Source organism: Helianthus annuus, chromosome 4 (assembly GCF_002127325.2).
Source record: "Helianthus annuus cultivar XRQ/B chromosome 4, HanXRQr2.0-SUNRISE, whole genome shotgun sequence".
NCBI lineage: Eukaryota > Viridiplantae > Streptophyta > Magnoliopsida > Asterales > Asteraceae > Helianthus > Helianthus annuus.
This window is the reverse complement of record NC_035436.2, coordinates 25,909,628-25,981,716: the sequence shown is the minus strand read 5'-3', so window position 1 is coordinate 25,981,716 and position 72,089 is coordinate 25,909,628. Positions and strand designations below refer to the sequence as shown.

Genomic DNA, 72,089 nt, shown 5'->3' with positions numbered 1-72,089 from the left:
AAGGATAAACATTTGTTTTTATTATAATAATATTAATTAAAAATTAGATAAGAATATAAACGTTGGTTTTTATTATAATCATAGTAAAAATTAGATAAGAATAAATATTTCAACAGTTGGATAAATCCTGTCAATGACATAAGAAGTACATGAGTAACTTTTCAACAAACGATTAACTCTTTCAGTTTCAATTCTTTGTAATTCCAGTTTCTGTTCAAGAACAGCACACTTCTCTATATAATTATTCACAATTTTCTACTTCGTCATGAAAGCTCCCTGAAGTGTCTTCATTGCTGTTGCTTGTTCATCACTTGTTTCATTGTACATATTCATTGCTTTGTTCAGCACATCATAAGATTCCTTCAACCTGTTCATGTTGTTGATCAACTCTCTGTTTTTCTTCTTCATGATCTCACAGGTTTCACAATTCACAGGAATCTCTCCGGCATCAACATTTTCATTAATTTTGAACTTTGGTACTTCCTTTACTTTTCTCTTCACTACTGGAACTTCTTCGTTATCACTGCTAACTGGTGTTTTGACCTTTTTCTTTTTCTTTTTAGCTTTATCATCTTCACTATAACTTTCTGCCATCATTTTCAAATGATCTCTCATTCTTTTTGCATAATACTCAGTGTCATCATCACTATCTTCTTCAATTCGAGCAACAAAAGCTATGTGAACTGGAGTTTTGAAGGATCATAATCATCCCAACTGAAATTTTCCCAGTTAAAGCCCTCAGGTAACTTTTCATCATCTTGGTCTATCACACAAGCTTTACCATCAGCTGAAATATATTTGTCCCAGTTGAATGTTGTTGATAACTTCTCCTCATCTTGACTAACCATACAAGCTCTCTTTGAAGATTCTCCAATCACCTTTCTTCCATGAGCCGTTTGTGATTCTTGTTGATTTGGTTGTTGAGCAACTTGATGGTAGATGGCCTTCCGGTAGTAATCATTGTTGTTGAACGGATTTTGAGCTCCACTTGCTTCGCGATTAGTGCACTCCCTCTTGAAGTGTCCTTTTTCCCTGCAATGAAAAACAAGTGACTTTAGATTTATCAAAACCTAAAGTAGAAACATTAGCCTCACGGAGATCATCTCTTCCTGTGATCTACTTGAATTTCTCAGCTCTCCTCAACACACTAGCCAAACACCATTTTATGTCCATTAGCTCCATCTCTTCAGCATCGATCTGATCGTAATCCTCCTTAGTCAGCATTGGATTCCCGATCCGACCTGCAACAAAACTTCCATACGATTCTAGAACAGTCTCCAACAAAGACATGTGGCTTTTTGCAACTTCTTCTGTGTAATCTTGATCATCCTCAAGATTCAAAACAATATTGCACTGTAACTTCTTTCTATTCTTTGTTGTAGAAAGATTAGGATCAAATGATGGATATGATGAAAAACTGGTTTTGCTGTTTGATCCTTTTGATGAACTACTTGATGAACTCTTTGTGTTGAATGCAGTTTCAACCTTCGGTGACATGTTGGTTTTATTATTCAGCCCTGCTTTGTAATACAGCCCAATGTCTTGTTCACCATCAAACACTTTCATTCTTGAAATCTTTATTTGTTTCATTTCCTGTGCTTCAAGCTTCTCAATAAACTTGCTCAGTGTTAGGTTGTTGAACCCTTTCTTGTTTCTCAGCATCATCAAGTATGTGCCCTAAGTCTCATGTGGCAATGCATCAGCCAGTTTTTCAATCAACTCTTCATTATCTTTGTTGATGCTCACCCTCTTCATGTTTACCAACAGATTGCAGTATCTTTCAATTATCTGCTTTGTGCTTTCATTTTTCAGACCACGGAATAGATCAAACTCTTTTTTCAGAAGCGATTTCTTGTTTTTGATCATCTCTTGGCTTCCAACAAACTTAGATCGTAATGCTTTCCAAATCGAATATGCACTCCCAGTGTGTTGCAATAAGACCAAGATATCCTCTTTAACTGCCTGTTGCAGTAAACTGATCATCATCTTTTCGTTTTTGTATTTCTTTTTCTCCTCGGCACTAAGATCTTTGATAGCAATCACCTCTTCATCATCATTCGTTGGTCTAACGTATTTCGTTTCAATGCATTCCCAAGCATCTAAATAAATTGCTTGTACCAAATTCTCAAAACGTTCTTCCCAACCCTTATACTCCTCGATGTTCATGAGTTTGGGAGGTTTTTGCATAGTGCCCATTTCGTTTTCCAACATTGTTTGCTAAGTAACTGTGATCGGGGTAGCAAAGGCGTTGTAGAATTCCTCTTCCATGTTTCGGTTTTCAAAGTTCACAAAACAGACTGTTCAAACGGAATTATTAACTTGCACACAACTTCAGACGAAATTAAATGTTTCAAGCGGAATCACCAAACGGAATTTAATTCCGCGCGGAATTAAACACCAGTTCAAACGAAATAGTACTTTTGGAGCGAAATCACTAATTCCGTGCGGAATTAGATAAACCTTTCAAGCGGAATTATGGACAAACTGTAATTTCGTGCGGAATTAAGATGTGATTCCACGCGGAATTAGGCTGACGTTATCATTTCGATTCTGAATTTCAAACGGAATTATAAGATTTATCATTTTTTAGATCGAATTATAGTCCAATTTTTTAGATCGAATTATAGTCCAATTTTTTAGAAAACAGAATTTGCAGCTGAATTGGTATGAACTCTTCCTCCTGAGCTCTGATACCACTTGTAGGATTGTTTTCTGACCCGAACGAGTCGATCAGAAGAGTTTAAACTCAGAACGAAAGGCGGAAACAGATGTAATGAGCTCAATTCAGCAAAATATACACATAAACTGCCTTTTAGATTGATTTGATGACAAATTACAGCGAGACGACACTTCGGCAGCACTTCGTTGCACAAACCGGAAAGAAGACTTCTAATTTCGCATGAACAGGGGTATTTATAGGCCCCATGATTTCGCTTGAGAGTGTTTCATGCGGAATTAGATTTTATACGAAATCTAATTTCGTAAGGAATTACAAGTATGACTCATTCAAGCGAAATTACCATTACATGCGAAATTACTTCTATCTCGAACTACGTGCCCTGTTCTAACATTCTAATACAAGACTCGATACAAGACGAAGTCGACAGACGCATGCACTAACACAAATGGGCAACACTAATACTTGAAGGTTAATTATTGAAAAATCTTATGGGTGATAATCCCACTTTCACCAATATTTATTGCACATGTACTTAGCACATCTTTTATGTTTTGTAGTGTTCCTTCACACTACATCAAAATAGGTCGGGTTAAAATTTTCCTAGAAATGAGAAGTGAAATGACTTTCTTGATAGATAACAGGATTCTTTGTAATGAGACTATTTTGTCTCCACACAACTTAACTAAGTGTCTTATACTAAAGGGTTTCCTTCATTGGTAGGGATTGAGCAGACTTGGTTAGTCGATCCACAATCACCCAGATTGTGTCATTTCTTGTTTTGGGTAATTTGGTAACAAGATCCATTATTATCAATCTCATTTCCATACTGATGTCGTTGAGGTAAACCTAAAGGGTTCTAATGCTCAGCTTTAACTTGCCAATTGATTAAATACTTAGAGACATAACTTGCTACATCCTTTTTCATTTCTATTTATTAGTAATTCAAACCTCGATATCTCATATTACTTACACGATGTATTAAATACTTAGTTCTATGGGCTTCTTCGAGAATCCTTTCTTGCAGGTTTCCTTGAATAGGTACCCGAATTCTTTATGGAATCACTAATTTCCATTAGTTCCTTTTTCTGATTCCTTCATTATTTCTTTATAATCCTTTAGCATCATCCTTGATTGCTGTTTCTTGGGTACTCTTTAATTATTTCATTAAATCTATCCGCAATTTAATCTAAGAGCACGTACTTGATTCGGCTTCCTATGAACTTATGACTTAAAGCATTAACTACTACATTAGTCATAACTTTGTGATATAACAATCGGTGTTGTTCCTAGTCTCGGATGCATTCTAAGTTTCTTCTCACGATCGGGTGATAGTCTAAGTAGATCCTCTGGGAAACGTCGTTCGGAATTTCTTTCAGTTCCATGCCTCTAGCGTTAATGAACTCCGAGATCATATACGATATGTCTTATTTCCGTGCATAATTCGCAGCTTTCCTCACAGAGACGAACTTTGTCGGCTGGTCTGTCTTGCCTCCTTGTGGTCACTTCTCCGGTTGGCTTGTAAACCCCCCAGGAGTCTTCGTTTCTATTTGTTCCTTTTTATGAAGCAGACAAAATTTCCTTTCTGTTAATTCTCTCCATTTCATGGCATATGTCTTGACCATGTGTTTTGAAGCTCGGGTCTCACTATCTAAATGTCTAAATTTTGAAGCATACATTACTTCATTTTTCTTAACATATATACTAATGGTTATGACACTTCAGTCCTTTAAGCCCATGTATTTTTGCAGCAATTCTTTTGAGACTGGTAATCTTAGTAGGATTATAGGTGAAGAGTCTTTGTAAGTGTATCTAGTCATGGTCACTATTATCTTCACAAGAGTTCTTAAAGAAAGTAGAATTATTCTCATTAGCATAGGTTTTGAGACGTTTAGTATCTTGCACAACTTTAGCTACAGGTTTCCTAATGCGTTAATGATCTAAGGTAACGCAAAGGGAATTCTTATATTTTCGATGGCATCCCAACATAAAGGGTTCATATACTTCTTGTTGCACGAGTTAAGAGACAGATGATCAAACGAAATAATGTTCGATATCGGAATTATAGATGTATACAAGAGATTCATAATAAAGAAATCTAGAATTATCATTGACACACATGCTTGTGTTTTATTCTAAATTGTTAATCCTTATGGTTTTTGGATTTCCTTATAGATATATATATCTATATAATCATATATTTCACATATTGTAATATACATACCATTCATAAGGTCAATGTATTTAACAGATTCATATTTCCAAAGACAAGTCAGACATCAGGTCATGATACTATTTAAGGAATTCTGTCACTTGTTTGACAAATCCTATACCACATCTTACCCGGTTCTCGCCGGAGAGGTAACCCTATATTACCCGGACAAGCTGGAGAGTCTGCTGCACCATACCCAATCTTGCCGGAGAGGTAATTTGAATTTCCCATTAAAAAAAATCTTTTTTATCATGATTTAAAAATGAATATTTTATTAAGGCTTTCATCAAAGAACATGGAAATTAGTATTCACATGATGGATCATATTTTGGAACCAAGTAGTACCAATAAATAAGAAATAACAGTGGCGAAGTGTTATCGCTTATTTACCATACTTGCAATGTTCTAGTTATCATCCTCACGGCATACCAACACCCATCACACTTTATTTATGCAAGTAATTAGCTTATCTCGAAGCTTATACTACGGCATCTTTCTTAAGTTCAACTCTAAATACTATCCTTATTGCTACCATTTAATAACAATTTCCTAACTCTTTCGTTTAAGTTTAGGTATTATTACAACACCCAATTACTTAAACCAGTGGCTCTGATACCACCTCTGTCACGACCCCTGACCACACCCTGGACGGGAGCAGCAAGCAGACAAGTGGTACCGGTGGTTATTTTAAAAACATTGCAGCGGAAATATTCATCAGGACCGGGAGTTAGGAAAAATATCAGAGTTTAGAAAACAACGGATTTACAGATGGGATAATACCCATGTTTTACAAAGGTAGCTTTAATAAGGGATAAACCCGAATATATGAAACCATGTTTTCTTAATTTAATTTAATTGAGAAAATAAGCCACGTCTTTAAGCCTTTCGGTGTATCAGGACCGGGAGTTAGGAAAAATATCAGAGTTTAGAAAACACCGGATTTTATTTATTTAAACAGATGGGATAATACCGATGTTTTACAAAGGTAGCTTTAATAAGGGATAAACCCGAATATATGAAACCATGTTTTCTTAATTTAATTTAATTGAGAAAATAAGCCACGTCTTTAAGCCTTTCGGTGTCGTATCATCACTCTTATTCCAGTCTACTTGTAATTACCCGAAACACATTTTAAAAACATTTGGTCAGCAGGAAATGCTGGTGAGTTCATTCATTTTTGTATAAAAACACATTTGTTATAATTTACAGCATTAAGGGTTTTTATATTTGCCCCTATCTTATAATTAGCTGGTTCAGCTGTCACTCGACCGAATCTATGACTGTGGACATATCACTAATTAGGCTCGCCCACCTAAAGTCATAAATCGTTAGTAGTAATGTGCACAAAACCCCCACATACTGCCAGTAATTAAAGATTAGCAAAGACTTAATTACTGCAAAGTATAACTGAAAAACATTTAGGGTTTTGTAAAGCAATTTGATAAAAAGAGAATGACTCACATTGTTAGCATATAGTCTTGATTAAACAAGCATCTTGACTCTAAGCATTTACTTTATAGTTCTGAATCTTCTGATGATTGAGCATCTATTTTGATTGTAAGTGTATAGTGCAGAATTTCGGGTAGTTAAACATTTAGTTTAACAGAGTGGAATACGTATTAGTGTAAAACCACATCAAACTTAACGACGGTCACGAGATCAGAACCTTAACGAAATTCACAAGGTTTTAGTCTTGTTTAGACATCACTTTAGCATTCGTTTCAGAACGAAATTCACAAAGTATAGTCTTGTTTAGACAACACTTTGGCATTCGTTAGGTGGTTCCCGAATCGATCAGACAGAATATCGCATCGGTGATTATTGGTTAGAACACCAACGTATAGAGAGAAGAATGGAAGAAATGAGCAAAGAAAAATGAATCCTAAGCTTCCTATTTATAGGTAGGAAAATATGAAATTTCCAGGAATTTTCCTATATACTTTTCTAGGAAGTTACCTATACATTTTCTAGGAAGCTTCCTACCTACATATATATCCTCTTAAACCTTCCTTTGATATTATCTATCTCATATATATTTATTTTCATGTATATCTATCTAGGTGTTTAATTTAAATAAATTTTACTTAGCTTAATTAATCTTGCTTAGCTTAATTAATCTTGCTTAACCGATTAATTAATCTTACTTAACTTAATTAATCTTACTTAACTGGTTAATTAATCTTACTTAACCGATTAATTAATCTTAATGATTTAATCAAGTAATTTACTTAGTCGATTAATTAAATAACGTAACTAGCTGATTAATTAACTTACTTAGCTTTCTTAACTGCTAAGTTTCCTTTCCTGTTAAGTTTCCTTAGCTATTAAGTTTTTCTTAACTGCTAAGTTATCTTAATTGCTAAGTTTGATATACTAGTTTAACAGCTTCCTGATTATGAGTTCTAATGCTAGATACAATGGAACTCGTATTAGCTTATTAACCCAATTCAACTTTAACGATAATCACGAGATCAAAACTCACAACGAACGACAAAGTATAGCCGTATACAGGCAGCACTTAAACATCCGTTGGATCAGTTTCAATCGATCGGATAGGGTATCGTATCAGTGATTCGAGTTAGTACTCTGATTACGAGCAGAGTTCTAGGGTTTAGGGGTGTTGTGCAAAGAAACGGAGATACGAGAGAGTAAGTTCGTCAAAATTTGATCGAACTAGTGCACAAACTTCAGTCCCACTGCTGCCCTCTTATAGCTAACTTTTGGGTCCCCTCGCGTGGCGCGCCGGCCTCCCCTTGTAACACCCCGTGTTACCGAATGTCAAGGTCAAAGTCAAGATCGACTCATTTGACCATAGTTAGTCTATTTTATATTTATGATTCGTTAGTTTTGTGGAGTAAGTGTTGTTAATCAAAGTAATTGAATGGTCAATCGACGCGAAACGCTAAACGACTGTGAATAGTAGGAAGTAACAATGCGATAAAGCTAATTAATCAATAATCAAGCTAATCAAATCATCATCGAACTCGGAACTCGAATTACGCAACTTTGGTGTTATTATACGTGTATGTGTGCCTTATGTGTTACTTGTGCATGTTTACTTTACGTTATGTGTGGTAATCAATCGAAACTCGAATCAAAACTCGAAACTCAGTCGAACTCAATCGAAATCGAATTATGATAATTGGTGGCGAAAAGACAACGCGAGACATAGGTGATTGTATGTTAGATATGGTGGTTGGGATTAAAAGTAATTTGAATAGGAAACTCTATCGTATTCTCGCCAATCGCAATCGAAATCGAAATATCAAGAATCGTCTCGCCGAACGCTCGAATCAGGCAGCTGAACGATCAGGCTCTCAGCCGATTGAACAGCCCAGCCGACCAGACTGCTGTCCGATCGGACAGCCTGTCCAATCGGGATGCCTGGCCGATCGGCCAGCCCTTTCCTCTTTTGGAAGCCTATAAATACCCCTGTCATTGTCATGCTTACCACTTTTGGAAAGCTCTGACCGACCAGCTCGTGCTCCCCTTCTTTTCTCTGATTCCTTCCGATTCCGGTAAGATTTCATCCTAAATCTTGTACTTTCTTGATCTATACACACTCCTACACCTTTCTATCTTTCAAATCTTGATTTCTAACCGTGAAATCATCAAGATTCAAGTGTTCTAGGATGATGTCATCATGGTGTTCTTGAAGAACTTCATGTTTTGGCTTCAATCCCCCAAGAATAACTTGGATCTAGCCGATTTCCACATAAACAAACAAAGATCTATCATAGATCTAAACATTTACACGGTGAAAAGGATTGAAAGAATGTTATCCAACTTTCTTTCAACTCTTTTACACTCAATGCCTTCAAACCGATAGAAACGGAGTTTGAACCGACTCACTAATCATTCTAGTAGTTGTGCGACTCAAGATTCGGGTTCTATCAACGAGGTTCACCGATTTCGAGTTAAACGTTAAGACTCTATTCCGAACAGTTCACCGGCCGGGTTTGGGTGATTCCTGTCCGAGCAAGAGAAACAAGTAAGAACGAGGGTTCTATGGTTCAACTCGTTGTCAAAGTACCTCGATATAACGTCAAACAATCAAAACATCCAAGTGTTAGACGAACAGGTCGACCAGGTCAGGAAGCTGACCGATCGGGCTGACTGTCCAAACGGACAGCCCAGCCGATCGGACAAGCCAGCCGATCGACCAGGCCAACCGATCGGCTAGCACAAGGCCCCACACTTAACAATCTCATGAAGTCTAGTATTGAACGAAGTGCTGTTCGATCAGACTACGGTCTGAATTGAATTACTCTTCGGATCATGAGATACTATGCTTCAACACTTAATCGATTTTCAACTTGTTCAACGCATTGGATTGCCACCCGATCGGTCGAGCCGTACGACCAGGTGACACCCTGACAAGAACTTGTTGTTGAAGTACCTAACCGATCGGCTAATGTAACGCCCCGCGTTTTCATACTTCCTAAATTTAGAAACCATCGTTTGTAAAACTATTTTTGGAAACTTCGTAGTCTTGAAATCGTTCTTTCATTAAAAGCGATGTAAAATCCGAGACTCGGATCATGAATAAAACTCGTATTTTGCTAATTATATGCTATACACACTTTATATATGCTCATACATTCAATTTCGTGGAACAATTGATACTTATTCATGATTCTTGAAAACTATGTGCTAAACTTGTAAATACATGAAACTCATGCATAAAACGTGTTTGAACGTGAAACGACACTGGACTTTGATGCTTCTACACATAATTATACTTGGTTTATACTCCTCGTACTTGGGTTTATCTTAAAATATGCTTTTGTGACAAGAATGGTCCTTAAAAACCCTAAAATCATTAAATACACAACTCTAGGTGCCAAATTGTAACTTTTTGAAACTTATGGCTGGATTAGAAGGCCCGGGCGGCCCGCTTCAACTTGCCTGATATCCCAGGCGGGCCGCATGGGGATGCCCAGATCAGAAAAAACACAGCAGCTGATTATGTACGCGAATTTGGCACGAAATCCCATCTTCTAACCCTCCCCAATCACCATTTAGCCACCTCTAAACACCTCCAATCATGCTCAAACTCTTCCACTATAAATATACACCTTCTCCAAGCGTTTCTACACTTTCAACACTCTCAAATCACTCCAAATTCACTCTCAAATCAGTTGCAAATCTGCATTTTCAGACAGATTCATACTCTTGCACAAAAGTGAGTATAACTTGCTCATTTCTTAACGAAATCACTCGATTCTTCTTTCTACTTGCTTGGATAATCATGGAGTTTGATTCCTTGACTTCTCCTTGGAGAAATCAGACCTGGAATTGCTCCGAAATTGTCCAAAAACTTTCTGTTTTGTTTTATGTTCTTCAAAAACTTGTTTAAACTTATCCAACTTGTGTCTAACACATCTCATACCTATGTCCCAATGCTTACAACCTCTCTTATGGTTGGTTAAGCTTAAAAACAAGGTTGAGACACTATAAATCAGAGGTTAAAACCTCAAATACTTTCTGTTTTATGAGGGTATTTCACCCACAAGTCATGTTCAAGCTTGGTTCTTGATGAATAGTGATTATGGAACAACTTGGGTTGTTCCAACATAAAATCCTCACATGATTTGATGATTTCTCGTTAGTTAGGTTGTTTGTATTATTGTACTTATCCTAGTTCGTGACCCTCCTTGGTTGTTTTTACATCAAGTGAAGTGGTGAACATTCAAGGGGTTCCTAAACGGGAGCTAGTTCTTCCTACCCTATACACGACTTCCATGATAACACGAGGTGCCTAAATGAAGATCCTAATCTTCTACCTTCTACTTGAATTATTGGACTAAATAATATGTAGTACTTAACCTAGATATATATATACACTCATTCGAACCTTTGATGTTGAACTCGTGTTTATATGTTAAAGTAGTAGAACATCACCTAAGACCTAAACCTTGTTGTGATTCTTATGGGTGTTCAACTCATGAAAACATTATCATAACCCTTGTGGTTACCAAGTGTCATACAAGTGTTAAGTGTTGAAGATGATTATTTTCACATGCTATTCTCATATCTTACTTTTATGTTGTTTTAAATACCGAATCTTGACTCTAAGCATACTTGAACTTTAACCCTACACATTCAATCTTCTAACCTCATCAACTCGTCAATAATTGGATAATTGGAAAGCATATGCAAACTTTGTGAGTACACTCGTATTTCCCCCTTTTTACTTTTACCACTTTTGGGGTGTAACATGTTTACTTATCAAAAACTTACACATGAACATTTTGCTTAAACACATGAACATTCCTATAACATGCTTGTATACGTGATGGCTTGATACTTTAAACTTGGGTGATTCTTATGTGTTGAACTTATCATTAACTTCGTACGAGCCTAACCGTGACATATGTAGCGCTATAGGATTGACGACCCGCCCGTAGACTTGAGGTTATGCCATGAGCATGTTGCGTCTCTTTTGGTTTGATATGTTAGACACATGCCATATTTAAATGTTTATCTTGAATCACATGCTTGCTATGAGGAATTGTTTAAAACTTATCTTTTGTTATGTACGTACCAAACTTGTATACTCGCCTTTGCTTTTGCATTGAATTGTATTTTAAACATATTACAGGTTGATGATGACGATGCTATGAAAAGAAGTAGCGTTGATGCCTAGATACACATATAGACGTTTAGGTTTAATATGTCGTATCAATTTTTCTTATGTTATCATGTATTTCTTTTGAAGTTGTTGTTACTTGAGTTTATGTAATGTTGATAATTGAAAGTTATGAAATGAAATGGGAATTATTTAATTATCGTCACAAATAGTGTTATGATGTCTCGAGCAATCTTCAGACTTCGTCTCATCCCGATGTTTCCGCCACTGGTTGGGGTGTGACAGCTAAGCCGGCCGATCGAACGAACCGTTCGATCGATCGACCTGAAAGGTAAGGATACTTCAATGTTTTCAAATGCTACAACGAAAACCTCAAAAGGTCAAACCATCATACACAAACACATCCATCTCAAAGGAAGAAACAATCCACTCGAACAGTTCATCCGATCGGCTTATCGACCGACCGGACAGACTGTCCGAACGGACTGGTTAATCGCACGGTCAAGCCGCCCGATCGGACCTACCATCCGATCGACCCGACTGTCCGACCCTCCAACACTTGTTTCCATTTTTCGCATTGCTTATCGTTATGCTATCGAACTATTCAGGCTAACCCTACTCTCAAGTTCTCCCTTCAATCCATTAACCACTGTGAGTATACTCGAACCCTTTTTGCTTTAGCACTTTTGGGTGTTACATACGTTACTTATTCTAAATCACAATCAAACACACTACTCAGTTACTTTAAACGCTAACCGTTACCGCATGTATTACGTGACTAAATGAATGCTTGTTGTTATGTTTACACGTGGAATGCTATCTACCTGCCTTAAGGACGATAGTACTATAGTTTGGACTCAGCACCCGTTCACACGGGGGTTGTTAAGGACAATTACTTGCATGGATTACTGTGGTAATCATGTATTGCGAACTGCCTCGGGCAGTCAACCAGCAGTCATTGGTATCGATAGATCCGTGCTTCGTTTTCCTCTGCGTACGTGCTGGTTATGCGTAAACTATTTCGAACTCAATATGCTATTATCAAACTTGTATGCTCACCTTTACATTTTATGTATTGACTTTATTTTAACGTATGTGACAGGCAATTAGGATGCTTATCTACTAGGAAGGCGAGCTTAAAATAAGCGTCTAGAGCATAGTTGTCTGTAGATCTTGCAGATCGAGTGTCTAGAAGCATTTGAACAATTTTTATATTTAGAATCTGAGTTGTTGGAACAGAATATTTGACTTGATGTTATCTGTAATAATTTGTTTGCTATTTAAGGTACGATATGGGACATATTATATAAATTGAATAGTAATAATAATTGTTATGGAAACTTCTGGACAATCTGTTTCGTTCAGTGCCATGCCCCGATGATTCCGCCATCGGTTGGGGTGTGACAGATTGGTATCAGAACCATAACTATAGGGAATTAGGCTAGACTCGACCTAGTCCGGGTCGAAGTCTTAGAGACCTAGACTATAGTTAAGAACCAACAGACCAAGCTTATGTGCTATATATCCTGCTAATTCTCATCATCACCGCACTCGAATTTTTAGACAACGACAAGTGACTCAGTCGGGATTAGGTGTGAAAACCGCAACTCTCGACTAAGTCGCTGGGTCAATATTGTTTTATCAATGATTTCTTCATTCTTTTCAATTACGAACGCTTGATTAACGAGGGGAATTATACCAAATTAGGAGTGAAATCCATATTTTGATGAATAATCTCCTCAATTTCACTAAAACAAGGAAGAAGTTGCTAAGCCAGGGGTGAAACCCTGACCTTGACAACTTGCTAACTACTTTTAGTTGACTTTTGCTCCACTCACCAAAGCCTCGACGGACTCCAACGACCTGAACTCACAAGTATGACCTAGGGAATACGTGCTGAATGCCCAAGAATCGAGGCGGAAACACGATCCCGAAAGTCGAAATGTGACGACAAGTCTATTGAGAATAGTCGGATCACTTTGGGTAGTCAATGTCTAGTAGTCGCAGACAATCTATCTCTCGATTTTATGTGTTTCTGAGTGGCGACTGCCCAAGATCAGGTGACTGATCGTCACTCTGACAATTCGTCGATTTTATGTGTTTTATGTGTAATTACCTGTTTATGTGTTTAAATTTTTGGAAGATTATTCGATTTTTGCTATCACTTCGATCAGCACACACGACTCGCATTGCTCTTCTATCTCAATACGGTAACAAGTCGCTACAATATAGACGACATTATGCTACGATATACGCTTATACTATACTCGACCTGCTATACGATTACGCTATACTACTCGATATGTTATACACGACCAATATATATACGAACGACACACGAGCTTTGAATGACAGGTTTCTGTATTCTGACTGCCTCTGTGATTAAATAGGAATGTGCTTCTGTGTTTATGTGTCTCTGTGCTCTACATGCCCTACGTGCTTATGTGCTTCTGTGACTACGTGAATCTGTGATTATGTGCTTATGTGTATATGCGATACGTGTTTCGACGTGTTTCTAAGCTTTAGTAAGTAGTAGACGTGTGAGGTGAGATTCGATTTTAATGTGTCTGAGACCTACGACGATGTCTGTTGCAGACCATGTCGTCATCCGGACACCGGACCCACTTACCCGCCAAGAGAAGAGAGACAGACGTCTTGCTGCTATCATCGCCAATTAAGTAGCAAAAGCTGTGAGCGATGTCTATGAAAACGTCAACAAATCTTCCGAGGAGTCGAGAACTGAAGCTCCCAAAGACGCTACCAAGACTGTTTTCAGCTTTAAACAGTTCAAGGCATGCAGACCAAAGGAATTCACCGGAGAAGATGGCCCAACAGCTGTGTTTCAATGGTTTGATTCCATCGAAGTCACTCTGCGCCAAAGCGGCTGTCCAGAAAATCTTCGTACCCTAAACGCAACCGGCGTCTTCCAGTCCCGAGCTCTAGACTGGTGGACGGCCGAGCGAAACAAACGCGGGGAATGATACAGCTTATGAGCTGACATGGAAAGAGCTGAAAGCCATCATGATGGACGAATTCTGCCCTCCCCATGAACGCCAAAAGCTGGAGGACGAGTTTTGAACATTAAGCAGAAGGATGGAGATAACGCTGCCTTGACTGCTCGCTTTAAACAGCTCAGCATCATCTGTCCCGATCAAGTCAAGACGTCAGACATGGCTGAAGTGATGTCGTGGTCACAATCAGATTTAATTCAAATAACAACTATAGCTAGTGGTAAATGGGTATCAAACTCAGGGAGTATGTGGAAAATGTGTTGATTTTATAGCCTTGCACTTTAACTAAAATTAACCTAATTTGCAAAAAGTAAAAATCAATAATTTGGATTGTTTGATTTTAAGACTAAAATTAACTAAACAACTCAAATCAAAGGCTGGTTGTAAAGCAGATTAGGAGAAAGTGACCATCCTAAACTTCCGGTTTGCTTTTGACAATTGTGTTTAAATTCACTAGAAAGAATCACATAGACATAATTCATGTATGATTGTTTGTTTGTGATAAAAGGGAACTAAGTACTCGGATTATGAAAACGTGAGGTTGTTACCCGATAACCAATTGACTAATATCCAACCCTAATCCCTCCCGTGATATCTCGATTGTCAGCGACACCAAGAACGTACAGTTTAGAATATGATCATAACATCAATCAACAATTTACAAACAAAAATTCATACACCATAATAAACGAACAAACATTGAAAGTCTATTATTCTAGAAATACGAATCCAAACACAAAAGTCATAGACAAACCTTCAATTCAGGATGATCACCATAAGTTTAGCCACACATAGCTTGGTGAATCATCATAGCAACAAATTTAATGTTCATACCAATCAAAAACATCAACCCAATGTTTAGAAATGTTTACAACCAAGTAAAATCAGCCAAAAACGGTTTTAATGAAGGCAGTTACGAAGTTCCTAGCAGCCTACACCGTAAATTACGGTACCCACCGTAATTTACGGTGGAATTCAAAGTGTTACGGTGTGCAGAGACTGAGTTACGGTGGAAAAATTCAGCATTCAGGGCCACCGTAAATTACGGTGGCCACCGTAATTTACGGTGGAGCCCTGACTTTTGTGTTTTGTTTCTTCATTCCTCCCACGCATGACCCGTTCATCTCTAAACCTTCCAAAGCTGCGTTTTGTCCCTTTTTAGCTCCCGAATCGCACCTGAAACATAAGCAACCGTAGTCATCTAATTCAAGATAATTACGCGATTAAGTGAAGGATTAATTCGTCTTTTAACATGATTAAGGGTTGTCCAACGGACCACCCGTCACATCCCCACACTTAACCGTTGCTTGTCCCAAGCAACTCATCAAACCGTTTTCAAAACAAGCGATCAATGTAAACCAAGCAGAAACATGCAATCCTTTTACCAACCCCTTTCTTAACACCCAAAATAATGCACCCCTCGCTATGTCTCTCCTCTCGGTAACAAGTAAGCACTAGCAATATGAGCTAGACACACAAAGGCTAACGGGCGGTTGCACAACTATAGGCTTGTACCTAAATCAATCCTTCTCCTTAAGCGTGTCAAACATGAATGCAAATCAAAGGGACTTTTAAGGTTGTAACGTGGCTAGGTGTACGGGAAGGAAATGGAATATATATGAAGTAGCAAAAATTTAACCCGGTCTTTTATTACACAAAGAAACAAACAAACAACTACCAAACTAACTACTATATACAAGATAACTCAACATCATTTTTTTTCTTTTTCATTGCTTTTTCTATTTTTTTTCTTTTCTTTCTTTTTTTTTCTGATTTTTTTTAACAAACAAACATCAAATCATACTAAACAACTACTAACACTATAAGACTGAGTCAAATTGGGTAAATTTTTAGGTAACTAGCTAGGGGTAACAAACGATAGGCTTTTAGGCACAAAATTGGGCAACTAAATGTCCAAACCCCCGCCCCTCTCACTACCATGCTCATATATATAACTTATGAGGTCCAACCCCCCAAATCCCACACTCGCTCACACCAATGACGAGGCTACCTAAATGCCCTTATCCTTTTCGCATTCATATCCAACTAAGGATTCAAACCGTATCAAGGCACAAGTTCTAATGCACCCCCACCCGTAGCCACTCTCAACAAAGATAAGTATTATTTATTTACATGTGTGGCTTCAACTCTCACCAAGAATAAAAGGGTATCAAGGGTTGCCGGTGCATCAATTGGGGTTAATCTAGGGTGTTCAAATTCTCACATTGTTTTGCTTGACTTAAAAATTTTCAAAATCTTCAAAAATTTCCCCCCATCCCCACACTTGGGATACATTGACCCCAATGTATGGTTTTAGGAGGATTTGATCACTAAACCTCTTTCACATCATCCAAAAGCTCAACACTCAAACCACAAATTTCTTTTTCGATTTTTCATTTTTTATATTTTTTTTATATTTATTATTATTTTTTTAACAACATCACACCACCAACTCCACCAACCCAAACATAACATCACAACTAACACCACCCAACCACCCAACATCACACCACCAACTCCACCAACCCAAACATAACATCACAGCTAACAAGTATTCACAAAATATACAAGGAAGGAACACGACCTGACTAGTAATAGCGAGGCTGCGGAGGCCCAAAAATGGAAGACATCATGTCATTCCATTCTCCAAATGCAAATGTACCGCTACTACTACCACCTTGTTGCTGAGCTCCTTCTTGTTGGCGCGGATCGATCCATTGTGAATGATGGAGCGGCGGGGTCAGATACGATATACTACCATCATGAGGTGGTAGAGATGCATAATCCACATGTTGTGGATCCACAACCACCGGCCGCCCGGCGTGCCAATCTGCATGCAATCTTCTTGCTTGGTCATCATGGTATCGGTTGTTCATTTCCAATTCATGGGAATACGCATGTGTGCGATTCCACGCCTCTTGACGATCAAAGCTATGTTTCAAAGACCGCTCCATGCTTGCACTCATCATCGTGTGTTGATCAAATAACGTCCTCTCCGAACCCGACCATGATTCGAAAATGGGAGCCGGAGGACGTTGATTCTCGATAACCTCTTGCATAGTGCCCTCATAAGCCCAATTCGGCTCATAAGAACGCTCCGTGTAATCATAGAAAGCGCCACCCTATCCTCTACCGGGGCCCCCTTGGCCTACATTCACATTTTCACCACCATGCGGCTCGTCCGCATAATCATCATCACCACTCGGGACTTCCGCATCACTTTCGGGTTCTTCCTCTTCACCCGGTAGAAGATCTCTTGCACCCACCTTTAATGCTCTCCATCTCTGCCCCTCTGACTTGAGTTTCTGAAACCGCTCCGATTGCGTGTAAGTCCAACCAATCCCCAACTTGTCTAAAGTAAAAGGCTGATGCCTTTTTGTTGCCCCTCTATCCTTTGACGTGATTGCCTTTTGCTGCTTCATCAATCCCGTGATAATTCAGCAATACGGGATAATATCTCTTCCCAACTTGTTTCGGCAAATCCAGAGGTGGTTCATGATCAGATATCGGATTGGAAAACGCGGAGACCCATTGAGTAGCGAATAGAGGACGGGTTCTTCCGGGTACCTCACTTGCTCCTTGTCCCCCCTTCGCGGAATGACATTTAAAATGCAGATTGCTAGCAACAACTTCGCTTCTATCTTCAAGTTCTTCCGGTACAACACACCACTGTAAGTACCGGGCAAAAACAACGCCGCTAACATATCATTCCAACGAACATGCTTCTCCGGTTTGAGCAAAAGGTCATCAAGGCTAGGTATCATGTAGTCACGAGCATGTAAACTGTCATACTTCCGCAATTTCTTTAGCGTGTGAAAAGATATCTCCACCGGAATCCCATTCACCTCACCCATTAACTTCATTTGTGACGGCTTATCATATCTATTACAGTTAAGGGTTGCCATCCATTCTTGAATTTCGGTTATGAACAAGTTGTTTTTATCCTTATCATAACAACTAAGTGCCGACTCCCATCCTAGAGCGCGGAATTTGGCAAACACACCAAACGGGCCAAATTCAAATTCTCTCACCTCCCTTTCACACATGAATGCAACTGCCTTATTTTTCAATCGGTTCATACTGTCGTGAAAGAGTGTTGGTTGCCAATGCTCCGGTTGGTCATCCAATGGACCCGACTCCCATTTTGGCTTTTCAGCCGGGTCCAACTCCATTTCTTCCTCGCTTTCACTCTCATCAACTCGACCCAAATATTGCCTCTTCTTTGGTTGCACTTCCGGCTGTTTGTCCTTTCCTTTCGACGAAGAGGATGAACTAGCTCTCGCTCTCTCTTTCCTTTTGACCATTTTCCTACACACATAGAGCAAACAACACAACCAAACACAAAAATTAGTCCTTTCTCCCAAAATATCCCCACACTTGCTTGTTACTATGGTTGTAGATCTTAGTGAACCCACAATTTTATAAATCCTTTTCAAAAAATTTGGGCATGGTGTCTCTACAATGTAGAGATTTCCAAAAGTTCACTACTTTGCATCAAACCTATATCTACAACCATAACAATGTTCAAATAACCATATTCATAACAACAAGTAAGAACGAGCAAGTGGGTATGAGCAAGTAACACCAATAACCTTCTTTCTCACAATGCATCAACAAAACATAGTAAATAAACTTCCATACCTTGTTTGAAGATGTAAGAAACACAAATGAGGCAAGAACTTCAAAAAGCCCCAAAATTTTCAGACCTAGGGTTTGTGATTCAGACCCGAAAAATTTGTTTTCTCGCAAATCTCTTGGCAAAATCAGAAACTACGTGAAAAATGAGTCAAGATAGAACTAGATTTAATTGAGTGAGATATGAAGGATTGAAGGTTGAAGAAGATTGGGGATTTTGTGGGGTTAAATGAAAATGATAGATGAGAGTGATGGATGAGAAAAGTGATGAGAATATGAGTGGTTAGGGTTAATTCTCGAAACTGATTGTTATTATTATTATTTTTTTTATACATGCAGAACCGAATCGACCCATTGTCTCGCCAGGTCCACCGTAAATTACGGTGTGGACCGTAAATTAAGGTGGATGCTGGCCAACAATTCCTACCGTAACTCAGTAGTGAATTACCGTAAGTCCCAAAATTTTTCACTGGCCACCGTAACTTACGGTGGCACCTGGGCATCTCTGGTTCGCTGAAAATTGTGATTTTAAGTGTCATTTTTATATTTTTTTCAGTTTTTTTCGATTTTTTTGTGTTTTTAAATTTTTTCAAAAACATGTAAAAATCACCCTACCCCCTCGAAAGTCCCGTGTTGTCCTCAACACAATGTTAGAGTAATTCGTGACCCGAATATCCCCACACTTGTTTCAAACACGGATTTCAAGGAAATACGGTAATTGTGCAAACTATAAAAACAAAACAAAACGAAATGCTACTATTTACACTACCAAACCTGGGCCTCTCATGGTTGTTCCTCATCGACCGGGCGTAGAATGTAGCCCACTTTGTCAAGTTCCAAGTTGTTAATGTCGTTCCCTTCCAAGTACGGCTTCAACCGATGACCGTTTACCGTTTGTTGTTTGTTCGTTTGCTCGTCTTGGATGTCTACATCACCAAACCTTCCAACTCGCCGAACGACATACGGGCCCATCCATTTACTTTTGAGCTTGCCCGCAAACATCTTGAGTCTTGAGTTGTACAACCAAACTTTTTGACCCACTTCAAATGTTTTCTTCCTCAATTTTGCATCATGTACCTTCTTGAGTTTGTCTTTATACGCCGACGCACATTCATACGCCTCGTCTCTAAGCTCTTCAATTTCGCACAATTGTAACTTCCTCATCTTTCCCGCTTCATTATATTCCGCATTGACTGTAGTGATCGCCCAATATGCCCGATGCGCTAACTCCATTGGTAAATGACAACCCTTCCCATAAACCATCCGGTAAGGTGTTGTGCCAATAGGAGTTTTGTAGGCCATTCGGTATGCCCACAACGCATCATCCAACTTACTCGACCAATCCTTCCTATCCGTTTTTACCGTCTTCATGAGAATTTCCTTGATTTGACGGTTGGACACTTCGACTTGTCCACTCGTTTGCGGATGGTAAGGTGTGGCAATCCGATGATTCACGCTATACCTCTGCAACAATTTCCCGAAATTAAAGTTCTTGAAATGCGAACCTCCATCACTTTTGATAACCCTCAGAATGCCAAAACGGGAGAAGATGTTGGATTGAACGAATTTACAAACAACCGAATGGTCATTTGTTCTTGTTGCAATAGCTTCAATCCACTTTGAGATGTAATCCACCGCTACCAAAATATATAGGAAGCCATTCGAATTCGGGAAGGGGCCCATAAAGTCAATGCCCCAAACATCGAATATTTCTACAACCAAGATTGGTTGTAATGGTATTTCATCCCTCTTCGAGATGCTTCCCATCTTTTGACAATTTATACAATTTCTTGCAAACTCGCACGCGTCTTTGAAAATTGTGGGCCAATAAAACCCACATGAGAAAACTCGGTAGCCTGTTTTGTGCCCACTAAAATGACCTCCACATGCGGATGAATGAGCATGGGTCAAAATTTCTAACACTTCTGTTTTGGGCACACACCTCCGAATAACTTGATCCGGCCCGATCTTGAAAAGATCCGGTTCATCCCAAATGTATTGCTTCACTTGGACCATAAATTGTTGTCGTCGCTTCTTGGTCCAATGACTTGGAATGGCACCCGTGGCTAAGTAATTTACGTAATAAGCATACCACGGTGCAACGAAGGTGGAAACGGCTAAAAGTTGCTCGTCGGGAAAACTTTCATTTATTTCACTAACATCGTCAAGCCCTTCAACCGGAATCCGAGACAGATGATCCGCCACTACATTCTCACTTCCCTTTTTATCTCGGATCTCTAAATCGAACTCTTGTAGCAATAATACCCATCGAATCAAACGAGGCTTCGCATCCTTTTTCTCCATCAAGTACCGAACCGCACTATGATCCGAATATACTACAACTTTACTCCCCCATATATACGAGCGAAACTTATCCAAAGCATACACCACCGCTAATAATTCCTTCTTGGTTGTGGTGTAATTCAGGTGCGCTTTGGATAAACTCTTACTCGCATAATATATTACCACCGGTTTTCTATCAACTCGTTGACCCAAAACTGCTCCAATAGTAGTGTCGCTTGCGTCACACATAATCTCGAATGGCTTTGACCAATCCGGCGGCTGCAAGATGGGAGCTTTGACCAAGTGTTCCTTCAAAACAGTAAAAGCTTGCATACACTCAATAGTAAAATCAAATGGAACATATTTTAATAACAAATTGCATAAAGGTTTGGTGATAACACTAAAACCTTTTACGAAACGTCTATAGAACCCCGCGTGTCCCAAAAATGATCTTACACCCTTAACATTTTTCGGAGGTGGCAAAGAAGCTATTACCCATATTTTTGCTTTGTCCACCTCCATGCCCCTCTCTGATATCAAATGACCAAGCACAATGCCCTCTTGCACCATGAAATGACTTTTTTCCCAACTTAGCACTAAATTTTTCTCAACACACCTTTTTAAAACTTTTTGTAATTCGTTGAGACATGATTCAAAACTAGTGCCAAAGATTGAAAAGTCATCCATGAACACCTCAAGCGACTCTCCAACCATGTCCGAGAAGATACTCATCATACATCGTTGGAAGGTTGCCGGTGCATTGCACAAGCCAAATGGCATTCGCCGAAAAGCGAAAGTGCCATATGGACAAGTGAAGGTGGTCTTGTTTTGGTCATCCGGGTGTATCGCTATTTGATTGTAACCCAAATACCCATCCAAAAAGCAACAAAATTTTTGACCCGACAGTTTTTCAATGATTTGGTCAATAAAAGGTAATGGGAAGTGGTCCTTAGAAGTGGCGGCATTCAATTTCCGGTAGTCGATGCATACACGCCACCCGGTGACCGATCGGGTGGCAATTTGTTCACCGTTTTCGTCTTTGACTACTTGAATGCCGGCCTTCTTAGGTACAACTTGGGTGGGACTCACCCATGCACTATCCGAAATCGGATAGATGATTCCCGCATCCAACCATTTTATTACCTCTTTCTTTACTAACTCCCTTAGGTTAGGATTTAATCGCCTTTGAGCTTCTCGTGTCGGTTTTGCATCATCGGTGGTAATAATCTTGTGCATAACGATAGATGGACTAATTCCTTTGAGATCGGCAATCGTCCTACCAATAGCTCCCTTGTTTTCTTTCAAAACTTTCAACAATGCTTGCTCTTGCACCAACTCTAAATTAGAGGCAATAATGACCGGTAGAGTGTCATTATCCCCTAAGAAAGCATACTTCAAGTGGCTCGGCAAGTCTTTAAGTTCCAACTTTGGCGGGTCCTCTAGCGATGGTTTAGTACCCGAGTCTATCTCCACCGGCAAGCTTTCAAATTGATGAGTCCATGGTGGTCGACCTTCCTTCAAGGCCATAGCATCTTGCCTTTCTTCTTCAATTCCTAGTGCACATGCATGTACCTGTTCAGAAAAATCACACAAACAAATATCTATGCCATCCTCCTCGTACTCGCGCGGGTTGCATCCATCGACTAAATCTGCCATGAAACACTCATCAACACCAACATCATTAGAATTGTTAGTAAAAACATTCAAGCGCATTTTTCGATTCCTAAAAGTCATATCAACTGTACCAAATCTACAGTCGATCACAGCATGCGCGGTGCTCAAAAATGGCCGACCCAAAATAACATTTTGTTGTTGTTTTGGGTCCGCGGATGAGTAGTCCAAGACTAAAAAGTCAACCGGGTAATAAAATTCATCAATTTTTACAATCACATTTTGGACCATCCCTCGGGGTAACTTATGAGACAAATCGGCCAAAACAACCGTTGTCTCCACTTTTGCTAATGGACCAAAGTCGTATTGGTCGTATAAGCCCCCCGGTAAAATGCTTACCCCAGCTCCAAGATCAAGTAGCGCCTTTGCCATTTGAAAATTACCAACTTGTATATTTATCAATGGCGTACCCGGATCTTTGAGCTTAGGGGGAAGCTCCCCGTTCAAAACCGCACTTACTTGCCCGGTCAAGTCTACCCGCTTAGGCATCTTTTTCTTTTGTTGTTGTTTTAGTGTACATAATTCCTTAAGAAATTTAGCATAAGCGGGTACTTGTTTTATTGCATCAAGTAGTGGAAGATTAATTTTTTACTTGTTTGAACATGTCCCACAATTCTTCTTTTTGGGGACCTCTTGATGCAATAAAATTTTTTCTACCCGGGTCAAGTAAGGCCGATGGAAATGGGACTTGACTCGGTTCACCCTCCACTTTTTCACTTTTCTCGTTTTCACCCAACCCCGGTTTATTAACATTTGATTCTTTATGTGTAACAAGCGAAACATCATCGTCACTTTCATTACCCGTGACATCCTCAACTACCCCCTCGACCAAACCCGGTGACAAATTAGCCTTAAATTCTTTGCCACTTCTCAAAACACTAACATGATTAATATTAACATTGTTACCTCGTGACGAACCATGCGAAGGATTTACCTTAGTATCGCTAGGAAGTTGACCCTTGTTTTTCTTCAACTCCGCCACATCGGTCGCTAATTGACCCATTTGAGTTATTAGTGATTGGATGCTCTTGTCATGAACTTCATCCTTTTGCATCCGGACTTCATCGAGTTGATTCCGCTTTTGCATATCTTGTTGCATAGCCCGAAGCATATCCATGACTTCATTCCCGCTTGATGAACTTTGACCCGAACCACCTTGACCCGTTTGTTGGAATTGCCCTTGATAACCATAATTGCTTCCACCCCGATAATTGCCTTGATTGTATTGTTGACGAGGTGCAAAATTACCTTGAGCTCCTTGAAAGTTTGGGTTAGCTTGGTTCGCCGCGTTCCCATAGAGAAAATTCGGATGATTTCATAACCCGGGGTGGTATGTGTTGGAGTTCTTGTTGAAATTTCGACCACCCCCTCCTTGAATTGCATTAACCTCTTCTACTTGCTCATCAACCACTCCCACTACACAAACTTCCGCCGTATGGCCTATTTCATTGCAATTTGTGCACACGGTGTACACTTGGTTTGTGGTTTGAACATTGCCACTCTCTACTCCATGCACTTGTGGCCTTTGTGTCACATGCCTTGCTCGCCTTGAAGATTGAGCTTTCCTCTTCGAGTTCACTGCCATTTGTTCTAAAAATGCCCAATCAACATGTTCATAGTTAGTACCGAATGTACCATTGGTGATTGACATTAGATCCCGTGCATCCTCCGAACTCAACCCTTCATGAAACGCATTCAACAATTCCCAAAGTTGGATCCCATGATGAGGGCAATTCCGTAACATCATATTAAACCTTTCGAAAGCTTCATGAAACATCTCCCCCGACTGTTGTTGAAAACGTCTCAAACCTCTTCTAGCATCATTGGTCTTTTGAGAAGTATAGTATTCATCTAAGAATATTTGCTGCATGTCGGCCCATGTAAAAATGGACGCGGAGGGCAATGTGTGAAACCATCTCTTTGCTTTATCCTCTAGGGAAAACTGGAAAAGAACCAACTTGACATCATCCGCAGAAAACCCTTGACCTCCAATAGTGTTGCAAATGGAGTCGTATGTCTCCAAATGAAAATAGGGTTCTTCCGTTGCTAACCCTTTGAACTTTGGTAAACTTTGGAGAGCGGTTGTTCTAACTTCAAAGGTTCTTCCATCCGCACGATGAAGAATGACTACCGGCGAAGGATTGTTAGTGATAATGGGCCGGAAGTGAGCTTCAATTCCCCGTACTACTTCCCTTTGATGTCTTTGCGGGGCACCTAATGGTGCTCTTGGTTGACCCATTTGCCCTTGCATAGGCCCTTGAGGAACAAACTGTGGTTGATATTGATGTTGATGCATTGGTTGTTGAATAGGCCCTTGAAATTGAGGTTGCACCGCACTTGATGTAGCGGTGTAGGGCGTTGCAATTGTGGCCCTTACGGTCTAATGTGTTGCACGCCAACCGGTAGTCTACTCATATTTTGAAATTGTTGAATTGGTTGACTTTGTTGACCCGCTTCGCCCTGTAATCCCAAATATCCTCCATCACCCCCATAGTAAAAATTTTCCTCTTCATATCCGAAAACTCCTCTTCATACCCATCGTCGTATCCATCTCCTTGAATTCCCGAAGATTGCCCAAAGGGAAGAGTTGAATATTGGAAACCCGATTGGTTTTGTGGTCTAAAAGATGGCGTAGCATGCACAATAGTTGAATTTGGTGCGATTGTGAAGTTAGAGGATGACTGACCCGTAGTTGGGGGAAAGAAATGGGAAAGTGGTGGATTGTGGTAGAAGGGTTAAAAGTAATAGCGGGTGCAACTTGGGTAGTGATTGGTTGCATGGCATTGGTTGGTGTGACTTCGGTAATGGTGTTAGGTATAGTGGTGTTTGGTGATGGTTGTGTGGCAGTAGGTGTGAAAGTTGAGGTCGTTTGACCCGTTGTGGGTGTAACTTGAGATTCTTGCATGATGTTTCTTGGTGTAATAGGTGAAGTAGGTGAACCAACAATTCTGTTTTCTCGTAATAACACTCTGTTTTGCCTTAACGTCCTCACGATTTCCGGATCAAACGATAGTGGTGACGACTTGTGAGAGCCTCTAGTATGCATATACCTGAAAGTACCTGCACACTAAACACAACCAGCGTAAACCCGAAAATAACAAAAACGAAACTACTAAATTAACACACGTTGCGCACTACTCCCGGCAACAGCCCCAAAATTTGACGTGATGTCGTGGTCACAATCAAATTTAATCCAAATAACAACTATAGCTAGTGGTAAATGGGTATCGAACTCAGGGAGTATGTGGAAAATGTGTTGATTTTATAGCTTTGCACTTTAACTATAATTAACCTAATTTGCAGAAAGTAAAAATCAATAATTTGGATTGTTTGATTTTAAGACTAAAATTAACTAAATAACTCAAATCAAAGGCTGGTTGTAAAGCAGATTAGGAGAAAGCGACCATCCTAAACTTCCGGTTTGTTTTTGACAATTGTGTTTAAATTCACTAGAAAGAATCACATAGACATGATTCATGTATGATTGTTTGTTCGTGATAAAAGGGAACTAAGTACTCGGATTATGAAAACGCGAGGTTGTTACCCGATAACCAATTGACTAATATCCAACCCTGATCCCTCCCGTGATATCTCGATTGTCAGCGACACCAAGAACGTACGGTTTAGAATATGATCATAACATCAATCAACAATTTATAAACAAACATTCACACACCATAATAAACAAACAAACATTGCAAGTCTATTATTCTAGAAATACGAATCCAAACACAAAAGTCATAGACAAACCTTCAATTCAGGATGATCACCATAAGTTTAGCCACACATAGCTTGGTGAATCATCATAGCAACAAGTTTAATGTTCATACCAATCAAAAACATCAACCCAATGTTTAGAAATGTTTGCAACCAAGTAAAATAAGCCAAAATCGCCCCTAAGATGCTAGAGAAACGTCCAATGATGAGATAATGTGAAAAGACACCCAAAAACGGTTTTAATGAAGGCAGTTACGAAGTTCCTCGCAGCCTCCACCGTAAATTACGGTACCCACCGTAATTTATGGTGGAATTCAAAGTGTTACGGGATGCAGAGACTGAGTTACGGTGGGAAAATTCAACATTCAGGGCCACCGTAAATTATGGTGGCCATGTAATTTACGGTGGAGCCCTGACTTTTGTGTTTTGTTTCTTCATTCCTCCCACGCATGACCCGTTCATCTCTAAACCTTCCAAAGCTGCGTTTTGTCCCTTTTTAGCTCCCGAACCGCACCTGAAACATAAGCAATCGTAGTCATCTAATTCAAGATAATTACGTGATTAAGTGAAGGATTACTTCTTCTTTTAACATGATTAAGGGTTGTCCAACGGACCACCCGTCAATGGCCATCAAGAAGTACATTCGAGCTCTACCCGATTGTGTTGCCGATTTTGTTCACGCCGCGAAGACCTCATCGATCGAGGAAACTTACTTGCTTTCCACCGAGATCAATGACAAGCGGGTAAAAGCTGGTTTCTGGGATAAGCCCTCCAAGTCTCTACATCAAGCTACCACTGCACCGACCGCCGAAACCGCCACTGCTCAACCATCCAAGTCATCACGCCGCAAGAAGAAGCACAACAACAACAACTCCAGCGACAAGAACTATGCTGTCACTACCACTGTTGCTCCTCTGCAAGCCGTACCGGCTCAGCAGCAGTCTCATCATCGACCAACACCAGTTACTCAAGCGCTGCCAGCAAAGCGTGCTTACACAGGTCCCCACCCGCTCTGCCCGACATGCTCATATCATCACCCGGTGAGTCTTGCCTATCGTTTATGTGCTCATTTCAATTTGTACGGCCATTTTACTGCCAATTGTCGCTATTGTCCTCGTCAAGCCCTAGTTCAAGCCACTACTCATCAAGCTCTACTCCCAGCCCCGCAAGGCCAACACGCAGCTCAGGCACCCACGGTCAATGCTCGAGTCTGCTTTGCATGTGGTGACCCTAACCACTTTGCAAACATGTGCCCGAACAGGGTTGTGAAGCAAGAGCCCCAGCAGCAGCAGCAGCCCCAGCAGCAGCAACAAGCAGCACGTGCCAGAACCTTCAACATCAATGCTCGCCAAGCCCACACTGACAACAACGTGGTTAATGGTACGTTCCTTGTGAATGGTATTTATGCATCGTGTTTGTTTGATACTGGAGCCGATAACTGCTTTGTGTCGTTTGAATTCGAGAAGCTCCTTAGTCGTAAGCGTTCTTATCTCCCCTCGTCATTCGAAGTTGAAGTCGCTACTGGAAGAACGGTCGCCGTTAATTCTGTTCTTCGTGATTGTACTCTCGAGCTCAACAATCACATCTTTCGAATCAACCTTATTCCAATGCAACTTGGGAGTTTCAACATCATAGTGGGCTTGGACTTTCTACGTGAGAACCATGCCGAAGTTGTGTGTTTCGACAAGATGATTCGATTTTCGCTCGCGAATGGTGATTTATTATGTGTGTACGGTGAAACTGCTTCGAAAGGTCTCAAGCTCATGTCATGTGTCCAAGCTAGCAAGTATCTCCGTAAGGAATACAAAGCTTTCTTGGCCAACATCATAGTAGCGGAGAAGGAAAAGAAAAGGAAGACAGAAATCAGAGACGTCCCTGTGGTCCGTGAATTTCCTCAGGTGTTCCCTGATGATCTTCCCGGATTACCGCCCAGTCGTGATATCGACTTCCGTGTCGACCTCATTCCTGGAGCTAACCCCGCAGCTAAAGCCCCATATCGACTCGCGCCATCCAAAATGTGGGAACTCTCGAACCAACTCCAGGAGTTAATTGAAAAAGGCTTTATTGGCCCGAGCACCTCTCTTTGGGGCGCGCCAGTCCTCTTCATTAAAAAAAAAAGGATGGGTCGTTCAGGATGTGCATCGACTATCGGGAACTGAATAAGTTAACCATCAAGAACCGTTACCCTCTACCTCGCATCGACGATTTGTTTAATCAGCTACAAGGTGCTACGTGTTTCTTGAAGATCGATCTACGTTCATGCTATCATCAACTGCGTATTCAGGAAGAAGATATACCCAAAACAGCTTTTCGCACTCGTTACGGCCACTATGAGTTCGTTGTTATGCCTTTTGGTTTAACCAACGCACCCGCGGTTTTCATGGATCTGATGAATCGTGTGAGTAAGCCGTATCTTGACCGTTTCGTCATCGTATTCATCGAAGACGTCTTGATTTATTCCAAACCGAAAGCCGAACACGCGCAACATCTACGTTTGGTTCTCGAGTTACTCCAGGGGAACCAACTCTATGCCAAGTTCTCCAAGTGCGAATTCTGGTTAGAAGAGGTTCAGTTTCTGGGTCACATCATGAATAGTCAAGGTATCCATGTCGACCCTGCGAAGATTGAAGCAGTTAAGAGTTGGATTACACTAAAGAACCCGTCTGAAGTCCGTTCTTTTCTCGGATTAGCAGGCTATTATCGACGATTTATCGAGGGATTCTTTAAGATCGTTGTACCGCTTACCGCCCTTACGCATAAAGACATGTCTTTTGTTTGGGGAACCGAGCAAGAGTCTGCCTTCCAAACTCTCAAGCATAAGCTTTGCAATGCTCCTGTTCTCTCATTGCCCGATGGGAACGACGATTTCATTGTCTACTGTGATGCTTCCAACCTTGGCCTTGGTTGTGTCCTCATGCAACGAGACAAGGTTATAGCTTACGCTTCTCGACAGCTCAAGATCCACGAGAAGAACTATGCAACCCATGACCCCGAGCTAGGCGCGATTGTCTTTGCATTGAAGATATGGCGACACTACATGTATGGTACCAAGTGTACAATCTTCACCGATCACAGGAGTTTACAACACATCTTTAATCAGAGAGAACTCAATATGCATCAACGCCGATGGGTAGAACTCCTCAACGATTACGACTATGAGGTTCGTTATCACCCAGGGAAAGCAAATGTCGTTGCTGACGCGCTCAGCAGACGGAGTTATTCGCTCAGTATTCGTAATACCCAAGCCCAACACGATCTCGAAACCCTCATCCGCGAAGCCCAACATGCTTGCTTTAATGAACGCACTTTGAAGAAGGAGAGAATCTATCACGATGGAGCTCAGCTTGTAAGCAAATCGAACGGGATCTTCTGTTTTCTGGATCGTATTTGGATCCCTAAGCGGACCGAACTACGAAAGATTCTAATGGATGAAGCCCACAAAACTCGGTATTCTAATCATCCTGGTGCCGATAAAATGTACCAGGATCTTCGCTACAAGTACTGGTGGCCAGGCATGAAAAGGGATATCGCTCTCTATGTCGGAAGATGCCTGACTTGTGCAAGGGTCAAGGCTGAACATCAAAGACCCTCTAGTTTACTCGAACAACCGCCAATCCCTATACGGAAGTGGGAGAGTATAGCTATGGATTTCATAACCAAGCTTCCACCCACGTCGTCAGGTCACGACAGCATTTGGGTTGTCGTTGATCGTTTGACCAAATCCGCCGACTTTTTTCCAATACGAGAAGACTACAAGGTGGAATGATTAGCCCGAATCTACACCGACGAGATCATTTGTAATCATGGTACGCCTCGTGACATCATCTCTGACCTTGATGCTCGGTTTACGTCGCGATTGTGGGAAACGTTTCAAGCAGCTCTTGGTACGTCGCTTAACTTAAGTACCACATTCCATCCTCAAACCGACGGACAGACTGAAAGAACGATCCGTACTCTTGAAGACATGCTCCGTGCGTGTGTCATAGACTTCTGTGGTAATTGGAACAAATACCTGCCGTTAGTCGAATTCTCGTACAATAACAGTTATCATGACAGCATCCAAATGGCACCATTCGAGGCCCTATATGGAAGGAGATGTCGATCGCCTATTGTGTGGCACGAGATCGGTCACTCGCAATTAACCGGTCCTGAGCTATTGCAAGAAACGACAGACAAAGTCCTCCAGATTAGAGACAACTTGTCGAAAGCCCGCGATAGACAGAAAAGTTACGCCGATAGAAGACGCAAGCCCCTTGAATTCGACGTTGGCGACTACGTACTCCTAAAGGTATCACCTTGGAAGGGTGTGGTCAGATTCGGCAAGAAAGGAAACTAGCGCCTTGATATGTTGGACCTTTTAAGATTCTGGAAAGGATCAGAAAAGTCGCCTACAGACTCGAACTACCGGAGGAACTCAGTAACGTCCACCCGACTTTCCATGTGTCAAACCTCCAAAAATGCCTAGCAGATCATGATTTGATTGTACCTCTCGACGACCTTCAAATAAACGAAACGCTACACTTCGTGGAGAAGCCTGTCGAAATCACGGATCGCCAAACCAAGCAACTCAGACGCTCACGTATTCCTATTGTGAAAGTCTGACGGGAAGGCAAACGAGGCGCAGAGTTCACTTGGGAACTCGAAAGCGACATGAAGGCGAAGTACCCGCAGTTTTTCAAGTGAAAGTCTAGAGAGAGAAAGTCTTCAAATGTGATTCACGGTGATGTACAGCTCTCAGCCTAATTCCGGGACGAAATTCCCTAAACAAGGGGAGGCTGTAACACCCCGTGTTACCGAACGTCAAGGTCAAAGTCAAGATCGACTCATTTGACCATAGTTAGTCTATTTTATATTTATGATTTCGTTAGTTATGTGGAGTAAGTGTTGTTAATCAAAGTAATCGAATGGTCAATCGACGCGAAACGCTAAACGACTGTGAATAGTAGGAAGTAACAATGCGATAAAGCCAATTAATCAATAATCAAGCTAATCAAATCATCATCGAACTCGAAACTTGAATTATGCAACTTTTGTGTTATTATACGTGTATGTGTGCCTTCTGTGTTACTTGTGCATGTTTACTTTACGTTATGTGTGGTAATCAATAGAAACTCGAATCAAAACTCGAATCAAAACTCGAAACTCAGTCGAACTCAATCGAAATCGAATTATGATAATTGGTGGCGAAAAGACAGCGCGAGACATAGGTGATTGTATGTTAGATATAGTGGTTGGGATTAAAAGTATTTTGAATAGGAAACTCTATCGTATTCTCACCAATCGCAATCGAAATCGAAATATCAAAAATCGTCGCGCCGAAAGCTCGAATCAGGCAGCTGAACGATCAGGCTCTCAGCCGATCGAACAGCCCAGCCGACCGGACTGCTGTCCGATCGGGATGCCTGGCCGATCGGCCAACCCTTTCCTCTTTTGGAAGCCTATAAATACCCCTGTCATTGTCATGCTTACCACTTTTGGAAAGCTCTGACCGACCAGCTCGTGCTCCCCTTCTTTTCTCAGATTCCTTCCGATTCCGGTAAGATTTCATCCTAAATCTTGTACTTTCTTGATCTATACACACTCCTACACCTTTCTATCTTTCAAATCTTGATTTCTAACCGTGAAATCATCAAGATTCAAGTGTTCTAGGATGATGTCATCATGGTGTTCTTGAAGAACTTCATGTTTTGGCTTCAATCCCCCAAGAATAACTTGGATCTAGCCGATTTCCACATAAACAAACAAAGATCTATCATAGATCTAAACATTTACACGGTGAAAAGGATTGAAAGAATGTTTTCCAACTTTCTTTCAACTCTTTTACACTCAATGCCTTCAAATCGATAGAAACGGAGTTTGAACTGACTCACTAATCATTCTAGTAGTTGTGCGGCTCAAGATTCGGGTTCTATCCACGAGGTTCACCGATTTCGGTTAAACGTTAAGACTCCGTTCCGAACAGTTCACCGGCCGGGTTTGGGTGATTCCTGTCCGAGCAAGATAAACAAGTAAGAAAGAGGGTTCTATGGTTCAACTCGTTGTCAAAGTACCTCGATATAACGTCAAACAATCAAAACAGTCAAGTGTTAGATGAACAGGTCGACCAGGTCAGGAAGCTGACCGATTGGGCTGACTGTCCAAACGGACAGCCCAGCCGATCGGACAAGCCAGCTGATCGACCAGGCCAACCGATCGGTTAGCACAATGCCCCACACTTAACAATCTCATGAAGTCTAGTATTGAACGAAGCGCTGTTCGATCGAACTACGGTCTGATTTGAATTACTCTTCGGATCATGAGATACTATGCTTCAACACTTAATCGATTTTCAACTTGTTCAACACATTGGAGTGCCACCCGATCGGTCGAGCCGTACGACCAGGTGACACCCTGACAAGAACTTGTTGTTGAAGTACCTAACCGATCGGCTAAGCCGGCCGATCAAACGAACCATTCGATCGATCGACCTGAAAGGTAAGGATACTTCAATGTTTTCAAATGCTACAAAGAAAACCTCAAAAGGTCAAACCATCATACACAAACACATCCATCTCAAAGGAAGAAACAATCCACTCGAACAGTTCATCCGATCGGCTTACCGACTGACCGGACAGACTGTCCGAATGGACTGGTTAATCGAACGGTCAAGCCGTCCAATCGGACCTACCATCCAATCGACCCGACTGTCCGACCCTCCAACACTTGTTTCCATTTTTCGCATTGCTTATCGTTATGCTATCGAACTATTCAGGCCAACCCTACTCTCAAGTGCTCCTTTCAATCCATTAATCACTATGAGTATACTTGAACCCTTTTTGCTTTAGCACTTTTGGGTGTTACATACGTTACTTATTCTAAATCACAATCGAACACACTACTCAATTACTTTAAACGCTAACCGTTACCGCATGTATTACGTGACTAAATGAATGCTTGTTGTTATGTTTACACGTGGAATGCTGTCTACCTGCCTTAACGACGATAGTACTATAGTTTGGACTCAGCACCCATTCACACGGGGGTTGTTAAGGACAATTACTTGCATGGATTACGGTGGTAATCATGTATTGCGAACTGCCTCGGGCAGTTAACCCGCAGTCATTGGTATCGATAGATCCATGTCGATAATTAACATGCTTCGTTTTCCTCTACGTACGTGCTGGTTATGCGTAAACTATTTCGAACTCAATATGCTATTATCAAACTTGTATGCTCACCTTTACATTTTATGTATTGACTTTATTTTAACGTATGTGACTGGCCATTAGGATGCTTATCTGCTAGGAAGGCGAGCTTAGAATAAGCGTCTAGAGCATAGTTGTCTGTAGATCTTGCAGATCGAGTCTCTAGAAGCATTTGAACAATTTTTATATTTAGAATCTGAGTTGTCGGAATAGAATATTTGACTTGATGTTATCTGTAATAATTTGTTTGCGATTTAAGGTACGATATGGGACGTATTATATAAATTGAATAGTAATAATAATTGTTATGGAAACTTCTGGACAATCTGTTTCGCTCAGTGCCATGCCCTGATGATTCCGCCATCGGTTGGGGTGTGACACCCTTGTCCCTGGCGCGTGGCGCGAGGATGGTTGGCCTGGCTTTGGTTGCCACGTGTTTCACGTAGTTCTGACACGTGTCTTCCTCGCGTGACGCGTGTCCTTGGCCGCCCTTCTCGTTCAATCGTGTGTTTTTCTCGATTTTCATGCTGGTGTTTATCACGTATGTTTGGGTCTTGATCCTAAATTGTTTGGTTTATAATTGTGAATCTAATAAGACTATTTCTATGTGATTTAGTTCGTCGAACGCCAAGATTCCTTAACCGCTAAATTTTCCAAATTGAATATACAAGTTTCATCGCGAGCACTTCTGATTTTGATCACATGTTGTCGTTGGGAGTATTTTTGAGGGTTGTTACAACAAGACCCTAGGAGGCTAAGTATGCTTCACAAAAGAAGGTTCAAAGGTTACACCTACCTATCTTGCAATACTCAACTGTTGAAAGTGTATCGTTGAAACTTGATAGATCGATTTCTATTCATGTGGGGGATTGTTGGAAATTTGTGAAAATAGCATTTTTCACAAATATAGGAAAATGATTTTTTCCTATTTTGGACTAGAAATAAATATAATAAAATGAGCGGGTTTTATATATTTATTTGTGGGTTTGTGTTCTATGTCGGAAGAGCTTCGCAACGAACTAAACCACGTCCAAAACGGAGCTAAGAGGAATGAGATATCGATGCTCAAAGTTTTGGTGTTTGAAACTTAAATGCTGAAAAAAGTGGGAAAGTGGCACGTTGTCCCACATCGGATGAGAGATGAAACTTAAAGGGGTATTTAAGTGGGAACTCTCCATCCTTATTGTTTCATGGAAGTACCCACTAAGTGTACTCGCGAAGGGTGCGAAGCACCCTAACTCGCACCCGCACTCGTGCTCGTGGCATGGGCGATGAGGCGCAATGTGGCGCTTTGATGGCGCACTTTGCACACTCGAGCCGCTTGAGAGCCGCCTTTGTATTTTTGACCACGTGCGCGTGGTGGAGCAAGGGCTGCAAGGACCAGGTGGTTGGTGATGGGGCATGCAGGCGCATGACCCTGGTGGGTCCGCGCGCAGTGGTGCATGACGTAGCAGTCATGCGCGTACGCGCGCGAGTACACATGGCATGATAGCGCGCACTGGCGCATGGAGCATGGACACTGAGGTGACGTGCGCGGCGCACCGAAGTGAACCAAAACAGCGCGACTGTGTGGCGTGCTCGTAGAGGCTTACAGGTGACGTGGCGCACGCGCGCAGGTGCGCATGGGACTGAGGCGCACGCGCGCATGGCAGTGAGCCAAAAGGATGCAGCACACATGAGGGTGCAGACCTGCGCACGCAGAAGCTTCCAGCAGCAGTTAATGTTGTGCAGTTACGTTCCAGCATTCGAAACTGACGAAGTTAATGCGTTTGACTAAGAATTAAGTGACGAATTAAAGTGCATTAAAGACGGTTAATGTAGTTTAATTCACCCATTTAATTTATTTTTCAGTTTCTTCAAGACTTGCAACTATAGATAGGAGCATCCTATTGCAGAACAGAAACACCGAATTCATAGCAATATAATCCTTCTCTATGAATATTCTTCTCTCATCTTCAAGAATCAAGGTACTCGTTCGGGTTGGAGTCAAGACCGGCAGTGCAACTGCTTGTGGCTGTTGTATCCTGGAAACAAACGTGTTTTCCTGGGAGACACGAAATTTGTTTTAAAGGACCCGTGTCTAACACGATCCTCAGCCAAAAACATATTTCTGTTCGAATTTTCTGTTCTTGTTTTCCTTTCTCAGTTGTAATTGGAATTTATTTTCAGCATCATTCTGTTCTTCTGTGTAATTCAAGTTAATAAAAGAATTTTATTTATTTTTACACGAACGGATTCCTACAATGTTTTCTTCGTGTTCTTGGTACAAACACGCAACGCGTGGCTTGTTGGTCTACGTAAGAACTCATCGCTGTATGAATCAATCACGACATTAAAGAAAAAATTATAGGCATTCACGCGAAGTCCTTACAGACATACATAAATGCTTATTGTTTTCGTTAAGAGTATTACCGGCCGCGAATCGTTTAACGACATATGTGATTTTTTATAATGGTCATATAAAATTCTTTCTCATCCTTCTATCTATGCCCTCTTAAAACCATTCTTGCTGTGCTTATAGCTCACCAGCAATTTTTAAAATTCGACGTAAGAAACCGTTGATGAGAAACATCTTCCTTGTATTTTGAGTTGTCCATAAATAATCTTCCACAAAAACTTAGGTGACCTTTTTTGCTATCATGTGGCACAATTCTATCTTTAGATGTTGTCGTCTCTTCGTCTTCGGCTTGGTATCGTTTTAGGAAATATCACTAAGGGTTTGTTTGGTATGAGATAATGGAATGGATAAGAGAATGGAATAGACGATGTAATGGAATGAACGGCGGAATAAAATGAATTATTCCATTCCATTGTGATGTTTGGTTACTCATATGTGAATAGAATGAATTATTACTTTGTACAATTTGATAAACAAAAAAAAGACGAAGTATTGAAACAAAATTGTATTAAAAACAACAAAAATATAATCGCCTCAATAATAACAATAATAATAATAATAATAATAATAATAACAATAATAATAATAATAATAATAATAATAACAATAATAATAATAATAATAAATTAATGGTAAAAAATAATAAAAAAAATTGATATATATTAATATTAGTATTAATATTAATATTATAAATATAAATATAATATAATATTTATTTCTTTCATCCTTGAAGGAATGAAAAAAAAAAAAACACCTCCTTTACTAAGGAATGGAAATTGTTATACATGGAAGGAATTACATTCCTTTGAAATGTTTCATTTCATTACTACATGATAACCAAACATGTTTATTTTCATTCCATCTGAATGATTTATTCCATTCCACCTTCAATTCCTTCATACCAAACGCTACCTAACAGAATTGTTGGGTGAAATAAACAACCCGAGTTCATCGTTTGAGAAATTATTCATGTTGTAGTAAATAAACATGGGAGTTAAATGTCATTTTAGTCCCTGTGGTTTGGGCCATTTTGCCAGTTTAGTCCAAAGGTTTCATTTCTAACCTGTGGGTCCAAAAAGGTTTCACAGTTGCCACTTTAGTCCACTGGGTTAACTTCATCCATTTTTTCTGTTAACGAGATGGCCAATTTGGTCATTCTATATTATATTGTTCCCGTTAATGGTAACCAACTTTTTAGATGATCTCAGCCATGTATAAAGTCCTCAACTTTTGATCTCAGCTCCGGCGAACTTCACATGTTCTCCTCCACCCATGTTTTCCGCTTTATCCTCCCAACCACCCTAGCCTACCCATTATATAAACCCTCCAGCCTCCACCACACAGCATCGCCAGTTTAAACTCATCCTTCTTCACCGACCACTATTATTTCACTTGCAATCGTCCTCTGTAAGAGGCTACAAGTACCGTTAAATACCGCTTTGAATCTTCCGGTGGATTTATCGAGTTCTTAGTCGGTGACGCCGATTGGAAGATTGCCCTTAGGAATCCGTATGCAATTAGCAGGTTTCATGTCATTTCACCTTTATTCGAATTGAAAATTAGGTTAAGTTTTTCTTTTCATCTGTGTGATTCTTGATGTTTGTAAATGAGATAACCAGATGATCAATGGCCAATTCCTTTTAAATTATCATAGCCCCAAATCTTGCTTATGTTGCAATTGAGTTTCATACGGATGCCCCTGCCTGCTAACCATGAGATCGAAAAGTAACTAAGGCAAAATTCAATGAACAAAGATCCTCTATTTGATTGATTTCAGTTTTTTGGGGGGCTTTATTTGGGTTTTATGGATTTAATTGCACATTATTCAGTAGCAGTTTGTTTTCCTCTCATCGGTTTTCTGATTTCATTCGGGGGTATGTTCGATGACCTCTCCATCGCTGGCGATCTTGGGTTTTCAGTTGCTCATCCTCCCTCACAGGTGAATTTTTATATTTGTCATTGTATACTAATGTGCTATGATTATTGTTTAGTTTGAGGATTTTAGGGTTTAGGAATTTGCAATGCCCTAACGAGGTGAATTGGTGACTATTATTGGTTAGTTAGTTTGTGCTTTGTGTCATTTGTTGAATGATGAGTTGACTTTAGTCAAACTTTGTTTCAAATGTAGACAGAGGTGGAAGACATAAAAAAGCAGATGCGAAGTTGATAATTGTTCAGATACAAAGCTTACCTTTTGCCATCTTCAAGGCGTAGGGCACCATGACCTAAAGCCCGAGGTTATAAATGCATGCCTTTTTTAGAAAATTTATTTAGTTATTTTTTATTTTTTCAAATCAATTAAGTTTCAAGATATAATTATTAGTCATGTTTTTCTTAATATTTATTGGCCCTATGTTGAATTTCTTGTCTCAGAACCTCCTTTTCATGTCTAAAAGTAAAGATTCTGATATGATGCTTATTGGTTTTGGTCTTTCAGATTTCACTAGGCTGGGTAATGATCACATGTTCACAGTAAGTTGACAATGAGCAGTTAGCTTTGAGTTGCTATGCATTCTTATTGTCATTTGATTCATTTTGTTGAAGTTCTGATTTTCATGATGTGATCAAGCATCCAATGGATTTTGCAACTCGGAGGAAGAAGCTTGCAAAAAGATTGTACGTATCTCTGAAAGAATTTGAGGTTAGCAATTGATTTGAAATTACACACACAGATTATTCCTTGATTTGGATATTGATAACCAACATATAGATATCTTTTATGTTATACATTTAACAATCTTACACATTTATTTTCACAATTTTTACAATACAGGAATAATCGTTATTGGATGGTATGGTGAAATTGTGTAAAAAACTGTCGGAGTTGCTCCAAATCGCTTACTTGCAATGGTGTTATAAGTTGTGATTGATAATGGTTTCACAAAGAGAACCAGTAGCCGTGATAAGGCAATGAGGCTGAATGAGCTGGTAAATGATCAGGAGAATCAGCGGTTTGTGCTCAATCACGATAGAATAAGGAATGATGATGAAGAAAAAAATCCTTAAACCTGATATTATTTGGGCTTTTGGAACAGGGTAAAATAGGAAATCAAATACAGTAGTGCCCTTAAAAGGACTTGTGTTTACAAGGTTCCTACATACTGCTCTACGACTTGTACTATAATGTGTTCTTGGTGATCACTAACATGTTTTTGGTTCCTAAATTTCCTCATCAGGATTTTGGACAACAGATGGTGACACTGTTACACATATTCTTTGCCTTTTCGTGTTTATCTTCTTGTAGACATACGATTGCAGCTTGCATATTCATCATTAAGTATTCACTATTCACTGAAGATGAAAACTGTACATGGAAAATGTTGAAAAAGAGCCCATTATAAAAGGTAAATGTTCTTTCATTATTAGGTTCTATAATATTTTTAAAATAATAATTGATTATTAGAGTTCTGATGTTGTTAACTATGCTCCAACCAGGGTAAAAAGACGCCTCATTGCTTACGAATTAATTGAAACTTTCGTCCATAGTTTACTTTAAATGTAAATGAACCTTTCAAATTGATTTATTCTAAAATTTAAATTATGATTGAATTAATATAGTTTTGTAGTCATATTCAACACTAACAATTTATAAACTTCCTGGACAAAATTAGGGTCGACCCCGCCATTACACACCAAAGCTAACCCCTTTTAGCCCATTATCCAACCCTGCCAGCTTGTCACCTCAGCTATCTTGCAAAAAAGGGGTATCATTGTCCAATTTTGTGATTTTTTTTTTGCCCTTCATATGAGGTTGAACACTTACTTTTTAATATACAGCAGAAGCACTTTATTTTTGTTTTTGAGTGGAAACAATTTGATTTAGTTGAAGCTTTTTTCAAAGAAATTTATATCCAACTGATTTTGTAATCTCTAAGCAATTTTAGTTCAAGAAGATAAATTTTAAGATCTGGGCTTAGGTTAGTGAGGGATGTGAATTAAGATGATTGGGCTGCCTGCTAAATTTCTAGAATGATTGGAACTTTTAAGATCTGGGCTCAGGTTAGTGAGGGATGTGAATTAAGATGATTGGGCTGCCTGCTAGATTTCTAGAATGATTGGAACAAGATCCACCTAAGAGCTTTACAAAAATCACAAAGTGCATGCATGATAGAAAATAGGGATGAGCGTGGTACCGGTACCGTACCGAATCGGTATCGGTACCGAAAATACCGATACCGAAATTCGCCAAAATTGGGTACCGGTACGGTACCGGTATTTAAAAGTAAAATTCAGTATTTTACCGGTGCCGTATTGAACCGGTACCGATATCGAAAGTACCGATACCGAAAATGCCAAAAAGTTGGTACCGGTACCGAAACAATTCGGTACGAGAAATTCGGTACCGGTACCAGTACCAAATGCTCATCGCTAGCTTAGAGGACTCTTTGGATGGCAATTGTACCAAATTGAAGTATCACATCCATTACCAATTCTACTAACACAATGGACTTTAATATTATCTCTGCATTATAATATTATCATCCCACCCGTTTTTGACATGTAGTAATTATGGCATAAGTAAGACCTGATTCGATACTTTCATTTTTTTTCTGGAATGATTGATGGTACTTATAGGCTTATAGCAAGACAACACACTTGCAAGGCTGATTATATCAATGGCCCAACATATTAATTGAAGTCTGCTTGAGTTGGCCCAACATATTAACTGAACTACTGAAGTGTGCTCGTGATGGCCTAACATATTAATTATAGTATGCTTGTGAATTGTGATGGCCCGATACATGTGTATAAGCAATGGCCAATTCATTTTGTATACATCAAACATAACTGATGGTCAACACATTTGGTAACAAGTACAAGTAACAAGGGTTGATGTTTAGAAATTGACATATGTCATCATGTAAGGTATACAATAAACAGAAGAACACCATCTCTAAAGTCAAGATAATATATAAGTTTTGGTCATTGACGACGGGCCAGTGGGGAAGCCCACTTCACCCGCTTTGGGCCATTTCTTTGGAAGCCCAATTACACAAAGGCCCACAGGATAGAATTGCCTTGCCCACTAAGGTTTCTCCTCCCTTGGCAACGGGCGGGAAACAGCTACGAGAGACAGAGCTCATTAAATGCTTGATAAGAAACGGATCCCGTCTGAATCATCGTACTTATCCGGCTGAGCATTAATGAAGAAGAATATCCCACCGTTGGGGGTCAGACACGTGTCTGACCTTCCCGAGGACCTTCAAAAACCGTCGGATCATGTGTGGGAAAACCCTTAACAAGATAAGAGCTTGCTGTTATATAAGAGAGGATATCAAGGAGCTAAGGCAGGTATAATCTCCAGCATTCTCTCGTTCTCTCATTTACTATACTCTCATTTACTCTCCTCTCATTATACTCCGACCAACATTCTCTTCATTTACTACACACACCTATTAATTAGATTCACACCAAAAAAGGAACCTTCCGGTGAATATTCTCATCGGAAGAAACTCCTCTCATTTCCCGGCAAGTTTACTTACTCTCACGCCGGAGCTTGGTCACGGATCCCCCTTCCGGGGTCCCCCGTGGCGAGGCTAACGGTTTGTTCTTTTGTAGCAAGCAAGGATAAAGACTCTTGACGTCACCGAAGATCCAGCTAACGTCAGCCGGAAGTTGGGTAATCGACATTGTTGCCATCCGTGGGACATCAGCTTGCCCGGCGTTCCCACACCAACACTCGACATCCGAAGAGTAGCTTATCCCATCAAGAACAACATGGCAACCCCACACAACTCACGTGTCACTCAGACGGCACAAAACGATTTGGATAAAGTCACCGTAGAAGATATTACCCATGAAGAAGGTAACGAGAACCAGGTAGAAAATCCGGGAGAAGCAGAGCACATCACTCCTGATTTTGTGGCCATGCACAGGGAGAAGTTAACTAAGTATCTTGAAGATTTAAAGAGGCAGGAAAAACTCGACAGCCTCAGGGCTAGACTTTCTTTTGACACACCCTCCAACCAGGGGGGAACGAACCTTCAAAATAAGAACAGCAGCAGTGACCAGCTGGAAACATTTATGACTGCCCTGAGGCAGATGTCCTCTGAAGAAAGGGAGGATCTGATCACAGGTTAGAAATCCAACGAGAAAGAAAAGGAGAAAGATAACTTTGGTGACGGTGGCTTGGATCAACCATACCTACCACGAGACTTAGCTGAGGTCTCAAAGTTCACACGGAGAATCTCAGAAGCGCCTATGCCTCCCAAGACAAAGCTACCCCCAGGCTTTGATCGTTATGATGGAACGAGAGACCTTGAGGATCACCTGCATGCCTTCCGGGGAGCGGGGCAGCTAGGAAGATGGCCCATGCCAGTATGGTGCCACATGTTCGTACAAACCCTAACGGAGGGAGCCCGGCTTTGGTTTGACAGTCTTCCCCCGGGGAGTATAGATAGCTATGAAGAATTGAGCGAGAAGTTCCTCAGGAACTTTGGCCAACAGAGGAAGGTGGTCAAAAATCCAAACGAGATTCTTCATATCAGACAAAGGGATAACGAGCGAATAGACCAATACATGGAAAGGTTTTTTAAGGAAAGCATGAACATCAAGGACGTCCCAGAGGTCATGAAGATCAGTAGTTTCATAAACGGGTTGAAACATGCACAGCTGTGTGAAAAACTGGGAGAGGAATTTCCTCCTTCCTTCGACAATCTTATGGATAGAGTCAGGGCCTTTGTCCGGGGAAAAGATACAGTCAGCAAAGCGAAGGAGACGGACGTCACGCCTCGGAGGGTCACCCCGGCTGCAAGGCCTCCTGATAAAGGCACACCCTATTTCCGGAAACCTGCCTTTGATAGAATGTTGCATGACAGGGCAAGGCCCTCATACTCCCCATATAGACCCCGAGGGAGAGGTCCCCCTCCGTACTCCGATTACTTCACCCCTCTCACCAAGACCCCAAGTGAGATACTAGCCACAGAGAGGGTAAAGAATTCTTTCCCAAGGCCACCACCCATAAAACCAGGACCGAAGGCACAACCGAACGAGTACGGTGAGTTTCACAAAGGCTTTGGGCACAAAACCGATGACTGCATGTACCTGAAAAGGGAAATAGAAACCGCGGTGAAAACGGGGAGGTTGGCCCACTTGGTCAAGGAAATCAAGGAGGGGGGAGGGGATCGCAAGGGAAGAGATGCAAGGGAGCCAGGGAGGGCAGATGTTGATATGATTAGAAGGAGGAATGAGTTCGATACCACCAGAAGTGTAAAGGCCAGAATCCTAGGCTCCCCGAACTGCATGAAAGCTCCCATCCTTATGCCATACCTAGAAGAAAGTGAGGTGCAACGACTCTCGCTGAACATCTCAGCTGTAATAGCCGGACACAAGGTGTCTCGAATACATGTGGATGGAAGGTCAGGCGTTGAGGTAATATACGAACACTGTTTTCTTAGGTTCGACAGGGATGTAAGAGATAGATTGGAGGAAGATTCTATCCCCTTAGTGGGATTCAACAACAGTGTGTCGCATCCCCTGGGAAAGATCAGGCTCCCATTCCTAGTTGGGGTAGGGGATCGGGTCCGAACGATAAATCTGACCTTCACAGTAGTCAGGGCACCCTCTAAGTACAATGCGATCTTGGGAAGACCCGGGATTGGAGACCTGCAGGCACAAGCATCCACCCCTACGGGGCTTTAGTATTTCAAACACCAAACGGTCTTGCATGGGTTAAGTCCGCTTACGAAGTAGTTTCTTCCGTATCCAAAGGGGAAGAACCAGGGAAATCCCAGGGAAAGGGGGTGGAAGAGTGGGTCCTCTGTGACAGGTTCCCAGAACAGACAGTCAAGGTGGGAAGCGACTTGAGTGACAAATGCAAGAGGAGCTGCTCCTCCATAACATAGATGTGTTTGCATTTCAACATGGGGACATGACGGGAATCCCCAGGAGTCTAACTGAGCACCGGCTCAACACCTTCACATGGGCGAAACCAGTGAAACAAAAGAAGCGAAGCATGGGACCTAGTAAAAGAAGGGCTGCTTATGAAGAAACTCGAAAGCTGCTCAGAGCGGGGATAGTCAGAGAAGTTAAATACCCATCCTGGGTTGCCAACCCAGTCATGGTTCAGAAAAAGGACGGAGGGTGGAGGATGTGCATCGATTTTCAAGACCTAAACAAAGCATGTCCCAAGGACTGTTATCCCCTCCCGGAGATAGACACCCAGGTGGACTCTTTGTCCCAGTACCCCCTGAAATGCTTCCTGGATGCCTACAAGGGATACCACCAAATCCAGATGTCAATAGAAGACGAGGAGAAGACCGCTTTCATCACAGATGAGGGGACGTTTTGCTATACCAAGATGCCCTTCGGCCTCAAGAATGTTGGGGCCACATATCAGAGGTTCATGAACACCTTGTTTAGGGAGCAACGAGGGAGGAACTTAGAGGTGTATGTTGACGACATTGTTATCAAGAGCTTGACAGAAACAGCCATGATAGATGACATAGCCGAGACTCTCAACACCATGCAGGATGTGAACATGAAGCTGAACCCTGGGAAGTGCTGTTTCGGAGTAGAGGAAGGGAATTTCCTGGGGGTAGTGGTCACCAAAGGAGGAATCAAAGCAAACCTAGAAAAAACCCAGGCCGTAGCCGAAATGCGGTCTCCCAGGTCCCTAAAAGATATCCAACAGCTAAATGGGAGGCTGATGGCGTTAAACCGTTTTTTATCAAAGGTAGATGACAAGACCCTTCCCTTCATTAAAGTATTGAAAGACTGCCTCCAGACCAACAAATTCAACTGGACCACGGAGGCCGAGACTGCCTTTCAAGAGATGAAAGCCTACATCTGCAAGCTCCCGACGTTGGCCACCCCGGTGCCCGGGGACCCGTTGCTCCTATACCTATCTGCCTCGAAAACGACCATAAGTGCGGTCATGATGGTGGAACGAGAGGGGAAACAGATCCCCATATATTTTATTAGCAGGACGCTTAAGGGGCCTGAGGAACGATACATGCCTTTGGAGAAACTCGCGTTGGCTCTAGTCTTTGCATCCCGAAGGCTCAGAAGGTATCTCCAAGGGCATAAGATTACCTTGGTGACTGATCAACCCCTTCAGAAAGTGCTTAGGAAACCGGAGCTATCAGGACGATTGGCTAAATGGGCCGTAGAGTTGGGAGAACAGTCTCTGGAGTTTAAGCCCAGAACGGCCATGAAGGGGCAGATACTGGCCGATTTCTTGGCAGAGGTCCCTGAAGATGAAGAGAGGGAGCTATTAAAATGGGAGGCCTTAGAGACAGAAGAAAGAAAAAGGGAAGACGAGGTTGTGTGGAAATTGCTCACCGATGGAGCGTCCAGTGAAGAAGGAAGTGCGGCAGGCATCACACTGATAAGCCCCGAGGGGGTCGAGCTGACATATGCCATAAGGCTGGATTTCGAGAACACCAACAATACTGCAGAATACGAGGCCCTCCTAGCAGGGATGAGCCTGGCACAAAAAATGAAAGCAAGACACGTAGAGGCTAGCACTGATTCACAGCTGGTAGTAAAACAGTACCAAGGAGAATATGAAGCCAAGGATAGCACCATGGCCCAATACGTGGCAAAAGTTAAAGAGATGGCTAAGGCATTCAAAACTTTCAAACTGGAGTATATCCCTCGTGGAAGGAACAGGAAATCTGATGCACTCAGCAAGCTGGCCTCGGTAGCATTCGACCACCTCGCGAAAGAAATCAAGGTGGAGGTCCTGACATCCCCCTCCCTTAGCACAGCAGAAGTTGCCACGGTCGAAGGTCCTCAAGAAACATGGATGACCCCAATCATTAAATTCCTCCGAGACGGAATTCTACCCGAGGGGGAATGGGCGGCTAGAAAGATAAGGGTCAGAGCCCTGCAATATGAACTGATCGAAGGGGAGCTATATCGAAGGTCATATCTGGGCCCGTCCCTGAAGTGCTTTGACATGGAAGAGGCCGAATATGTGGTTAGGGAGATGCACGAGGGGATTTGCGTGATGCACTCGGGACCAAGAACAATAGTGAGAAGGGCAATGAATGCGGGGTTTTACTGGCCACGAATGTACGAAACAACATCTGAGGAAATTAAGAAGTGTGACAACTGCCAAGTGCATGCATCGATGACCCACCGGCACAAACACCCCATGGTACCAGTTTCGACATCATGGTCGTTCCAGAAATAGGTCGTCCACATAATTGGGCCTTTCCCGGAGGGCTCGGGAGGGGTCAAATACGTGGTGGTAGCCATTGATTATTTCACTAAGTGGATTGAGGCGAAGCCCTTGGCAAAGATTACTGGAGACCAGATGAGGAAGTTCGTGCTGGATAACATCATATGCAGATATGGGGTCCCGAAGCAGTTGGTGAGCGACAACGGAGTCCAGTTTGCCGGAAGACCCTTCAAACCATGGTGTGAGCAGATGCGAATTCAGCAGGTGTTTACTTCCGTCACCCATGCCCAGAGTAACGGGTTGGTGGAGAGAGCCAACCAAAGCATCATTAAAGGAATGAAGGGAAGGCTTGGAAGGAAACAAAAGGGCTGGCTGGAAGAACTTCCATTCGTGCTATGGGCATACAGAACCACCCCCAAAAGTTGCAATGGGGAAACCCCGTTCAGCCTTACCTACGGGACAGAGGCTGTCATTCCTGCTGAAATCGGATCCACAACTGCCCGGATGAAGCTTCGAGATGAAGAAAACGAGCAGGACCTCAGAATGAACCTAAACTTGTTGGAGGAAAGAAGGGAAATAGCAGCAGTTGCCCAATACAAAAAGCTCCTGGAGAGTTATTACAACACCAGGATGAAGAAACTCAACCTCGTCCCAGGGGATCTGGTTATTAGAGCCAATGAGGCCAGTTTGCAAGAAAATACCGGGAAGTTAGGCCCCAACTGGGAGGGACCCTATCGAGTCACATGGGCAAAGGGACTTGCAAGTTGGAGACGCTTGAAGGCAAGGAGGTCCCCAGGACCTGGAATCTCATACAGCTTAGGAAGTATTATGTGTAAGGGGTTTACCCCTAAGGAAAACGGCGAGGGGCCACTTTTGTAATAGCTAACTATGTGTACGGGGACCCCCCCCCCCCTAAGAAAGTGAACCTTTTGTAAACAATATGTGACGGGAAGTGTAAACCCCCCAAAGATTAAATGAAAAACGGACGGAGAACGTCCCATTTTGAAAAAAACAATGGACATCATACCTAGGCAGACGTGCCTAGGAACACCATTAAATCTAAACTAGAGCAAACAAACACACGTGTACAAGGCATCCAAAACATGCCAAAAGCCCGGCCGTGGGGCTAATAAAGGTCTAGCTAACCTAAAACGGACAAAACAAGTTAAAAACATAACACCGCATTATAAACTTGTCCACCGATTGGCCTCGAACAGACAATCACATTTTAACGAAACAAACAACAAAAAGAAAAAAACAATAATACAAACACACTCGTATATACGAAACTACAAAGGGGAATCTGCTTTATTTAATACAAATTACATGCACAAAGAAAGGCCTCAGTAACTTTGGCAAAAATTAGCAATATACAAGATTGCAAATACAGCAAGATGAAACAAAAACATAGCTCCTCGCCAGACAATCTGAAAGTCTCCGGGAAAGCACCAAGCTGGCCTCCGGTAAGAATCCCTGCAAAACAAACAAACAGGCAACAAAGCAAAGAAGAAATACACAACCATAAACCATACGATTAAAGGATGAGAGGGTCCCCGACACAAAGGACCCCTCTCAGATAGTCAGGAAAAACACACAAGTATCCTAAGGTAAGTAAAAGTTATTACAACCATATCGAAGTGTATCAAATGTTCAGAATTCATTGGGGATCAGCCCCGGAAAGAGACGGTGGAGACGAAGGACCGGCAGAGGAGAACAGGGCTTTCAGTTCATCAATAGAGATCAGGGGATGCTCCAGGATTTCCCCAAGGATGGCCGGGGTTTTACGCCCAAACTCCTCATTCAGCTTAGACAACCTCTTTTTTGCCTTAGAGTTATGAAGAGGAGTCTCCTTTCTGCCCAGGCCTTGAGCAGAATAGGCATACCCATCCTTTAATCCCGCCTAGTAGCCAACATCCCTATACGCCCTGTACACCTCCTCCAAGCCACTGTTAAAGTCCTCCGATTGAGCGACAGCAGCGAGAAAAGCCCCAAAACCCTCAGTAATCAACCAATGCTTCTCCCCCGCCAATCGTTGGTTATCATCGGAAGTTATCCCATAATCTGCGTACATGGTATTGAGCTGCTCCTGGGAAACGGAGCCAACTTCCTTCAAGTGCTTCAGCTCAGCGACAAGCTCCTCCTTCTCCTCAACCAACGATGCCATCTCCCGCTCCCAAGCTCGTTCCTTCCTCTCAAGCATAGCTCCAGCCCCCTAGACAAAGGATCAGTGAACGTATATGTAAGATAAAAAAAATGGGGGGGGGAGACTATGTACCTTCTCCTCCTGCAATCTCCTCTCAGCATCAACCACCTGGCCCCTAAGCCCAGCAACAACCGACTGGGAAGCTTTAAGCTCAGCTTTGAGCCCTTCGTTTGCCTTCCTCAAATCGTCGATCCTTTGCAACATCCCAGCACCCCTAAAAAAGCTTTCACACAGAGACATGCTGTATTGATCTTCAAAGAGATCATCCCTCAGAGCAGAGTTTACAAATTTATGTGAGGGAGGAACAGCATGGTTCAGAAAGTCCCTAGCAGCTTCAGGAGTCCCTATCACGGAAGAACTAGTTACCTTCCATTTAGGGACATAAGTAGGGGGGATGGCATCGGCAAACAAAGGGGCAAGAGGGGATCGATAAACAGGGCCTTCGAGGAGAGTGGGTTTGCTAGTCCCAGTAGCATGTGAAGGAGAAAGCTCGAAAGCTGAGGAAAAGCGAGCCACCCCCACCTCAGAGGCCTTATCCCGGATACGGGAAGGAGAGGAACAGTTGGAATTTCTATAGGCTCCCTGGAACTCCCCTAAGAAGTAAGAAAAAGAACAATTAGAAACGAAGCAGAAAGACAAAAAAAAAAAAAAAACAATAAGAGAAAAGAAAGCTTACCAACAAAGGAGCACTCACTAAGCTCGAGGACCTCAAGTGTTTAGACAGGGAACCTTTGACCCCAGCAGGAGTAAGATCAGAAGCAGCTTTAGATGAAGGGGGAAGTTTTTGACCACTGGCACTCCGAAGCCTCTGACGGATGTTACGGGGTGCAGGAGCCGGCTGGGGACTGGCAGATCTCCTCTTACGGACTAACTGGATTTCCACGTCTTCGTCGTCACTTTAGCCGGAGGGATGAACACGAGGAAAGTCAGGAGAACTCTCCTCCTCATCAGAAGGATTCTCCTCGCCACCACCCAAGGCAACAGAACCTCCAGCCTGGGTGGATCCCCCTATAACCTGTACTTCTGCGTTCAACCTAGGATCAACCTCATTATCAACCACATACTTCACATCTTTGGAATCACCCTGGAGAAGCCTCCACAAAGTTATCTCTACACAAAAAGAAGACACCAAAGATGACTACATGATCTTCAAAGACGTAAAAAAGAGAATGGCTATAAGAAACAAATCAAGAACAAAGAAGTACCTTTCTTGCCGAAAAAAGCTCTCGGACGGACTGGATAAGAGGGACTCAGCCCCCCCCCCCCATAGCAAGCATCCCTTCAGAGAAAGTGAATGCCCTCGTCGGGTTATCACACATCCTTTTCCACTGAATGGTCTCGGCTGCGGAAAGAGTAGGGACAGTGTCTTCGATTGCGGCATCGAGATCCTTTGGCAAAGGGGACTCCGGCAACATAGCGGCAGAAACAAAGATGAATCTACTCTTCCAGTCCTTCGGATAAGTAGAGGTAGGCATAAAGCTGTAGCAAGGCCTCGAGATATTGTTCTGTCGTTTCGCGAAGGTGGACCAATCTCCGTCTGAAATAAGCCTATAGAACATACAAAACAGAGGAACAGAGGGCTCCCCTGAGATAGCTGAACAGGATAGTTCAAAATGAACCACCCTCATGAACCCCAAAGGGTGAATCTGAGAGAAATGGACACCAAAGTGACGGAGCAGAGAAATCTTGAAAGCGGAAATAGGGTATCGGACCCCACAGGAAGAGAAGGCTATGGTATAAATGGGTATCTTGTCCGGCGTACATTCTGCCGACTCGCTAGGGCCGGTCAAAGAAGGGGAGAACCGATCCGGGATCTTGTATGCCTCAACGAAGGACTTCAAGTCCTTCGCCGTCAGTATGGACCTTATCGAGGACCAGCCACCGTGACTCATGGTCAGAAAAAGCTGTAATTCAGGGAAATGGCTACAAAGAAGAAAAAGGAGTTGAGGTATTTGAATAAGAAATCGGAAGGGCCAAATAGGGTATTTAAACAGGTACCGCTGACATGCAAGTAACCGTCACATCAATGGTCTCTTCAAAATTCAAAAAAGGGGCACGTGTTACTAGGGGATTAACTCCCGCTATAGGCATCCGACGATGTCATGATTAATAGGAACGATAGACAGTAACTGACTCGGAGTGGACCCACCAAAAGAGAAACCACCTCTCTTAAGCGGTTGTGACTCAGCCCCGGATCATGAGCCTCGGGTCTCAGAACCAGGGACTAAAGATGACTTGACGACGGGCCAGTGGGGAAGCCCACTTCACCCGCTTTGGGCCATTTCTTTGGAAGCCCAATTACACAAAGGCCCACAGGATAGAATTGCCTTGCCCACTAAGGTTTCTCCTCCCTTGGCAACGGGCGGGAAACAGCTACGAAAGACAGAGCTCATTAAATGCTTGATAAGAAACGGATCCCGTCTGAATCATCATACTTATCCGGCTGAGCATTAATGAAGAAGAATATCCCACCGTTGGGGGTCAGACACGTGTCTGACCTTCCCGAGAACCTTCAAAAACCGTCGGATCATGTGTGGGAAAACCCTTAACAAGATAAGAGCTTGCTGTTATATAAGAGAGGATATCAAGGAGCTAAGGCAGGTATAATCTCCGACATTCTCTCGTTCTCTCATTTACTATACTCTCATTTACTCTCCTCTCATTAAACTCCGACCAACATTCTCTTCATTTACTACACACACCTATTAATTAGATTCACACCAAAAAAAGGAACCTTCCGGTGAATATTCTCATCGGAAGAAACTCCTCTCATTTCCCGGCAAGTTTACTTACTCTTACGCCGGAGCTTGGTCACGGATCCCCCTCCCGGGGTCCCCCGTGGCGAGGCTAACGGTTTGTTCTTTTGTAGCAAGCAAGGATAAAGACTCTTGACGTCACCGAAGATCCAGCTAATGTCAGCCGGAAGTTGAGTATTCGACAGTCATCATGTAATTTTATTCTATCGTCCAAAAAATCCCCATAACAATTATAACTCACCCATATATTTATTGTAGTTATTGTGTTTTTCTTTTTTTTTTTTTTTTTTTGCAAGTAAAACCTTTTAAGATATTTTCAAAGCTCAACTAATAATTTCATAGGATGAGATGGACATAATAACACAAAGAAAACTAAGGGTGTGAATTTATGTCGTGACACGTACTTAAAACAAGATATTTGTTTACTGCTCATTGCCTATTCATAATATTTTCATGGATATCTAAAGTAATCATAATGAGAGATTGTTTACGGCTTATTGGGGGTTATTACAAGCACTGGTGGATGGGTTTTAATAGATCCTAACGGAAAACCAACTGGGGTAATGGGATGGTGGCCCTCACGTGCTGTCACATTCGTGGAAAATCATGATACTGGATCAACACAGGTCCACTCCAAATCTTCCCGTTTGGGTCAATACATACCTTTTAATTATATGATAGCTTTAAATGTAAGAATATTAGTTAAAGAAGTTTTATATATATTTTGTTTTGTTACAGGGTCATTGGCCGTTCCCATGAGATAAGCTTATGCAAGGATATGCATACATCTTAACTCATCCCGGAATGGTAAGTTTGTGTGTTTGTAATAAGAGTGACCGGCTTCTTTTATTTTTTAAACTTTTTTTAATACCGTGTTTGAACTTTATTTTTTATGACTAATTTGCAGCCTGTGATATTTTACGACCATTTTTATGATTTTGGGCTCCGTGATGTTATAACAGGATTAATCGAGGTAAGAAAACGGCCTGGGATCCCTCCCATACAACCTACTATTTTATCATGCTCTATCACACATATTATAAGTACTGGCAAGTTCGTTGTGGTATCGAATGATGGAGTTGCTAATCAAATAGACAGGACAATGAAAGGGAAAGAGTGTTACTATCTTGTACTTTGGTTTCACGGGTTACAAGGAGCAATATACACCGAGACTCTTGCTTCACCAAATATTTAGTTCCATTAAGTATGCTCTTTTGTTTTGTTCATTTTAATGTTTGGTTATTTGAAATGTCACATGAAGCGGCTTGGAATAAAGTAAATATTCTAACAAGTTTTGAAGGATTGTTATGTGTTTGTTTCGTAATACTTGCAAATTGGTTATTTGGAATCAATTAACTCATGCATTTAAAGAGGTGTCCAGCTCAAATAGTCATGGTTTATATAAACCTAAGTCAAATGCAATTGGGTTGTATATGGATAAGACGGATGATTACAAGCTTTTACACATAAAGCGTAGGCGTGGTAAAATGTGGGTTCGTGTATATTCAAGTATGTTTGACTCGTGGCACAAAATCACTTTTGCAAATAAACTTCGTTGCTGACGTGGAGAACCTATTTGGTCTAATGGAACTTTTTGCAAAGGTGTTTTATATTTTTTGGTTAACTGTTTTATTGAGAATAAGAGTGTTATGTTGTTTGGTTTTGATGTGGAATCAGAGAGATTTAAGTTGAAAACCTTTCCAAGAATTCCACATGCTGACTTTGATGGAAATTTAGTTGTTGTTCATAAAGAGCTTCATATGTTTGTTACTCATGGGTTTTCTCATTGGACGGTTGATTTGTGGAGGATGGAAGGTGAAAGTTGGGTGAAATTATGGGTTTTCCCTCGCATACAGCCTATTATTTTATCATGCTCTATTACACATATTACAAGTACTGGCAGGTTTCTTGTGGTATCAAATGATGGAGTTGCTAATGAAATTGACACGACAAAGAAAGGGGATGATTGTTACTTACCTGTAGTTTGGTTTCACGGGTTACAATGAGCAATATATACCGAGACTCTTACTTCACCAAATATTTAGTTCCATTAAGTATGCTCTTTTGTTTTGTCCATTTTAATGTTTCGTTGTTTGTTTAGTGACATTATAAATATGTTTTATCGTTTTGTTTATTATGTTCTATGAGTATTTATGTTATTATGCCGTTAGGGTACCCGGCCTACGGACGGGTCCTCAACTAGTTTTATATGGTTGAATTGCCCTTTTAGTTAACAGAATTACATACAAAATGACCAAATTGGTCTTCTCGTTAACAGAAAAAATGGATGAAGCTAACCAAGTGGACTAAAATGGCAACTGTGAAACCTTTTTGAACCCACAGGTTAAAAATGAAACCTTTGGACTAAACTGGCAAAATGGCCCAAACCACATGAACTAAAATGGCATTTAACTCTAAAAATGGGGTAATTGAGTAGAAAGGTTTAGGAGTTGTGGATAATATGATTGGTAATTTGGGTGAATTAAAATGTTAAAGGGCTAGATACTTATATGGATCTTAATTATTTAAAAGATTAAAAAAAACCGCTGCCCAACAGTCCTTTGGCTTTTCAACGGTAAAAAAATCAACATTAGCATTCGGGTAAATGGCGCAGCATAGTGGGGGCGGGATGGGGCGACCGCCCCCCCCCCCCCCCCCCCCCCCGAACTTTTCGTTCAGTAGTGGAAATCTCAAGCTTCGCCACTGACCCCCTGGTTTTACAGAAATTTTTGGGTATATACGTTTTCAACTCCTCAGTCGCAAATCTCAAGCTTCGCCACTGATTCGGGTAACAATACCCGTGAATGGTATCCACCGAGCCTACTCGAAGAGGTGGCGACGTTTTCATCGAATTGGGTATGCTACCCGCAATGCCTTACGAGCAAGCGCCCTTTCCTCCCTTATGCTTATATGAAAGTCCGTACCCAAACTATACATCATTGTGACATAGAATGGTGTAGTACCATTTAGGTCACACTGTCTCATTTTGTCAGCTCATTGAGCATATGGTACTTTTATCTACAGGTTGGTAGTTTGGTGTGTTATGCACACTGTTTTACGTTTTATGTACACTTAGCAAGTGTATAAATTAATATTAGATTTTTTTTTTAAACGTGTTTGGGAATAGTTAGTGTGATTTCCCCAGAACCCTTATTGATGTTTTGGGCTAAACACCATACATCGGTTTGTAATTAAATGAACTCATGGCATTTTGGTACATTCGTATGAATCCAATTTGAAGATTTGAAGTGTGTGATCTGGTTTTGAAATATGAAAATGTTTTACTTATACATGTAATCCTTTTTTCAAAACAAAAGCCTATAAACAGAACAAAACATGTCATTTTATTACCTTATATTCACTCACCAGGCAATTTTTGTAATCAAAACAAAAGCCTTTTAATGGTCTTGTATTTTTCATTCATTGCAATCAAATTTATTCACTCACCAGGCAATTTTTGTAATCAAAACAAAAGCCTTTTAATGGTCTTGTATTTTCCATTCATTGCAATCAAAATTTTCGGTCTACCTCCCATTTCCCAAAAAAAACAAAACTTAAAAGCAAAACTTAGGGTGAAGAGTGTGCTTAAACATTTGGAATAGGTAAACTCCCCATTCACTCAATCAGACAGTGTCACGTCAATTTACCTAAATTGTTTACCTAATACCCAAAAACGTTGGCGGTGGTTTACCTAATGAGATTTAGGTACTATTTAAAAAAAAGGAAAAAATGTGTGATTGGTTGAGAAGGAATGGACCCAACCACACACCCATCTCCCCCCCCCCCCCTCCCTCCCTCTCACCGAATCGGTGAAGGTTCACCGGAATCCTTTAGCTAGATCGGTAAACTTGATGTTGGCAGTGGTTTACCACTTCGGTAAAGTGGTTTCCGATACGACTCCGTTCACCCTTAGACTATGGGGTATGGTTTTCCTTCTCTCACCTCCACATCACCTCCACCTCATTATCTTCTTCCCATACCAACAAGAAATGGTTTCTCAATCCATCCCCATCCAATAATATCAAGAGAGAGAGAGAGAGAGGCATATCGAGCCAGATGGGGTGAGTCCCTGAGTTTGTTCCCTGACGGGGAAGGGCTCCACATTAGCTTCCCGAGCTCTATCCCGATAGGTAGTTGAACAAATCTAGAAAGGGTTATTAAATAAGGAGTCAAGAATCTATTTGAAAATAACTCAGTGGTTTTAGGGTTCAATCTTATGGTGTGCAAGTTTAGCCATTAAAAAAAGATTGATAATCTTTTAACTCATGTTTCACTCAGATTCCAACTTACACAGCCAATAGGTGTAAATTTCGTTGAAGTTCTAAAAACTTCATCATCTTATAATAATTTAGACCACTCACAATGATGTATGAGCATCATTGCCTTCATTTGGATCAAATGAAGTCATTTGCAGGGAGATCAAACATTAATGTTAATGATTATAATTACATATGAACATTATTACACATATCATACACTCATACATATATTATAAGCGATATGATTGTGGGGCTTATTCTATAGTCTATACATATACATACATAGCTCATGCCACTATCATCTTCATTTCATTGATAATATTTCCATTTCATTCAACAAGAGAAACGTTCAGGCCTTGCTAAGGATCGGATTGATGAAAGCACCAATCCTTTTGCGTAAAGCGCATGCATTTTCGGATGAAGTATTAAACAAAAAGAACACATGTCTCTCCCCTTTACTCTCAAACATCTCAAATCTTCCATTCCACCCACTCTTCTCCATCACCTTCTTGTAATTCAAAGCTCTAAACAAACATTTATCCTTCTCAGCAACACACATAAGTATCCTAGAGCACCCAAATTTTGAAATCCGGGGATCTTTAGCCGGGTTTAACATCGGATCATCTAGCCCGACCCTTCCTTTACTTGCCAACTTCCATGTCAGATCTGCACCAGCTTTGAAATCGCGATCTTTCCCTAACTCGGGTCCAATTGGCTCCGATCCTTGAAAATACGGGTGAAGCATTATAACACCTGAAAGAATTCAAAATAACCGATAAAATGCAGTGGTGAATATTTTCTGTATTTTTACTAATTGAAAGTTAGATCCATATAATCCTTAGAGTTAATTGCATAGTTAGTCCCTGTGGTTTGCACAAAGTAACATACTTAGGTACTAATAGTTTAAAATCACATTCTAGGGTATTAACTTTTCATTTTGTAACGTTTGGAGATATTAACATCATTTGTAGGTTTAAAATCAAATTCTATCAGTACCCAAGTATATTATTTTATGCAAACCACAGGGACTAACTATGTTAATACCCTAGAAGTTAATAACTCGAAACGTTACAAAATGAAAAGTTAATACCCTAGAAGGTGATTTTAAACTATTAATACCTAAGTATGTTACTTTGTGCAAACCATAGATACTAAATATGTAATTAACTCTAATCCTTATATAGAAGATTACACTCAAGAACGACAATGATAAAGCTAACCAATGATAATGATAAACGTCAATAACTATCCTAATACTCAAACTAGAGATTAAACAATAACTAAGAGCATTCACAATAGCTCAACCATATCTCTCCTTATTTTTAAAATTTAAGGTAAATGTCAAAAAATCATCTTTTTTTTTTTTCACTCCACATCAGAACCACCAAATATACACCCCATTTTTAAAATTTGGAAAATTGCTACATTAGTTTTTTATATATAAAAAGCTACTATTTATCTTCTATCAAATTATTGTGAGTGTATAAAAATAAGGAGTACTAGTTTGTGAGTAAGATAAAAATAAAAATGATGGATTAGATGTGGGAGGTTTTTTTAAATGAGAGATAAATATTAAAAAGTGTGAATAAAAATAATATTAGTAGTAGTATTGTGAATGCTCTAACACACAAATAAAGATAACTAGTAGTGGTAGTAGCGGTGATAGTGGTGGTAGTGGTGGTAGTAGTAGACTTGGCTAACAGACCCCTTAGATTGATAGCAGTAATTGTGTTCAGCCCGACCAGGATGGCCATGTTATGGGCTATGTTAGCCCCAGAACTATCTCCACCAAGAAACACATTATGAAGATCTGCATAGTCGTTTAACCACGGCTCGGGACCCTTTCCTTTATCATGGTTAGCTACCCACTTGATTGCCTCCCATGAGTCCTCGTATGGTATTGGGATAGGGGATTCTGGTGCCAGCCTGTAATCAACTGACACAGTAATTACGTTAGATTCCGCTGTGATTAGGTTAAGTGTTGGGTGGTACGTGGTTGAAGCCGAGGACTCCGTCAAGAAGGCCCCGCCGTGGTAGTATATTAGAATAGGAAGTTTTTTATTTCGGGTGGTGGATTTGGGGATATAAATTCTTGCAGAGAGGTTGGTTTGTTGTGAGATGACTACATCTTTTGATTGAACTTTGGTTAGTTGATCCGTTCCAGCAGCAATCGTATTAAGTCCCGCCAATCTTTCAAATCGACCATCGTGGTGGATTCGGAAGAAGCCGTGAACTTCAATAGGAACTTCATCGGAGGTTGAAATGTAGGCAGAGGGAGAGACTGAAAACATCTCTTGATGATTATGGAAGAAAATATATTTGTTACTTCTGCAACTTATATCACTATATATAAGGACATATCATATGTGAGGTTCACATTAAACACATGAATTTAATGTTTTGGTGATCAATAACATCAGATTTTCTATTGATTTGATGTTACAAGATTTATCCATGTTGTGTGGCAACACATTTCCTATAAATAATTTGTTGATAGTTCTGCTAAGGCATAATGAAAAACATAAAAAAAATATTTGTGATAGGAGACGGGACAACAAAAATTCCAGTCAGAGATGTAGCCATTGAGTTTGACATACTTGTTATGATGGTGATAACTGAATCAAAGGGGAATTCGGATGGAGAGACAGGGGCGATTTTGATGTTAATGATGTTATGATTATTGTCTAACCTTTTAGCTCTCTAGTTATCTCCTTAGGCCATGTGTAGTCATAAAGCCCCTTTGGGGACGTTATACGACAAGTGGCACGCCACGTCATAGAGGGGTTTTATGGGGCGTTATATCACTAGAGACCGTAGTCATAAAGCCCTTAACCATCATTACCTAATCATTAATTTTTATTTTTATTAATTATTTAAAAATATTTTTCTATTTTTTTCATTTAATCTCTAAATTATATAGAAAAACACTTTTATTAAATTTTAAAAAACATTACAATAATAAAAAATACATTTATTAAATTTTATTAAATTAAAAAAAAAACATTACAAATAATTCTCCGAAGATTCCTCCGCTTGTAATTATCAAACCCCAATTCCTCTCTCTTTCTCTCCCACCATATTATAACATTTCTAGGGTTCTACAAGGGTTTCTTCCAAATCCAACCACTATGCTCCATCAAACCACCAAAATCACCTCCTAATCGATACAACATGTACATACACACACAATTGTAATCAATTGTAACGTAGATGGATGCGTATCAACCGATCAGATGAAGCGGATCAAGTTTGCAGTTCCTGAATAATCCGTTTGGAGACACTACGTATACGAAGTTGTTCGTTGGAGGACTTGGATTCTGGGAGATCAAAAGGATATGGATTTGTAAGTGTTTGTGTTTATGTGTTGGTTTTGTGATTAGGTGTTTTTGATATATCATTCCTTCACACCGCTATGTATATAACAAGGACTCAAAATCTCAAACCTATAGCGCTCCCTGTTTTAATGTTCAGGGGCGATGGTTGATTTTTACACATACTCTTATATATACACCCAAGAGGAAACCTAATTAGTTAATAAGGGTATATGGTCCATCATCAACAATTATCAACTAGTTATATAACATGTTATAATATATTTTGATCTATATAATATAAATGATTATATGGCTACAAGATTAAATATTATAATAATAATATATTTAATCTTACATAATTATCTAAACACTATGCTTTTATTTACTAAGCATCATTTTGTTATCACGTGCTATATATATTTTTGTGAAAAGTCGTATATTTTGTTTGTGATTTAGTGTTATGATCGATGTGGTAAGGTCGGTCAAAAATATAGTTAAAAGTGTCCTATTCACCTTTTACTAGTAAAGGGTAAGTAGGGTGTCGAATCCACGGGTAATCAGTGGAAAGTGTAAAAGTTCATTGCTTGTGTTTATTATCTAATTTAAAACTAGTTGCTTTTGTGTAGATTGTAAGAGTGATTATGAAAAATAAAAGTAATTAATGTGGTTGTAAACAATTATGAGAAAATAGACCAGTCTCCGGGTTTTCAGGTTATGTAGAAAATCGAGTTACGTAATTACTACCAGTTGGAAATCACATAGACATGATTTGATAAAACTTGTTTTGATAAATAATTAACGGATAATATATTTGATTGCAATGATCCACAATTGAAACCAAAAGATTGATGCAAATGAATAGTAATCCAACTAATTACCAATTCCAGATTTCATAAACATAGACAAGTTCAATGATTAAAGGTTTAAGAGCGATGAAAACTTAGAATTTAATCCCAATTGTTGATTAAAAAATGCCAAATAATTGATGAACATAAATGTTTACCATAATCCAAGAATCGTTTAATCGAAAAAAGAACAATAAGAAAGACTAACCAAATGACTAATCAAATCTTAATCCAAAAAGTCGCAAATATACGTAAACCCAATGTTTCAAACACAACCCTAGTCCCAGAGATGATCATGGGAGATTTAGCCGCTCATAACGCACAAACAATCTTCAAAGACTCGAAAGAAAATTGATTGCATGATGATTCGGTAATCGGTGATGAATGATGATGATGTTGATGTTGTTGAGTGACAAGAGCCAAAAGTCTTGTCTTTTGTTGCTAAACTTCGATGATCCAGAAGAAATCTCAAATTGGGGTTTAAAACCTCTTTAAACTTTTTCAAATATCAAGTCACGTACAGCCCTAGGTAACCCGCCGTAGCTTACGGTTGTTAAACCGTAAGTTACGATTCAGTACCTCATGTTAGCCGTAAGTTCCATGTATCAACTGTAAGCCTCAAGTGCAACTTGTAACTTTTCATGCACTCACACTTGTGTTTACACTTGTTCACACTATAAGTTACATTTTGGACCCTAGAAACTTGATATATAACATTCCTCAACCGTAAGCTATATGTGTGAACCGTAAACCACAAGTATAACCTGCTGTACATTTTTGAGAACATCTCCTCTAATCCGTAAGTCACGTATAGAAGCCCGTAACCTACATTGCATGTCTCCAACTCACTATAACTCATATTCAAGTTTCATCTAATAACACTTTCACCCCCTGGACTTCTTTCTTTCATATTCCTCTCATATCTAAAGCACTTTATCTTCCAATTATTTACCGAATGGCCCTTTAACTTCGTTGCTTCGCATTCTTTACGTATCCAAACTATCAGTACGACCCGAAACACTTCCGTTTACTACATTCGCCAACATCGGACATTCCACTTCAACTCTAAACATGTTAACTTCCCCGATTTAAGCAATTAACCTGCACAAACCACAATTTCTCGTAGTTATCTCATTCGACGCATATAATCACTTAAAACCGAATAAAACACGCAAGATAAACACTTTAAAGCTCGGGTTTCACACTCTACATCATGTTATCCATGTCATTTTAAGGTAGCTGGATTTACTTAAGACCGATTGGAAAGTTAGAATGTATATTGAGTTGAGTTAGGAGGTGTGGACTTTAACTCATTCAAGACTATTCTAACTTAAGTACCGTTAGCCATATACCAAATGAGGATTTAGGGGTGGCGGCCCTGGTACCAAGTCCAGGGGCAATACCCTGTGGTAGGGTCTAAGGGCAACGCCACTACATAAGGAATTCAACTAGTCTGATACATTAGCAAACTCTCAGCTTTGTTTTTCTCATAATATACATTCGATTAGTGATTTCATACATGCGAAATACTTTAATCTGAAAGTGATTACACGATTGAGAAGGCTATTTGGTTATTATGAAATTAAGAACCTACATGTTTGATATGTAATTTAAAAACAAATCGTCAATTATGGAGTACAAACTTAAAAAAGAAGTCAATAGTGGAGTATAGACGTAATTAAGAAGAAGTCAATATGGAACTACAGACATAATATGAGTGTTCTATAGATTACTGTATATGGGTCTCGATAGGGTTAAAGCTCATGTTACAGTAAGCAATTCACTACTAGAAAACTGCTATTATTCCCACGTCAATTCATTCGCTCTTTGTTCACGAGTCAATTACTAAGATTGATTAGCTTGATGGTGAAAGAGATGAGAAGTCCCAAATACGAAAGAGTCAAAATATGGAGGTGACTAGTTATACTCATTTCCTTCTACGCCCCATCAGAAACTCCTTTTTCTTTTCTTCTTTTTTTTTTCTTTTTTTTTTCTTTTTTTGCAGCAAAATGATCATAAATGAGAGTTCTTCTATAAATTTTGTGATTGTATTGGCTTTGATAATAGATATCTTCAAGAGGACGTCCCGATGGTTAAGTGATGTGCTCCACAACTAAAGTTAAGAATTCAAATCCTACAGGGTGCATGTATAATGTATTTATCCTAGAAAATCTAGAAATTGTTGTTAAAAAAGATAAGTGAAAAAAGTTTAAAGTAAAGATGCTTTGAGATCTCCTTGTTTGTGCTAACTCCCACTCCTTACTTTATCTAAGCTAATTTTACTAACAAAACTTAGCACTGAGTTGTTGTGTAAACTTCGACAACACTACGTTAACCGAATTATATATGTTGCAATACATATTGTTTGAATTTCACTTAAGAACAATATTACATCAAAAATTAAGATAGAAACACAAAATGTAAAAATATTTCTTTATCAAACGGAAGATGAAGAACATGGAAATAATATATGTCAATAAATTTACTTTCTCAAAATAAAAATTAGGTTTTTTTTTAAAGAATAAAGGAAGATGAAGCAGATGAGAATGTGCCTCTACATAAGAAGAGCAATGTTCAATGCTCAACATGATGTAAAATTAGAAATTCTGGTGTAGTTTAGGAGTATGATTAGTGGAGCAACTTTTACCATTCAAAAAATAGATGTAAATGATAAAAGAAACCTTGAATCAACAAACAGCCCCACTATGATTATTGAGTTCAGTGATGATATGATCATGTTGTTCCATAGAGTAAGCTCTTAAGTCAACACATACACACATTTTTGTTAATGAGTTTAAGTTTAGGTTAGGTTTTTTTTTTTTTTTTTTTTTTTTTTTTTTTTTTTTTTTTTTTTTTTTTTTTAGAATAACACAATGACAAAAGAATGTCACTTGCACTATTCAAACGTAACATCTCTATTAGAGAGACTTTAATAGTGAGTACTACTACACCTTTCAAGGTTAAGGAAATATTATATATCAACCTTTAGATGGTATATCAACACATACATACATTTTTATTAATGAGTTTAGGTTGAGGTTTTCTTTTGTTTTAGAATAACACAATGACAAAAGAATGTAACTTACACTATTCAAACATTGACATCTATATTAGAGAGACTTTGATAGTGAATGGTTGCCAAATCTTTCAGCTCCAAGATGTAAATGGGTTTGATCCTACACCAGTTAGACACAAACTGATCCGCGGTTCAGCATGAATCGAACAAGTGTAAGGCAAATTGATCCTTGTCATTGCATAGTTTAGAGCAAACGTATGGAAGTGTAATATTCCTTCTAGCAAGAGCCATAGTCGTAGGAATTATATCTTGAATAAGTCTCCAAATCAAGAAATTTACCTTGATTGGAGTCCAATTACTCCAATCAAACTCCAGCCCGAGATCGGTATACATGAGGCCTTCCAACTTGTTTCTGAAACTCCTTAACAAGAATTCACCGAAGCTTTCTAACTCCCACCTCCACCCATCGGCCCCAACCCCAAACCCGAAAGCCTGGATTTATCAATTGATTCTCGAATATACACCTGGAAAAAGCATTCAAACAATGTGTTTTGATTTATCAATTGATTCCCATAATTAGTTTGAATCAACCCATGTTATTCCATTCACTCGTGAGAAATCATCAACATTTAACCAATGTAACCCACGATTATAAGTATCTATATTAATGTCATGCACTGACTCATGCTTTAGATTTTTCTCTTGTTTTAGTTAATTTTTCGGTAAAATCCATGCATTTTATTTTGTAATTAGTATGCAACAACGTGTATCTAAAATGCACCGAACAAGATTTTCGGGTTTAGGTCATGTTCGGGTCGTCTAAAATTTTCAGGCCTGAGTCAGGTTGAATATGCGAACACGACCCATTTAGCACCCCTAGATTTGCCATTGTTGCTTCTTATTTTCACTACAAGAAAACGGGGCAATAGAGGCGACACCAATAGCAGCGACAAGCCATATGTCGCTTCTATTGGTCGATCCGGAACACGGTGTCCCAGATTAAACCCCAGCCTTCCATGTCTTATCTTGATCCAATGGCTGGAGTTTAACCTAGTCAATAGAGGTGACACTAAAGACCACTAGCAGCGACGGGCGTCGCCCCTATTACCTTTTCACAGGACATCACCTAAAAGCGGGATTTCATCCTTCTTTCGCCATTTTCCCCCAATCCTTTCATCTCTCCCATCGGAAAAAAAAAATCGCGAAAATCACTTCAAGTTCACAATTTCTTTTCCCAAATCGGTTAGTATTGTTAGTTTGTGTCGAGTTTCTTCATTAATTTGTTACATATTTGTTAAGTTCTTTACTTTTTTTGTATGTATGTGTGTTTGCTAGAAAATTTTGGCCACTCACCTCGTCTCCGACGTCACCACCACCTTCTAGGAGCTTCAAATAAGGTTAGTTTTCTTTTAATTTTATTTAAGACGAGAAATTGTGTATAAATTACTGTAAAATAGGGTGATGTGTGCATTTTTAACAATGGCCGGTGGTTATATCCTAGAGATAGCCTTCACTTCATCTAAGCATGAGTGACTCAGGTTCCTTTCAAATTGTTGAACTAGTCCATCGCTTGTTCATGAATAATTTGTTTTTGTATGACCAGTTCAGTGATTCGCAAAATTAATAAATAAGAGACTAGAGGGAATTAGTTTCAGTATATGATATTCCATTTTATTAGAATTTATATATTATGAGTGAGGACAATATATTTGTCTATAATATGCTTGAGTTGATGATAAGCAAATGAACTTTAAAAAAAGAGCACAAAACTATACTGGAAGTTGGGATTAAAATCATACAATGATAGAACAAACAAATGACAAAAAAATGTTGAAGCACCGGATCGATGACGAACATCAAACATTGCACTTGATACAAGACATGAAGAACAATCATAAACATGAAAGATATAAAGATGTAGAAGAAGAAGAACTTTATTATTGAATCAGTCATCACAGATTACAAACCAAAAGAGTATACATCATCTACAAGCTGGTTTAGATCACAAAGATCTAAACCGAGCTTTGGATCGATGACGAACATCAAACATTGCACTTGATACAAGACATGAAGAACAATTATAAACATTAAAGATATAAAGATGTAGAAGATGAAGCACTTTATTATTGAATCAGTCATCACAGATTACAAACCAAAAGAGTATACATCATCTACAAGCTGGTTTAGATCACAAAGATCTAAAATAAGCTTTCTCTCACTAACACATAGTCACTCTCTCTCTCTAGAAATGTGCAAACACTATTGAGGAATGGCTGAGGTTTTGTGAGAGGTTGCACGAAGCTGATCACCCCGACCCATTCTCATTGAGATGAATGAATGTGATGGATGATCCCCAATTCTAACCTATACCTCATATATATAGGCTAAGGCGTAACCCTTAGTTGTGACAATCCATGACCACAAATTCGGACAACATAACACATAATCCAGTCTGAATCTGTTAGGCTTTTAACATATATGTCCGAATACATTGTATCTTGACTTTTCTTGACTTTGGACTTGACCAGAACTGATAAAGCACAGTTATCCGACAAGAGCTACACTTACAGACTCCCCCTTAACTGTTGCTATCAGTTCTGTGTTGGCATCGAAAATCTTCAGTCATCGGATACTTCGCTTACAGACTCCCCCTTGACTGATGATATTATGCCTGCTTTCTATTTTGGCTGAGACTTGATCTTTCCGGCAGAGCACAACGATCTTCAACCCTTCTAATTAAAGACTTGCTGACGATCAAAATGGCCGCTTTGTGAAACCTGAAGCATCCAACATCAAACATTGTAGATCCTCCCCCCCAAACTACACCCGAATCAAGTTAACGCGAACCAACCTACCACCAAATGTAAGAATATCGCTCGAAACCATAATCTTCAAACCTAACCGGCAGCAGAAAGAGACATTGGATTTCCAATCCCCAACCTTGAACACTTCAAACTTTACAAAGACATGAAGTTTAGTTTGATAAGTTAATAACAAACTGAACTTTGTAAAAGTACGTCCACCATCTTTATCAAAATCTGCAACCCTTCATGTATGATTTCATCTCGTCACGAATCTTCATGAATCAATCTCCTATTTTCACGAATCCACTAAAGACCCAGTGGCTTTCATTTCCGATCTTCCCCTTATCAAGAAGCACCACATTATTTCGAGAACCGACTAGAAATCATCTTGGAAGAGAGAACAAGAAACCAATCATCTCTACTTAAACAATAACTAATAAGGTTGAATCTTTAACTAGTCGTCAATCGAGAATCCAACTTCATCACGTCCATACTTGATTGAAAACACGAACATACTTGACAAAACTCTATCACACATGAGTCTTTTCATGCACAAGCTGTCAAAGTCCAACCAAGTCACGATAATAGTCTAAGATGTCCCAAAACTCAAGTAAGGACCAAATCCAGACTCCGAGAATCTCGAATAAAACACCGTGGACCACCCCTTCCGCTTCTCATCCTCTCACTTGATCCGGAAAACGTAAGTACACTGAAAATTTCCAGTAATCCAAAACTGACTTTAAATTTCCAAATTACACAACATTCTGACTTCTGCTAATCATCTGGTACCCCCGGTAACCCGGCATAGCTAGAAAAACTCGGAATATGCACAAATCGAAGCCTCCGAACTACACAAACTTCGAAACTTAACTAAAAATCTGGTACCCAAGGTAACCTGGAATTCTAGAAAGTTCGGAACTTGTAAACCCCAAAAGCTTTTGAAACCACGGATCAGATAAACCAAAACCGAACAGTACTTTAGAATACAAAGACATTCAAATCAAGCAAGGAAATTCCGAATATAACTCATAAATTCGGATTTCAGAGGAGTGAAGAAATTCAGACAACAGAAAGAGAATGAAAAAATCATGACAAACGCTTAAACTCGCACTAAGAGAGAATAAGTACCGTCAAACACTAAGTTCATCAAGTTCAACCAAAAATCCCTAATTTTTCTAACACCCAAACCCTTGAAGATGAAAATACTCTGAAATTTTAATCACAAAGATTCAAAAATTAGAAGGACTTGGAGACCATTGGGTGTGTCGTCGTTGGGGTGATGTCGAAACTGTGGGTTTTGAAATTGTTGAGAATAACAAACTCTGATGCCTGTTTATATATATAAACAAGTACGCACGAAACCACAAGGTCTGATGAACAAATTCAGACCCTAACTTTTACCAAGTGCTGATGGGTTATCAATTGATTAAGGTCGCACACGATGTTATAAGAAACCACAAGGTCTGATGAACAAATTCGGACCCTAAGTTTTAACAAGTGCTGATGGGTTATCAATTGATTAAGGTCGCACGATGTTATAAGAAACCACAAGGTCTGATGAACAAAAAAACAAGGTCTCAAATAAGTTCTCATGACAAAGTCTCATGAATAAAATAAGTTCTCATAAACAAAAACAAGGTCTCACGACTAAGTTCTGAGGAATAAAACAAGGTCTCATGAAACAAGGTCTCATGAAACAAGGTCTCTTGAATAAGTTCTCATGACAAGGTCTCATGAATAAGTTCTCACGAATAAAAACAAGGTCTCATGAAAACAAGGTCTTATGAAAACAGGGTCTCATGAATAAAAAAAATCATAAGTACGCAGGATCAATAAGTTCTCACAAGTGCCCACAAGTTCTCACCACAAGTTCTCACCAGTGTAACTTCACACTAGTCATCAGAACAACAAATACGCACAGCCAAACTTCTAACACAAAATTAAGTACGCATAATACCTTTTTGGATCAAAACACAGATCTGAAACAATCTTGGAAAAGAAGAAAACTTCTCAAACGACGAACATCTTCAAAAACTTCAATTTTTCTACAAAATCTTCACGTCTCCATGATGTTTGGCGGAAACAAACATCAAATCAAGAGCAATGGTGATTCAGAAGGCGGTAAGACCATTTCAAATCGGTAACCACGCTCTGATACCACTGTTGAAGCACCGGATCGATGGCGAACATCAAACAATGCACTTGATACAAGACATGAAGAATAATCATAAACATGAAAGATATAAAGATGTAGAAGATGAAACACTTTATTATTGAATCAGTCATCACAGATTACAAACCAAAAGAGTATACATCATCTACAAGCTGGTTTAGATCACAAAGATCTAAACCAAGCTTTCTCTCACTAACACATAGTCACTCTCTCTCTAGAAATGTGCACACACTATTGAGGATTGGCTGAGGTTTTGTGAGAGGTTGCACGAAGCTGATCACCCGACCCATTCTCACCGAGATGAATGAATCTGATGGATGATTCCGAATTCTAACCTATACCTCATATAATAGGCTAGGGCAAAACCCTTAGTCGTGACAATCCATGACCACAAATTCGGACAACATAACAAATAATCCAGTCCGAATCTGTTAGGCTTTTAACATATATGTCCGAATACATTGTATCTTGACTTTTCTTGACTTCGGACTTGACCAGAACTGATAAAGCACAGTTACCTGACGAGAGTTGCACTTACAAAAATGACTTCATATTTCAATACACATAAATGTATATATAGGATAAATTACATCATCCCCAGTTGTTGAGGCTAGAGGTAAAATAGTACTAAGAATTTACCTTTGGGTGCCTCAGAATTCAAGAAGGTGTTGATCAATCAATGTTACAAAATGCTACCATCTCTGTTCTCTAGAGTTTGATGAAGTTTTATCATTGAAACGAGCATCCAACCAATTCGTATGTCAACTTAGGACACAAATTAGCTTAACATTAGTCGTTGTTGCGTGTTTAAACTTTCGCAGTTTCAATGTTGGTTAGCTTATACTTAGTCAACTTAAACTATCAAGTAGAGAGCCCCAAATTTTAAACTTTTTTATAATTTACTTATAGAACTTTAAGTTAAAAGGTTTATACTTTATGCGTGACTTGGTGCTAATATTCATATTATCTATGCTAAATCGCCTCAGAATACCACTATGCAATGGTGTTTAAACTATCGCAGTTTGATGGCCGATGTGGTCCCTCGGGACATGGCGGTGACGGCGCCGGGGATCCACCATTTCCAGATCCTTTTCTGCGCGGGACTCACGAGACTGATGGTAAGTATTATCATTAATTATTTTTTAGTAATTTTATTTCATTAATTATAAATGTTGTCATTAATAAATTTTAATATTAATTACAGCGGTTCCTGCTAGGAGAGTAAGAGGAAAGGCAAAAAATGAAAAGATTCGGAATAGGGTTAAAGCAGAGGGGGCCTATTTCTATTCAGTTTGATAGAGAGGCAACTTATACCCCTGTTGGAGAAGAAAATGATCAATTAAAGCGGGGGGTGGGTATGCACATGTGACGCACTATACCGTTCGAAAAAATAGGTTGGCGCTATAATTAACCACCTGAACGTAATAAGTTAAAATACATATTTTATAAAGTAAACGGTTGTAAACGCATCCGTTTAACGGCTGCGAACGGGCCGTAAACGAAGTAGTTTAATGGCTGCAAACGTTTACAGCCCGTTCGCAGCCGTTAAACGGCTGCGTTTACGGAAGAATAACGGCTGCGAACGGGCCGTAAACGCAGCGGTTTAACGGCTGCGAACGGGTCATAAACGTAGCGGTTAATCGCTGCATTTGCAGCCGTATAACAGCTGCGAACGACCGTAAACGCAGCGAAAGTTATGTATGCATCCTTGTGACATTCACCCATGAAATGACATTAGATTATAGAAAGAACAAGAAAGTTATGATGTCGAATTTAAAAAAACATTAGTGACGTCTTATTAGCGACGAAGTATCGCTGCTAATGGTCTACGACCTATAGCAGCGACACGGACCAATAGCAGCGACATGTGATCAATATCGTCCCATCAATAGAGGCATTATAATAGCGACGATTTGTCGCCGCTATTACCAATAGCGGCAATGATCTGGATCATTAGAGGCAACATTCGTCACCTCTATTGCCCCGTTTTCTTGTAGTGTTTGCACCTGGAATTCTCTTGAAGGGGCGCATAAATTTGAACCAAAAGCTAGTACTTGGTACACCAAAAGTTCCAAAAGATAGAAAATCTGAACCAAGGTTCCAAAAATTTTGACCACCCTTTGACTTTGAAAGTTAACCAAGTAAACTTTTGATCTACCTATCTTTCAAGACATGCCATAATGGTCTTTTCTTACGCTTGCCACAAGTCTGGGTTGTATTCTTCTTTGACAACCTCTCACCCTTTGCGATGTCTTCTGACTTAATTGCAGATCTCTTCCTTGCCTTTCTTAATATTACACTTATTTGTGATGATATGGTGGTTTTAGACTCGCCAAAGATGGGTTAACCATGAAACTATATACTGGTCTCCATGTATCCATCTTTTACATAGGATGCACACAACATTTTAGTATCATAACTTGTTGTGTGTTGCTGCCACACCATGATTGCATGGCATCCCTGTTATTTTCCATTTCCTACATGTACAAAAGCTTTGGTTTAATTGCAGCAACATTGATCACCTTTTGGACCACTAACTTGATATTGATCATCTCCATCTCCATTCCATTAAATAATGTATCTTGTATCATCTTTCTTGATTGTTTTCAAAATTTTGGTGATAGTGGGTGTAAGCAGCTGACCGGTGTGCTTATAAAAGATAATTTTAGGTTGTTTTATAGAGAGAACTCTTGTAATTTGTATCAACGAATAAAATTTATCAATGAACACAAAAGCGAAAACATCAACAAATCAGAGAAATAGTACGTACCAAGCAGCAGAAGTGTATTCGCAAAGTTTTCCTTTGGTGGAGAAGATGATGAGGGCGTTTCTATTTTGCAGTGATTATAGCGAAGTAGTTCCCGGCGGCGAATCAAAGGAGCAGATTAACCATTTTATGCTGAAACCATAACCACATATCTGAATTGATTCCGATCATTTAGATCTGGTGTTTCTTTAGTATCGGCCAGTTACGATACCGGTATCGTACAAACACTCGATATAGCTTACGATACAAAAAAATATTTTATTGTGAATATAACTCTGTATTCAATGAATTTATATAACGCCATGTCAAGACAAATATAAAAAACAAACAGGGTACTGTTATCAATGTTGTTTGGTCGGTATATGTTCGATTTGTGATGATAAAAAAATCAACTATATATGGTCCGTTCCAATAGTACTTTAATCAAATCGTACATAATAATAAGCAAATGATAACGCTAATAATAAAAAAAACAATACAGATGTTATATAATATTGTACGGATGGTGTTCAGACAATATCAAATAACAAAAAATAATATTAAAAGTTAACATTAAACAAATATATTTAAGCTTAAAAGTAACAATAATGGTAATATATTGTAATATTAAAAAAATAAAACTTTGTAAAAAATCTGTTAACATTATATTGTATATCTATTAAATCATCAACTTTGTGAATAGTCTTTTGTTGACTTTTTTCTCCTATACCCTTTTTAAGTGTGTATATATATTCATTATCTTCAAAGTTAGTTAGATTATTGATCATGATGGAGTGGTTTGGTTGTTGTATGTGTTTTAAAGTATATCTATTAAATCATTAACTTTGTGAATAGTCTTTTGTTGACTTTTTTCTCCTATACCCTTTTTAAGTGTGTATATATATTCATTATCTTCAAAGTTAGTTAGATTATTGATCATGATGGAGTGGTTTGGTTGTTGTATGTGTTTTAAAGAGATTCAAGTTCAAATCATGGGGTCTCCTTTTTTTTTCCATTTTATGCTTGTAGTGTAATTTTGTGTGCAAACTAAAGATTATACCGTGCTCATCCCTACCGTATCGTTCCGAGCATTTTTGGTTCCGGTACCTAATTTCGATGATTTTCGGGATCGGTACTTTCGGTGCCATTATCGGTATCGAGCTCATCCAGATTTTAACGTGTTAATACCATAACAACTGAACTGAAAACAACCAAATTTCCAACGTGTAGGACGTGTGGGTAGTACTATTATATATTAGATTATTTAAAAAAAATTTTTATGACGGAGTGACTATCGTTACTACGTCAGTTTTATCTATGTTTTGATATTCGGTATCTGCTTGCTGTTGTCGGCACACGTTTTGCAGACACTGGATCCCCGCCGCAACGCGTGGGCGAAAATAACTAGTAATATTAAGAATCTATTATAGTTATATAATTATAATATTGTAGCACTGATAATATTGA

At 40.0% G+C, this 72,089-nt stretch overlaps 2 protein-coding genes and 1 long non-coding RNA gene across 3 annotated transcripts; 2 read left to right on the top strand and 1 right to left on the bottom strand.

Annotated features, from left to right (window-relative positions):
• Positions 1-40,240: 40,240 nt before the first annotated feature.
• LOC118491641 lies at positions 40,241-41,224 on the top strand. Its single transcript, XR_004891676.1, has 2 exons — positions 40,241-40,297; positions 40,380-41,224. It is a non-coding gene; the product is annotated as an uncharacterized LOC118491641 (long non-coding RNA).
• Positions 41,225-42,581: 1,357 nt separating this feature from the next.
• LOC118491459 lies at positions 42,582-44,021 on the top strand. Its single transcript, XM_035989263.1, has one exon. The coding sequence runs from the start codon at positions 42,582-42,584 to the stop codon at positions 44,019-44,021; it is 1,440 nt and encodes a 479-aa protein (XP_035845156.1).
• An 11,918-nt stretch (positions 44,022-55,939) lies between these two features.
• LOC110913066 (probable carboxylesterase 2) lies at positions 55,940-58,018 on the bottom strand. Its single transcript, XM_022157934.2, has 2 exons — positions 57,430-58,018; positions 55,940-56,477 (listed from the first exon to the last, which is right to left on the bottom strand). The coding sequence occupies exons 1-2, from the start codon at positions 58,013-58,015 to the stop codon at positions 56,074-56,076; spliced, it is 990 nt and encodes a 329-aa protein (XP_022013626.1). The 5' UTR covers positions 58,016-58,018; the 3' UTR covers positions 55,940-56,073.
• Positions 58,019-72,089: the final 14,071 nt, after the last annotated feature.

Coding starts and splice junctions, on each gene's coding strand:
- LOC118491459 (XM_035989263.1), top strand. CDS start 42,582: ATGCCTCCCAAGACAAAGCTACCCCCAGGCTTTGATCGTTATGATGGA.
- LOC110913066 (XM_022157934.2), bottom strand. CDS start 58,015: ATGTTTTCAGTCTCTCCCTCTGCCTACATTTCAACCTCCGATGAAGTT. Junction 56,478..57,429: donor TACTGCTATCAATCTAAGGG/GTCTGTTAGCCA, acceptor GAATTCTTTCAG/GTGTTATAATGCTTCACCCG.